Genomic DNA, 62,299 nt, shown 5'->3' with positions numbered 1-62,299 from the left:
TATTAAAAGCTGGACATTTAGGCACATTTGGGTGAGGCATTTTGTTAAACACCTCATAAGCAAAACAAATTTTAACAATTTTAAGTAGAATTTGTTTTTGAAATAAAAAGCAAAAGCAAGACTAAAAAACATCAACAAAAATTTGGAATGTATATCAAATAAAAAGTCCATGTCTAATGAGAAGAAAGAAACAACAAAAGACAAATATTTCAAACTTGATCTATCACATTAAAATACCTATTAGTGTGGCACAACGGTGGTGGTGCAGCAATGTTGTTTGGCGGTGGTGGGAGTTTGGTCATGGTGGATGAAGGGTGGAGAAGATGGTTTTGGAAGGAGGTGATGTGGCGTGATGATGCTAGTGCAGTAGTGCTGTTTGTATAAGATGAGTGGATAATATTTTCAAAATTCAAAATCAGGGCAAAATTATGCATATCTGCTCAACAATATCCATTTGCTGAGATGGTGCACGGTAGAGAGGATTTTGAAATTCAAAAAACTGTAAAAAAAAAAAAAAAGAGTGGATTGACAAAAATGACCTCCAATTGGACAAGTGTTTATTTTTTAGGTTGTCTAATTTTGGAAAATGAACAACCTATTGTTTGCTTATAATAAAAGTAGATTATCCCAAGACATGCCAAGGAACTAACCCAAGACTTTCAAAGAAAAGAAAATTATACTTGCTAAGGAACTAACCCAAGACTTTTAAAGAGATGTACTGTTTTACCAAAAGCAACACCTGTGAATTCAAATATTAAAACTGGACATTTAGGCAAATTCTTCCTATTAGAAATATTGATAGCTTTCACTTGAATTTCATCCAATTGCTCTAACATTGATTCCTTGACACCTAACCCACATAAACAGAAACTCATAATTAGTGACAATAGCAACATTTGTTGCATCCTTCATAAAAAGGAAATTTCACACTAAAACCCTCATGACTTGATTCTACTAGAAATCATAATGGAATTTGGGCGAGACATTTTGTCAAAAACCTCATAAGCAAAACAAATTTCAACATTTCATCAATGGTGTTCAACAATATCCATATGCTGAGATGGTGTACGGGAGCTTGCAATTTTTTTGGTATGTCAATTAATGGTCATTGGTTCTTTTGTAACCTAAGACTTGCTAGAAATCATAATGGAATTTGGGTGAGGCACTTTGTTAAACTCCTCATAAGCAAAACAAATTTCAACAATTTTAAGTAGAATTTGTTTTTGATATAAAAAGCAAAAGCAAGACTAAAAAACATCAACAAAAATTTGGAATGTATATCAAATAAAAAGTCCATGTCTAATGAGAAGAAAGAAGCAACAAAAGACAAATATTTCAAACTTGATCTATCACATTAAAATACCTATTAGTGCAGCACGGCGGTGGTGGTGCAGCAATGTTGTTTGGCGGTGGTGGGAGTTTGGTCATGGTGGATGAAGGGTGGAGAAGATGGTTTTGGAAGGAGGTGATGCAGCGCGATGATGCTAGTGCAGCAGTGCTGTTTGTATAAAAGAATATTTTCAAAATTCAAAATCAGGGCAAAATTATGCATATCTGCTCAACAATATTCATTTGCTGAGATGGTGCATGGCAGAGAGGATTTTGAAATTCAAAAAACTATAAAAAAAAAGTGGATTGACATAAATGACCTCCAATTGGACAAGTGTCAATTTTTTAGGTTGTCCAATTTTGTAAAATGAACAACCTATTGTTTGCTTATAATTAAAGTAGACTATCCCAAGACTTGCCAAGGAACTAACCCAAGACTTTCAAAGAAAAGAAAATTATACTTGCTAAGAAACTAGCCCAAAAGTTTCAAAGAGATGTACTATTTTACCAAAAGTAACACCTGTGAATTCAAGGATTAACGCTGGACATTTAGGCAAATTCTTCCCATTAGAAGTATTGATAGCTTTCACTTGAATTTCATCCAATTGCTCTAACATTGATTCCTTGACACCTAACCCACATAAATAGAAACTCATAATTAGTGACAATAGCAACATTTGTTGCATCCTACATAAAAAGAAAATCTCACACTAAAACCATCATGACTTGATTTTGCTAGAAATCATAATGGAATTTGGGTGAGGCATTTTGTCAAACACCTCATAAGCAAAACAAATTTCAACATTTCATCAATGGTGTTCAACAATATCCATATGTTGAGATGGTGTACGGGAGCTTGCAATTTTTTTGGTTTGTCAATTAATGGTCATTGTTGCTTTCGTAACCTAAGATTTGCTAGAAATCATAATGGAATTTGGGTGAGGCGTTTTGTTAAACACCTCATAAGCAAAACATATTTTAACAATTTTAAGTAGAATTTGTTTTTATGATATAAGAAGCCAAAACAAGACTAAAAAACATCAGCAAATACTTGGAACGTATATCAAATAAAAAGTTCATATCTAATGAGAAGAAAGAAATAACAGAAGACAAATATTTCAAACTTTATCTGTCACATTGAAATACATGTTAGTGCGGCACGACGACGGTGGTGCGGCAATGTTGTTAGGTGGTAGTCAGAGTTTGGTCATGGTGGATGAAGGGTGGAGAAGATGATCTGGTCGAAGATGATGCAGCGCGACGATGCTGGTGCAATAGTGCTATTTGTGTGAGATGAGGGGAGAATATTTTCAAAATTCAAAATGAGGGCAAAATTGTACATATCTATTCAGCAATATCCATTTGTTGAGATGGTGCACGAGAGAGGATTTTGAACTTCAAAAAGCTATAAAAAAAGAGTGGATTCACAAAAATGGCCTCCAATTGGACAAGTGTCAATTTTTTAGGTTGCCCAATTTTGTAATATGAACAGCCTATTGTTTGCTTATAAAAAAAAGTAGATTACTCGTTAGAATAACACAAGACTGCTTAACACTAATGGCATGCTCCCCAATGAATAACACAAGACTCAATATGCATTAGAATTCAACCTGATTGATCGATTTACCCATTCTTATTTTGTCTCAAGTACTTTTGTGATATTTGAGAAAAACTAAAACTATTCATTGGAAAAGTTGTTATAAAATGGTCCACCAATTAGGATAACACAAGATTACTTAACACTAACAACATGATTCCCAATGAATAACACAAGACTCACTATGCATTAGAATTCAACGTGATTAGTCAATTTACCCATTCTCATTTTCTCTCAAATACTTTCATGATATTTGAGTAAAACTAAAACTATCTCTATATAAGGAAAAGTTGTTACAAAATGGTTCACCAATAATCCAAAAATGGTGAGCACTAAATCGGAGATTGCATTTGTCCCAAGAAACAATAGAGTTTACGTGAGAGCACTCATTTGTTAACCAAACACATAGAAAAGAAAGGAACAAAACAAAATGAAAGTGTGTGACCATGGCTCTTGTCACCCGAACCAGACCCACGTGGTGCCTCCCTCGACGACTACTTTTCGCGTCCCTCCGCAGCAATTCCACCGGCGCCACCGCTCCCCCTAGTTACTGTGCGCCGCCGTCGATGATAGCAAATTCTTCCCCTGTGGGCCACTCAAAGCCGGTAGAGTTCGTGATCTCGAAGGTGGACTCACTCTTGAATTGGGCCCACTCAAGGTCCATCTGGCCTATGATGTTTGGGTTGGCCTACTGCGACATGGAGATGATGCACACAGGCGCGACCTACTACGATCTGGACCGCTTTAGAATCATCTTTAGGCCTAGCCCGCATCAGTCCAATTGCATGATCGTTGCTGGAACACTCACCAACAAGATGGCCCATGTTCTTCGCAAGTCTGTTTCTTCTTTCTATCCATGCTACCATTGCATTCTTTTAACTCATAATTCTTTTAATTTTATTTTATTTGTTATAATGTTAGTTTTATTAATAAAGATGATCACTATCTTTTGACTCTTCTTTTTTTTCATTTAACTATTCAACTCACTTTATATATTCTTATTTAATACTTAATGACACACACCAAACAATGCACCACTCTATACTTAATTTTCACTCTCAGAGTTGTATTATTTGTAAAAAAATTTAGGGTTTAACTTTTTAATTAGAAATCATTCTCAATATAAATTTATATTAAAATGGAAATGCATTCCAATGAAAGAGTAAATAGTGTATGCACTAATAATATAAAAGAACAGAACCAAGAATATTTTTTATAGTAATTATCTTAAAAATCAGAGCCATGACAATTTTTTATTGATTCATAAGAAAAATAGTAGAAACACACTTTAATTCACCCCTTATAATACTCTCATCAAGTGAAAAATAAAATTGACACAGTCAAGTGTTATGATGTTAACTTATATTCTTTTAAAACTCAATATCATAATTAAAGCATATTATTTTGATAAATTTATTGAAAGGATGATATTCAATGATAATGTCATTGTAGAAAATCTACTCATTAGTGGAAAGAGGAACTTTTAAAAATTTATGATTTCTAATAAATTTTACATGATATTATCCTGAAGCTTTTGGTTCTTATGATACAATTTTTTTAGTCAACTTGATCTAAGAAGACAAGGCTTTGTTGTTATTGTAGTGTTGTTGTCATTTATATTATCTTATTTTATATATCTTTGGTTCTTTTCTTTCAATTTGTCTCAAAATATTCCTCACTTTAGAAATTAAAAATACCAATTTTTTTTATTAATATATCTCTTTGTTAATGTCTCACCTAATTTCTTAATTAAAATTACAACTACAACATTTTATCTCATTTGTAACATGAGAAAGTGTGTGTTTGGATTCAAGGCTAATAAAAGTACTTTTGAGAGTTTCTCTACTGAAAAAAGTTTTATATTTCCAATAGAAAAAGTTTCCAAACACACTTATGACTTATATACAAATAGGCCTAAAGAGACAACAATGAAAGGTACTTAAGAAGAGTGTTTCAAACTTCAAAGAATAGGTTGCAGCATTTCTCTTATTTCAATTTCCCTAATTTTTCAACACTCGTCCGATGCTAAAAAAGCAAGGTGCTTTAAGAAGAATGTTTCAAAGAATAGTTACCTCTTTATCAGCACTCCTCTTGATACAATTCTTCTTAGTTTTCAACACCTCTTTCATGCTAAAAAATGAAGATTAATAAATTGTTGCAAGGTTTATGATCAAATGCCTGAGCAAAGGTGGGTGATCTCAATGGGAAGTTGTGCTAATGGAGGTGGATATTGTTAGAAAATTAAAATAAAATAAAAGAAATAAATGAGAAGAAGATGCAAAGTCTTAAACTAAATAACAAAACAAAAGTAGCAAAGTAACTTCAGAGTATGACATAACATGAATCAACAATGCAATATAACATACAATATACAATAAGCACAAAGGAAAATAATTTAAGAGATAAATTTTTAATTAGCCTGAGTAGAAGTGCGTAAATGTTATCCTTAGAGAGAAAACACCCCACTATACTGGTAGAAAATTCTGATTACGCTCCTTTCCCAAGATACGACAACCCGTTGGTTCCGATTGTGTGTAGTTAAAGGATCCATGAACTTTTTGAACACCAATTTTCTTGCCCTCAAAAAGATATTTTTTATAAGAAAAAGAAAAGAAAAAATTTACAGGAAAAAGAAAGTAAATTGTTTTTTCTGCTTATGTGTTTTTGCTAGAGTATATATATATATATATATATATATATGTAGACCCCGTTATGCAACAACAAAAAATCTCAAAGTAAAACTATATGAACGTTGGAAACCAACTTGCAGAACAAAACAAATGTAACAAACTGCATTAACCCACTAAAAAACAAAATCTTAAAATATAAGAATTCTAAACGTAACAAATTTTAAAACAAATATTTTATTTTATAAAAACAGAATTAATATAAGTAATATATTTTTATAAATTTTAAATTATAAAACAAATATTTAGTAACATTCCCCCACATAATTTAAATTTTTAAAATATTTTAAAAAAATATAATTTGTATAGAAATGTAAAAGAAAGAGCATATAATATTGTATTTCAGTATAAGGAACCTTCCGGGTTTGAGCCTTATACCTAGTGTTTATGAACTTCCACCCGAGAAAAATGTAGTGACTTAATTGTCTTGAACTACACCATCTTTAATCGGACTTTTGTTCATAACCCTTTCAATATTGGCGTTCATTTAAGTTCTAATCAGTGATAGCACGTTACACGGCCTTGTGCATGTATCTTATTTCGTGAGTGTCACTTAAAGATTAGTCCATATCTCACATTGACGGTCCCACCATTATACTGAGTGGTGTGTGATCCCCACCCCTACAATAATTGTCATCAAATTCATTAAGAGGTATTTTTTTACCAAAAAATACACATATAAATACCTCAACCTTAATATTGTCACAATTTATAATTCACCTCATCATAGGAATGAGAAATAGAACAACTCCGTAAAATTTTATTTTGGTGTACTTTAGTCAACAAGCAATTTTGTTGTTACCTGTTGAACTTCATTTATGGGATCACCTATCACACGAAGACAGATGTTCATTGTTGTAACTAAATAATGGACTCTAGTCCCATTCCGTTCAACGACTTAAGTACTTATTGACAAATCAACCCTTTAATAAGCGGATCCGCAATGTTGTTTTCTGACCTGGCAAAGTCAAGAAAAATGACACCATGAGAAATCAAATTTCTGATAGACTTATGTCTCACTCTTAAGTGTCTTCTTTTTTCATTAAAATTTTTCCTAGTAACTTTAGATATAGCAACTTGACTATCACAATGCATTGAAATTGGAGGTATAGGCTTATTCAACAATGGCAAAACAAATAGAAAATTTTTAAGAAACTCAACCTCACTAGTAGCAATATCTAAAGCAATAATTTATGCTTCCATGGTAGAACATGAAATAATAGTATCTAAAGCAATAATTTATGCTTCCATGGTAGAACATGAAATAATAGTTTGCTTAGCAGATTTCCATGATATTGCACCACCAGCTAAAGTAAAGACATAACCACTTGCCAATTTTGTTTCATCAGAAATCCAATTTGCATCACTAAATCCCTCAATTACTATAGGAAAACATGTATAATGAATGTCATAATTAATGGTTCCTTTTAATTATCTAAAAACTCTTTCTAATGCAATTCAATGAGAATAATCAGGATTATTAGTATACCTTCCTAATCTACAAATTGCATATGCAATGTCAGGCCTAGAGAAGTTTGTCAAATGCAACCAAGAACCAATAATTTGAGAATATTTATGTGAAGAAATTCCTTTACTCAAATTTTTCTTTAATTTAATGGATGAGTCATAAGGAGTAGAAATAGGTTTCAACATCAAAATAATTAAACTTCTTCAATAGCTTTTCAACATAATGTGATTGAGTTAAAATCGTGCCATCATTTTTCTTTATAAGCTTAACACCCAAAATCACATCTACAGGATCAAGGTCCTTCGTATCAAAATTACTACACAAGAAAGACTTCACATCATTTATGAAATGCATATTACTACTAAATATCAATATGTCATCCACATACAAACATAAAATGACATATTCACTATCATCAAATTGTTTCACCTACACACATTTATCACTATTATTGATTTGAAAACCATACGAAAGAATAATTTGATCAAACTTTTTTGTGTCATTGCTTTGGAGTTTGTTTCAAACCATATAAAGATTTAACAAGTTTGCAAACTTTCTTTTCCTTACCGAGTTCTACAAATCCTTCAAGTTGGCTCATATAAATTTCTTCTTCTAATTCACCATTTAAAAAAGCAGTTTTTACATCCATTTGATGAATTTCTAAATTAAAAACACAAGCAAGTGCAATTAAAACTCTGACAGTAGTAACTTTAGAAACATGAGAATATGTATAAAAAAAATTTACATCTTCTATTTGTTTACAATAAATCACAACAAGTCTTACCTTGATTTTTTCTATAAATCCATTAATTCTTAATTTCTTTCAGAAAATCCACTTACAATCTATACTTTTATAACCAGGGGGGAGATCAGTAAGAAACCAAATTTTATTAATTTTAAGATAACTCATTTAATCATTAATAACTTCTTTTCCAAAAAGATACATCAATAGACCTCATGGCCTCACCATAAGTTTTAGGATCACCTTCAAGTAGAAAAGAGCAAAATTGAAAACCAAAATCCTTAACTTTTTTATATCTTTTACTTCTCCTAGGTTAAAAAATAATGTTCTTATTAGCATTACTACGAGATGATAAATTAGAACAAGAAGTATCACAAACAAATTTAGACAATTTATTTTTCAAAGGAAAACCATTTTTAAAAAAGTGGCATCTCTAGATTCCATAATAGTATCATTAGAAATTTCAGACAATTCTGAATTAACAATAAAAAATCTATAAGTAGTACTATCCAAAGAATATCCAACAAAATACAATCAATATTTTTTAGTTCATTTTTTCTTTTCTTATTAATAGGAATATTAACCTTTGTTAGACTCTCCCACACTTTATGATATTTCAGATTTGGTTCTTTTTTTTCTCCATAGCTCGTAAGGGGTTTTTTCAAATTTTTTATAAGGTACCCTAGTAAGAATATAACACTTAGAATATAAAGCTTCACCCAAGTGTTCATTTTATTGCTTTGTGTGTTGTATTTTAACAGATTTATTTTTTTAGTAAGGAGTTACATATATAGAGACAATCAGTCACCAACGTGTGACAATACAATACTTGCAGCAATAACATTAAGAAAAAGAAAAGAAAAACCAAAAAAACTTTCTAATGTTAAAGAGTTGATTCTAAAATAAATATTTTATTTTATAAAAATAAAATTAATATAAGTAATATATTTTTATAAATTTTAAATTATAAGACAAATATTTACTAATAGATATTACCACTATTCATACGCTGTTGTTAGAGGATGTGACAGAATAGTTCCTGTTGACATAAACATTTCAGGTTGTCCTCCAACTGCAGAGGCTTTGCTCTAGTGCCTCCTCCAGCTGCAGAAGAAGATCGATAGGTGCAAGGACTTCCTCTGGTGGCGGACCAGGTGAACAAGCCAGTGTGCCAAGTCAATCAAATTTGTTCTATTTCTTGCCTTTGCTGCTATGCTAATTAAGCTATATATGTATGTTAATAAGAAGCATTTCAGATTTGTTTGTTTCAGATTTCTTATCAGTTAAAACCTTCTGAATTTCTGAGATACTACTAATATTATGTTTTTGTCAAAAAAAAAAAAAAACTAATATTATGTTGATATTTGTATAAACCTATGGGAATAAATGAGACACCTCATCATGTTTAATGACAGTCGTGGCATTGAAATGAATTGAATCTTTTTGAAACGGTTTTGTTTTGGCCCATAAGATGGTGATACAAGGGGGATTACGTAGTTGCTGTAATTTGTGGGATGGAATGTAAATGTAATCAATTTTACTTTCAACCATTTTATATATTTTTCTAGCAAGTAGTATTTTCTTTTTGGTGTTTGTGAAAATTAAAGAATAGATCATGCAGGAAGGAAGAGGAAGTGCCAGAATGATATATAAAAAAAAAAAAAGAGAGAGAGAAAGGAGAGTCTTCCAATTTCGGAGAAATACGCTCTCAACTATTTTTTTAAAATTTGTATCTAATTTGTATAATACTACATGAAAATTGCACAAATATGTCTTTTAATTATATAAAAAAAACGTGTCTTTTAATCTATATGAGATGCTAGATTAATTAATGTTTACGAATATGAATTATATGCTCAAATGGGATGGGACGGGAAAGATGTGAGGCTAAGCTTGTGTGGTTTCTGGAGAAGAAAAATGCAGTTTTGGAGACTAGAGCTGCTTTGGACGTTCCTTTCACTTTTTGATTATGATAACTAATTAATGTTGTTCTTGTTTGAAATTCTCATAACACTTTTTACGTTTATCTATGCATGCATTGTGGCTTCAAATTTCGTTCTGGAAATGTTAATCAATTTCCATGTTTTGTCTTGATTTTCTTTGAGTCAGTGCCACAATGAATTTTGTTAAACATGATATAAGAAGGTGTTTTTTCCTTTTGTTCCCATGGTCTCATAGATGCTTGCTTGTTAGAGTAATGTTATTTATATATGAAATATTTGTTTGCATTGAATTTCTGTAGAGGTGAGAATATGGAAAAGAGGTAAGTCGAGTGCATTGATGGACAAAAGATATGAAAAAAAAATCATAAATGTATAAAAATTGTTAGGATAAATAACGATAAACTATCCGTCAAGATTTATAAAAAAAAAAAACTTAGATACATGCACTTTCATGGATATGGGTATAGACTTATTGCTAGTCCTCTTCTCCAATTAGAATTGAAATAATCTCTATATAATAAAGAATATAAATAAATAATAACGTAAATTATCAAGTTAAAACTTATTTTTGTGATATTTGAATAAAACTAAAACTATCTATAAGGAAAAGTTGTTACAAAATGGTCCACCAATTAGAATAATACAAGACGGTTCAATACTAAGAGCATGCTTTCCCCAATGCATAACATAAGACTCACTATGCATTAGAATTCAACGTGATTGATCGATTTACCCGTTCTTATTTTCTCTCAAATACTTTCGTGATATTTGAGTAAAACTAAAACTATCTATATATAAGAAAAAGTTGTTACAAAATGGTCCACCAATAATCCTAAAATGGCGAGCACTAAAATCGAGATTGCATTTGCCCCAAGAAACAAAAGAGTTTATGTGAGAGCACTCATTTGTTAACCAAACACATAGAAAAGAAAGGAACGAAACAAAACGAAATTGTGTGACCATGGCTCTCGTCACCCGAATCGGACTCACGTGGCGCCTCCCTCAGCGGCTAGTTTCCGCGTCTCTCCACAGCAATTCCACTGGCACCACCGCTCCCACTAGTTACTGTGCGTTGCCGCAGCCAACAGCGAATTCTTCCCCCGTGGGCCTCTCGAAGCCGGCGGAATTCGTGATCTCGAAGGTGGACTCCCTCTTGAACTGGGCCCGCACAGGGTCCATCTGGCCCATGACGTTTGGGCTGGCCTGTTGCGCTGTGGAGATGATGCACACGGGCGGGGCCCGTTATGATCTAGACCGCTTTGGAATCATTTTTAGGCCTAGCCCGCGTCAATCCGATTGCATGATCGTTGCTGGCACACTCACCAACAAGATGGCCCCTGCTCTTCGCAAGTGCGTCCCTTTTTTCTATCCATGCTACCATTGCATTTTCTTAACTCATAATTCTTTTAATTGTATTTTATTTGTTATAATGCTAGTTTTATTAATAAAGATGATGACTATCTTTTGATTCTTCTTTTTTTTCATTTAGCTATTTAACTCACTTTATATATTCTTATTTAATACTTAATGACACACACCAAACAATGCCCCACTCTATACTTAATTTTCACTCTTGGAGTTTTATTATTTGTAAAAAAATTTAGGGTTTACCTTTTTAATTAGAAATCATTCTCTATATAAAAATTTATATTTAAATGAAAATGCATTCCAATGAAAGAGTAAATAGTGTATGTACTAATAATATAAAAAAACAACAACAAGAAGATTTTTTTATAGTAATTCTCTTAAAAGTTAGAACCATGATAATTTTTTTATTGATTCATATGAAAAATAGTAGAAACACACTTTAATTCACCCCTTCTAATACTCTCATCAAGTGAAAAATAAAATTGACACAGTCAAGTGTTATGATGTTAACTTATATTCTTTTAAACTTCAATATCATAATTAAATCATATTATTTTGATGAATTTATTGAAAGGAGGATATTCAATGATAATGTCATTGTAGAAAATCTACTCACTAGTGGAAAGAGGAACTTTCAAAAATTTCTAATTTCTAATAAATTTTACATGATAATATCCTGAAGCTTTTGGTTCTTATGATATGATTTATGTAGTCAATTTTATCTAAGAAGATAAGACTTGTTATTGTAGTGTTGTTGTCATTTATATTCTCTTATTTTGTATATTTTTGGTTCTTTTCTTTCAATTTGTCTCAAAATATTCCTCACTTTAGAAATTAAAAATGCTAATTTTTTTTTCATTAATATATCTCTCTACTAATATCTCACCTGATTTCTTAATTAAAAATACAACTGCAACATTTTATCTCACTTGTAACATGAGAAAGTGTGTGTTTGGATTCAAGGCTAAAAAAAATACTTTTGAGAGTTTCTCTGCTGAAAAAAGTTTTACATTTGTGGTAGGAAAAGTTTCCAAACATACTTATGACTTATATTCAAATAGGCCCAAAGAGAGAGCAGCCAAAGGTAAAGGTACTTAGGAAGACTGTTTCAAACTTCAAAGAATAGGTTGCAGCGCTTCTCTTATTTCAATTTCCCTAATTTATCAACACTTGTCTGATGCTAAAAAGCAAGGTGCTTTAAGAAGAATGTTTCAGAGAATAGTTACCTCTTTGCCAGCACTCCTCTTGATACAATTCTCCTTAGTTTTCAACACCTCTTCGATGCTAAAAAAAAGAAGATTAATAAATTGGTGCAGGGTTTATGATCAAATGCCTGAGCCAAGGTGGGTGATCTCAATGGGAAGCTGTGCTAATGGAGGTGGATATTACCACTATTCATACGCTGTTGTTAGAGGATGTGACAGAATAGTTCCTGTTGACATATACGTTCCAGGTTGTCCTCCAACTGCAGAGGCTTTGCTATATGGCCTCCTCCAGCTGCAGAAGAAGATCAATAGGCGCAAGGACTTCCTCTGGTGGTGGACCAGGTGAACAAGCCAGCGTGCCAAGTCAATCAAATTTGTTCTATTTCTTGCCTTTGCTGATATGCTAATTAAGCTATATATGTGGGTGTTAATAAGAAGCATTCAGATTTCTTATTAGTTAAAAGCTTCTGAATTTCTCAGATACTACTAATATTATGTTGATATTTATATAAACCTATGGGAATAAATGAGACACCTCATCATGTTTAATCACAGTCGTGGCATTGAAATGAATTGAATCTTTTTGAAACGGATCATTACGTAGTTGCTGTAATTTATGGGATGGAATGTAAATGTAATCAATTTTACTTTCAACCATTTTATATATTTTTCTAGCAAGTAGTATTTTCTTTTTGGTGTTTGTGAAAATTAAAGAATAGATCATGCAGGAAGGAAGAGGAAGTGCCAGAATGATATTAAAAAAAAAAGAGAGAAAGGAGAGTCTTCCAATTTCGGAGAAATACGCTCTCAACTATTTTTTAAAATTTGTATATAATTTATATAATACTACGAAAATTGCACACATATGCCTTTTAATTATATATAAAAATATGTCTTTTAATTTATATGAGATGCTAGATTAATTAATTTTACGAATATGAATTATATGCTCAAATGGGATGGGACGGGAAAGATGTGAGGCTAAGCTTGTGTGGGTTCTGGAGAAGAAAAATGCAGTTTTGGAGGCTAAAGCTGCTTTGGACGTTCCTTTCACTTTTTGATTATGATAACTAATTAATGCTGTTCTTGTTTGAAATTCTCATAACACTTTTTATGTTTATCTATGCATGCATTGTGGCTTCAAATTTCGTTCTGGAAATGTTAATCTATTTCCATGTTTTGTCTTGAATTTCTTCGAGTCAGTGCCATAATGAATTTTGTTAACCATGATATACGAAGCGTTGTTTTTTTCCTTTTGTTCCCATGGTCTCATAGATGCTTGCTTGTTAGAGTAATGTTATTTATATATGAAATATTTTTTTACATGGAATTTCTTTAGAAGGGAGAAAATGGAAAAGAGGTAAGTCGAGTGCATTGATGGACAACAGACATAGAAAAAAATCATAAATGTATAAAAATTGTTAGGATAAATAAGGATCAACTATCAGTCAAGATTTATCAAAAAAAAAAATAACTTAGATACATGGACTTTCATGGATATGAGTATAGACTTATTGTTAGTACTCTTCTCCAATTATAATTGGAATAATCTCTATATAATAAATTATCATAGTTAAAAGTTAATATTATTAAAACGGGTTAAAATATCCTAGTCAACTCAACTCATCATGAATTTGGGTTGGATTGATAAAAGATTTTTTTGTAATTAACTTAAAAAATGAACTTGATCTATCTACAATCACTTGGATGGAATCCGTGGAAAGTTAGACTGTCCATTTGATCTACTTAAAAAAAACTTATTATTTTAAGATATTTTTTAATCATCAAATACTTCTATCATAGAATTATTTGTTGTTTTGTTTGATTTGTGATAATTGTTTTGTATGTGTGATCATGAAATACTTTTGTGATAATATTACTTTGACTTGTTGAATTCGTAATGATTTAAAAAAATTGATTTCTTTGTAATTGAAATTGCTAAAATAATAAAAAGTTACAAGCAAATGCAATCACAATTTTTTTTAAGAAAAAATGATTTTTTGTTGAAATTTGTTTTTTAATTTTCTTAAAAAAATTGGCGAGTTAATGTGTTTAACACACCAACATGTGTGGAATCGTTTGTGGCAATATTTTTAAGACTGACAAAGAAATGAGTCGGGTTAGATTACACTATTGATTAGGTGAGTCAATATTGGATCTGAGTGATACATTTTGACAAACTCTAATTATGATTGAAAAACGATGTACCAAATAATATTATATGATACATGTATCTAATTTTTGTCCATTCATTATGGTTAAATATTTTAATAATCTCATGAGTGTATTACTTTTCTCATATTTAATGATATCACCTTCAAAATATTCTTCATTTAATTATAATTTTATTTCATCCACACTAAAGTATAAGCAAAAAAAATTTAATGCGTGTTGAACTAAAATATAAGTAAAATTTAACTAATTCTCTTTTATTTAATAATAATATCTTTAAAATACTTTTCATTTAATTAGAGATTTATTTTCAACAACCTTCTTTTTTTCATATATAATTAATGTAAAAGGTACTTTAGAAAGTAAAATAATCTTTTTATTGAGATTATCAAAATTAAATGATGTTAATAATTTTTTTATGGCTATACTTTATTTTTTTAGCTTATATTTAAATTCGGATGAAGTATTTTTCAGCTTATTTTGATAATCTCTCCAAGATAATTTCATATGAACAATTTATGTGGGGCTTATGAAAAGATTCACTTCCAAATTCTATCAAGGCCAAACATATAGAAATTGAGTATTTTTTATTTTGTCATTTCTTTCTTCAAATTACTATAAATATTAACTTGTGTAAGGATAAATCGTGATTTTTTACATACATCCTTTTAATTTTAACACCTTCATTTATATTTTAATAATGTTTTAATTAATTATTAAATGTTTATTTTTGAATTTTTTTTATGTGTATGGTATGTTTTTCATTGTGTCACTCTTTTTTTCTTAAAAAAAAAATCACGATACTTCGAATTTTGTTTTTTGAATGCTATAAGTAGGTAAACGATGGCTTTTTAAATATTTTATTATATATATATATATATATATATATATATATATATATATAATGTTAGTATATTAATTATTTAGTTGGTTTTAAAATTTTAAATTTATTTTTATCCATCATTCTCTCCACTTGGTGACCATGGCTGAGACTTTTTCATGATCATCGCCTCCACTTGGCGGTCATCATTGCCTTTGCTTTGCGTTCATGGTTGACACTCTAACCATCATCACCTTCGATTAGCAACCATGGTCGACACCCTCACACCACCATTAATTGCCTCTGCTTGGTAGTGAACTCGCCTTCTTAGCATCATATATTAATGTTAACATAAATGAATATCATGTTAGATAAACACATTATTACCAAGTCGTGTGAGGTCTAGATCTTTTGTTTTTGCAGCAGTTTTGGGAGGCTTGATCTGAGATAGTTGTGGGATCATCATGTTGCTGACCCTTTTGTTGTGGGAGGCTTGTTGGTGTTTTGGAATGGTTTTCTCTCTTTGAGAGGCTTTGTATTATGGGAACTTTCTTGTACTCTCTCTTTGGTTGTTGGAACACACCTTGTGTTGCCTTAAAAAAACTTGTATTATTAATACATAACTGTTTAAATAATTTTAGATCTGGTTGGGACAACCTAAAGGTATAGGTATCATGCAATCTAAACATGACTTAAAAAATATTAGGTTTAATTTCTTAAATTCAAACTTGTTAAAAATTCTTTTCAAGCCAAACCAAATTAATAAACTTGAGTCATAAACACCTCTGATAATTATTGATTATGTTCGAAATCCTCCCAATATCAATGTTTCTACTTGACAAGAGTTTTATTGTCTAATACAATGGGAAATAAAAACAACAAAAAAATATATATATGAAACTAATATTAAAGCTAGTTTTAATTCTTAAAATTTTAAAACTTAGAAAAAAAAAGCCTCTCAAATATGGCTAAGAAATTAAAACCATACAATTTTTAACAAAAAAAAAAATTCAAACCAAAATTACAATTAAGCCATTAAGAAGATAAATTATAATTATCATATTGAGTAAAATTTGCTTAGTTAAGCAACAGTCATGTATTATAAATCATAATTAATCATGATATCTTGTGACCAAAATACTAATAATATATTAATATTTGTCTAAAAAAAGATAATATATTAATATTAAGCGAGACGAATTTTTTGATTAGTATTATCCACTATAAAAAAGGTCAGGACACGTGAAGCGCAGCAGCAGCTAAACGAGTAGAGTGAGTGGGTTTTCGATTTCAATACTTGCTCTCTCCCATTAGGGTTTCTTCCTCAACCCAATCCCCATGGCTGACGAATCTCAATATTCGGCGAACCCCGACAGCATCCCCACCCCACCCTCCCTCAAGCGGAAGTACAACGACGACCGCCCCACCGGTTTCTCCGACGGCCCCGACTCGGTGGCGCCGCCACCCCCCTCCTACAACAGCGTCCCTCCCCCCTCCTCCGCCGCCTCCGACTTCGAGCTCGCCAAACAGCGCGCCCAAGAAGTCGCTGCTCGCCTCCTCAGCGGCGCCCCTCCCCTCGACCCCACCAAACGCCCCAAGCACGACAACAACGGCTCTTCCTTCGACTCCATCGGTCAGGGTTTTATTCCTCAAATAATCACTTGTTTCCACTTGCTTTTATAAAACAAGTACTTAATTTTGAATACTAGTTATGTACATGTATAGTTAGGGTTTTGTTTCTCATTTGCAGATGTGAATCCGTATTCGGTACCGTCGATTTCGCCGTCAGCGGTGTCGTACTCGCACCAGGTCGGCGGTGCGAGCAAGAAGATTGATATCCCCAATGGGAGGGTTGGTGTTATCATTGGAAAAGGTGGTGAGACCATCAAGTACCTTCAGCTGCAGTCTGGTGCCAAAATTCAAGTTACTCGTGATATGGATGCTGATCCGAATTCGGCTACTAGGACTGTTGAGCTTATGGGTTCTCCTGATGCTATTGCCACTGCTGAGAAGCTTATCAACGAAGTTCTTGCCGAGGTATTACCCTGTTGTTTTTTCTTTGTTGTGGTATGGTTTGGTAATTTGGATTTTGATGAGAAAATCAATGGTTGATAATTCTACACATTCATGATTTTATAATTTATGTGCTCCTAACCGTGGTCATAGTGGTGGTTTTGTTGTGTTCCTTGATATTGTGGCAAATTGCAGACAATTGTGGATGGTGCAGCCACAATTGCGGTTGCAGAGACTCAAAAAACGTTGATGCTGCTGCCAGCATTGTGGCTGTGGATCGATTTCTAAAACCTTGCTAACATTAATAATTGGTTTTCTCTTCAACGTCTTGGATTATTTAGGGGTATTGTATTGTGGGTGATAGTGTTAATACAGCTTATTGAATGCCTTAAATTACTTGAAAATGTTAAGGGTTGAATGGCTTTTGTGATTTTGACATGATAAATAGTTTGTTTCCATGGAAAATATTTTTTGTTGTTGTTGACTTCTTATTACTTGCACATGGGCACACATTAGAAAAGCCATTATGATTGAAGCGGATTTTTAAAAAAGAATTTGCTTTTAACATGGTGTTTTTAATAGGCTGAAACTGGAGGTTCTGGCATTATTGCTCGACGAGTGGCTGGACAAGCTGGGTCTGATGAGTATGTGTCAAAGATCCCTAATAACAAGGTGTGCAAAGGGGTTGTGTGTACACATATGATTTATGTGATGTATTTAGTGCTTTAATTCTTTGGGTTTGTTTTGGCTGGGATGTTTTACGGTTATTTTCTGCAGGTTGGTCTTGTAATTGGTAAAGGAGGAGAAACAATAAAGAACATGCAAGCTTCAACTGGAGCAAGAATTCAGGTTTCCCTTTTAAATATTATTGTCTTCATTTCAGTGTGCCTTTGATAATTATTTTCATATGGCTTTTCCATTACTTTGTTATCACTATTACTGTTTATTTTACCGTTTCATTCTCTGGGCATGCATTCCAAAGCACCATTTTGTGAGAAGCAACAAATTGTTACTTCTCCTTGAACGTTTGGGGGGGGGGGTGTTGAACTGAAAAACAGACACACTATATTGTTTACTTCCCATGTATTATTGTTGTTCATAATGTATTGTTTGCCTTTTCAGGTGATTCCTCTTCATCTTCCACCAGGTGACACATCTACTGAAAGAACATTAAAAATTGAAGGGACCCCTGAACAAATTGAGTCTGCAAAACAAATGGTTAACCAAGTCATAAGTGGCGAGGTATGTTCAGTACCCCTCTCGTTTTGTTGGATTTGGCTTTGGTATAGCTTGTTTTGCTTGCCGTATGCCGAGTCTAGTTTGGTTTATTTGTTGTATTTTGATCTGCACCATTATTTACATTTTTTTTTGGTATTTTCTATATTTGCATGTTTAAAATTATGCAAAATGGTTGAGTTTGATGAAACTAGATGAATTTATGTCTGGATATTTGCTTATCGATTGATAGATGGGTAACATTCTATTGACTTGCCAATTGGGTCTTGATTCGTCATTGTGTTTTACTGCTAAATTTCTACAGCATATTTGAATTCTTTTGTAGGTCGAAACCTGATTATGGAACTCTGACTGTATCTAGTTTAATTGTTACATGGATACTGTAGTAGCATGCATTTGGCATGGTCCAGGTTTATGACTACTGTCTTAAACTTCCAGGGCCTGTCTAGTTCTTATTACTTACTAACTCTTGTGTGTGCAGTGTTTGTGTGTGTAGGCTTCCGCAAAATACTTAACTACATTGGTACTCACTACTTATATATATATATATATTCATAAATTTGATTGAGGAGGATAGTCAAGATATATATTTTTGAAACGAACAGCTCAATTTTATAGTCCAATATACCAATCTATTGCACAGACTGTTTTTAACTATTGTTAAGTTTTGTTCATAGGCTTGTGCTGTGCTTTAGATTCTTGGGGACCTCAAGGTTACCTTAATGTCATATAGTTGTGTCAGTGGATACTCATTGGGATTATAGCCTGTTCAACCATGGTCTATATCTATGAATTGTTGTATCCTATATGACTGATCTTGTTATTGGGACTTATGTAGGGTTAGTTTGTATTGGACCATTAGTGACACCAACATGGAATCCCTTTGTTGGTGTTCTCTCAGCTTGCGATGGTATGGTTCTAAACCTCTTTTGATATTTATTAGAGGGAAATAAGTCTCCTATTAATGTGTATACCTTGTCATAATTGGACTGGATTTGAATTGTCACGTTGGTATCCTTTTAGACAATGCCTTTTATGCCTTTCAGTTTGCTTTTCAAAAGGTTGTGTGTCATCTTGTCTTATGCTGGACTTACATTTGGGATAATAACCTGAAACTTCTCCATTGTAAAGCTCTTAACATTTTTCCCCTTTACATTATTATTCCTGTCCTTTTTGTAGTCTTCTAGTTGTTTCAACTAACAATTATCATATTCTCTTGTTGAAATCATTGTAGACAATGCTATTTGTCCCTTCCAATTCATCGGTTGAAAGAACTGTTGTATATTTGAGATTGATATATAGTTTTATCCTTGTGTCTTGTGCTGGACTTTTGTTTGGCATGATAACCTAAAACTTTCCGTTCTGAAGCTCTTAATTTTTTTTACCAATCCTGCAATTTCTGTCCATTTCAGTCTTCTATTTCAGCAAATTATTATGTATTGTTTGTTTTTGTTCTGTTAAATATTTGTCAGCAAATTTTTGTACCCCCACTTGTCTTTCTCCTTTGATTCTCTTTCAGTTCAAATAGTTGGGTATTTGTGCTTTTTAATTGATGGTTCTTTTAAGGTTGATCTCTAAGATTGGGTGGAGGGGGATGGTTGAGAGGACACTTTTCTATTTACCTGGAGCCAAGAGAAATTGTCTAGACGGTTTGTATAACTTGGATTTATGGATGCTCCTACTTCTGTTGTTATTGTGTTAGACCATAAATTTAGCTTGTTTAATTACAGTGAATGATTTATAATAATGTAATAATTGGGATACAAGCTTTTGATATTTTGAGATACTATATAGTGGATTGCCTTATGAGGCAACGAAGATCATATCCTTGTTGCTTCTATTTTTTGTGCTTTTCTTTTTGTACCCATTCGTTTCGAATAGGGAGGGTGTGCTTCTGCTGGAGTAACTCGGTTATATCTCGAACCAGTACGGTATGTAGGCCTTTATACTCCTTTCTGATGCTGTATGGAATATGTTAATGTAACATACCCTTCATCTTGTGTTATTTATATGTTAATGTAGCATATATCCTTCATCTTGTGTTATTTATATGTTGACTTTTAGTGATGTATGTTTTAGTTGTCTATTTGTTTGTGTATCTGTTGCTGCTGTATGTACTGTCATCTTAGGTGAGTTCACTTGTTTTTATTTGTGGTTACAACTTTTCTTTTTGCAGAATCGTCATAGAAATCCAGCAATGTCTGGTGGTTATTCTCAGCAAGGTTACCAAGCTCGGCCACCCACTAGCTGGGGTCCCCCTGCTGCTCCTATGCAACAATCTGGTTATGGCTATGTGCAGCCAGGAGCATACTCTGGTCCACCCCAGTATAACATGCCTCAGCAACAATATGCAGGCTATCCTCCCCAGTCATCTGGTGGATATTCTGCCACCAACTGGGATCAGTCCACTGCCCCACAGCAGCAGTCAACCCATGCAGGGTATGATTACTATAGTCAACAGCAGCAGCAAAATCCTGCACCTTCATCTGATGGGACTGCTTACAATTACAGCCAGCCACCTTCCTCTGGTTATAACCAACCGGGACAGGGCTATGCTCAGGATGGCTATGGTGGATATCATGCGCCACCACAATTAGGGTATGGTCAGCCACCATCATATGATCAGCAGCAAGGTTATAGCTCAGCCCCCAGCTATGGTAGCAACCCAGCTCAAGAGGGCCACACTGCCAACTATGGATCCCAGGGGGATTCAACCCAAGCTCCACCTGCCCAGCCTCCAAGTCAAGGTTATGGTACAAGCCAACAACCTAGCCCAAATGCTGCCAACTATCCACCACAAGCTCAGCCAGGTTATGGCGTGCCCCCAACCTCCCAACCAGCAGCTTATGGTAGTCAACCTCCAGCACAATCTGGTTATGGATCTGGCTATGGACCCCCTCAGACCCAAAAGCCTAGTGGCACGCCGCCTGTGTATGGACAATCCCAATCACCTAACACAGCAGGAGGCTATGGTCAATCTGGTCATTTGCAATCTGGATATCCCCCTTCTCAGCCCCCACCTTCTGGAGGATATGCCCAACCAGAGTCAGGTTCTCAAAAAGCTCCACCATCTGGTTACGGTGGTGCAGTGCAGCCGGGGTATGGTCCACCATCATATGGTGGTGTCCCAGCAGGTGGTCAACCAGGTTATGGCCAGGCTCCTCCATCGTATAGCAACAGTTCTTATGGTGCTGGTGGTTATGCTCAGCCTCCAGTATATTCCAGCGATGGTAATGCAGGTGGGACTACTCGCGGAACCTATGATGGAGCACCTGCCCAGGCTGTTCAACAGGCTAGTGTTGCTAAAACGTCACCTCAGAGTTGATTTAGTATAGTTTGTCAAATTTGGATCTTTCTGAATTGTCTGTTTTAATTTTGTTGTAGTTTCTGTTGTAGTAGTGACGCATTTACATAGCTTTGCGGTGTTGAGATGGATGCATTACACTTTATTTTCTGTCTTAATTAATTTAATTCCTGCGTTTGCGTGTTACTTGACTTCCGGGAAAATAAAGCAACGACTAGCATGAAATGGAAAAGCCAACTAAGTACTAGTTGGTCACAAAATATAATATGCAGGAGGCAAATGCGGCACTAGTAGAAATCTTTTTCAAAATTGAAAGACGAATAATTGCGTTCTTCATAAGTAAGACATTGGTTAGGAAGATCTTATGCAATATATAGATGCCTACAATTTGGTGCAAAGGTACACATTTATGTGTTTGGCCGAACGATAAGCTATCTGGTTATATTTTCTGGTGAGCGGTTTTAAGATCAATTTTAAATGATATTGAATTTACAAAATTGATTTTGAAGTAACGTATAATGACATCCATAAGCATAGATCCCTGAGATGTTGATTCTTTACTAGACAATAGGGGAATGCACCCCCCTTTTTTGGGTATATAAATGGAAGAGAAAAAAAGGGAGATAAAGTATGCGATGAAAAATAAAGAAAAAAATGAGGAAAAATAAATGAAAGTGAAAATAAATATATTAATGTATTGATATTAATAACGACTTCTTTATAATCCGGGTGGCAATAGTATATGTAATATGCAAACAACCAAAAGAAGAAAGAAAAGGAAAAAAAAAATGACAACTGAATTCTCATTTCTTGGAGTCTATTTCAGAAGAGCACGGGTAAACATACACCTGAGTGAGGTGTACTAGGTGGGAGGAGGAAAAAGATAGAAAGAAAGAAGTAAAAGAGATTGGAAACGACAAATGTGATGTAATGACAAATAAAAAAAGAAATAAAAAAACATAAGATGGGACAGAATGTAAATATATGTTTATTTATATATAAAGTAAATTATATTAATTATTTTTGAAATTTTGTGAAATTACAAAAAAATTTCTGTTTCTCCCATCCTTAGAATACTATCTTAATAATTATTTAAAAATATTACACAAATACTTCTTATATATTACACTAATTTTCTTAATTGTTAATAAAATATTACATTGCATCCCTTCTATAAGGAAGATTGTTGTAATTTATTCTCTCTTTATAAAACTATATAAAAGAATGTTTGATTTTATGATGTGATTGCATGTGATAATCATATTCATTACTTTCAAATAATTCTATTAAATTGATTTAATCATTTTATTAAATTTTAAATTAATTAATATTATATATATATATATATATATATATATATTAATTGATTGATTCAAATTAATTAATAATTAAAGATTTTATTTAAATTTCTCTTGATAGTTTCATTACATCTTAAATTAATTGATGTGATATTAATTGATTGATTCAAAAATATATATTCAATATATTTTATTGAATAATATTTATATTTATATTATATGTGTGTGAACGAATAAGAATTTTGCATTAACATATCTTTTTACTTTTTATAACACACTTTTTTTTCTTATATTATTTCTTATTTGATCATAAATTTTATCATTTCCTTGTCTCTTGACTTTCTTTGCTTCCTCGATGTTTTGATTTGTGTTTTTTTCCTATAAAATTAATTTTTTCTTCTTCCTATAATTAGTTCTTTGACTTAGATGCAATTTTGGTCCCATATCCATGTTAAAATAAAGATATTTGGTTCCTCAATTTTAAAAAAGTCTGCGACTCTAATTTCCTATTTCAAAATAGAGACATTTAATCTTCTTATTTTACTAAATTTTTAATTTTTTTTACTTATTTTTTTTTATTTTGATCCAATTGAATCATAGACCTAACATATTAATTTAATATATCATAAAAAATGATTTAATTAATTATGATGTATGAAATAAAATGTAGATAAAATTAAAAATTGAATCAAAATTACTATTTTTTTAAATATGGAGATTAAATTTGTGAATTTTCTAAAATAAAAGAATCTTATATTTTTATTTTAAAATATGAGAACTAAAATTACAGATTTTTAAAAATGAAAGAATCAAATATTTTTATTTTAAAATAGAAAGAATAAAATTATTAGATATGACTTTCTTTCAACAATCTTTCTTACTTGATAATAGATCGAAGAAGTATATGTTGTTGGTACGTGTTTTGGTGCTTTATTCAGAAATGGAGTGAGCATGTGTAATAGCAAGTGCTTCTATTAGGAGATTCTCAGTACAATAATTGGTCTCACCTATTGGATGGAGGATGTCCCTCTCCTCCATCAGTTAATTTTCTTTATTAATTTTGATGTACTAGTTTCTAATTATATGTTTCTAATAGAAAAGGGTATATGTCTTGATAAACGTGATAATTATTTTGTTATAGCAATCTTATTTTCGTAAAGTAGTAAGCTTCTATCATTTTTTACTCCTTATTTTTGCAACATGTTTTTTCTAATTAAAAATATCAATCTGATTAAAGGAAAATTCAATAGGAAAAAATAAAAGCTAACAAATTACAAATGTGTTTAAAAGTGGTATGTGGTATGATACATTTTGAAAGAAAGAAACCAAAGTGAATAATTCACGTTTAAGAACAAATCTTTAATTTAATTTATTTGTATAATATTGTAGCTTTCATTAATATTAAACTAAATAATTAATAATTAATAATATATTAAAAATTTAAAATAATATAAAAAATTATTCATATAAATTATAAAAAATGAATTTAATACCTTTGGAAGACACGAAATATTAAGCTAGTGTTAAGAAAAAGCAGGCAAGTTCGTGTAATTTTATGGAAACCTCATGTTGTTAATGTAGTTTACTCTTATTATATATATTGGTATTGATTTAAGAAAGGCTAAAAAATCAACACACTTTGGTCAGGCACTAGTTTCTAGTGATTTTAAAAAACATGGCCGGTGGAAATAGAAAAAGAGAGGTCTATAAATAAAAAAAAAGAACAAACATAGAATCGAAACTGAAGGCCCGAAAACGGGACATGCTAGGTGCACCCAGCAACATTGTTGATGCACCCAACAATTAGGTGAATGGACAAAATTGTTCTTGTATTAAAAAAATAATTCCTTCTTTCGGAAGAAGGTTCTTCTGGTAGAACAATTTATTCTATCAGAAGAACCTTCTTCTGGAGAAGTTACCGGAAGAAGTTCTTCCGGTAACTTATTCGGAAGAAGGTTCTTCCGGTAAAACAAATTGTTCATTCGGAAGAACCTTCTTTCGGAAGAATAAATTGTTCTACCGGAAGAACCTTCTTCTGGAAACTTTCCGGAAGAACCTTCTTCCGAAAGAACAACAATTTGTTCTTTTGGAAGAACCTTCTTTCGGAAAGCTTCCGGAAGAAGGTTCTTCCGGAAAAAGGTTCTTCCGGTAGAACACAAATTGTTCTTCCGGAAGAAGGTTCTTCCGGAAAATTTCCGGAAGAACCTTCTTCCGGAAGATTTCCAGAAGAACCTTCTTCCGGAAGAAGAAATTATTTTTTTTAATGCAAGGGCAATTTTGCCCATTCACCTAATTGCTGGGTGCACCAGCAATGTTGCTGGGTGCACCTAGCATTTCCCCCCGAAAACGTAGCAGGCCCAAATTGGTTTGGATATCTTGAACGGTGTTTGGGTAATTTGGCGGCCGAAACAACAGATTAGGGTTTCCAGCACAAGTATATATATTGCATCATAGTAAGGTAATTAGGCATCAGCCTCTCTGATGGCATTTGGCGTTGTTGTTTTCTTTTGGTGAGGTGAGTTTCTGTTCTTTCTTACATTCGTGTGTTACTGTAGTTCGTTTTTGTTAGGGTGTAGGGTTTAGGGTTAGGGTTTAGGGTTAGGGTTTAATCGTAATAATATTGATGAAGGCTCTATTATAAGAGTCAACAGCAGGGGCTTGTTTCAATGGCCACCTGACTGCCGCTTAGAGCCAAAACGAAAGAACCAGTTGAAGATCCTTGAAATCAAACCCTTCTGTTTCAAGACACAATTTCTGGTCAAATTATTGTTATCATTAATAATAATTTTGTGAATTGTTGGCACTTAAGTCAGACACGGGTGTTTGTTGTTTTTTTTCCTCTCTAAACAAACAACCTTTTGCATGGTGCCAAAACAGAATCCGGCTATTGATTCACGATTGGAGGGACCTTCTCTTTCGTGGTTCCTTCAAATTTCAAGCAGCTATAATTTTTCTCTATTTTCTTCTAATTGGAGTAAGCTTTTTTTTTTCCTTCTTACAATCCCCAAAACAAGGATAGTTACTTGTACCTTTTCAACTTTTCACCATTTTTTTGGATATAGAATTGATTCCTAGCTATCCAAACACAATAATAGTAACTTTTGGCAAATGTTGCATGTGAATTTCAAAGTTGAGTTTTGGGTTGTTTTTTGTGAGCAAATGTGTTTACCCTGCTAACTTCATTTAAATGATTCTTTAATTTAGGTATATGTTTGAAGGCCACATGGGACGAAAATGAAGACCATTCTCCGGTTTTGATTCCCAATTTCATTTTGATTCTCTGAAGTTGAATAATATTTTTTTATTATTCCCATTATGTAAACAAATTTTGTTGTTGATGGTTTGATTTCACAAAATTTGATTGATTTTGTTCATGGTTTATGCACTGCATCTGTTTTACCCTCTCTATCTGTGTCCAATGTCGATGGCAGTGGAGATATAACTGATGCAAAGATCCATAAAGGTTGACTTACCAGCCCATTGCACCGATTTTGAAATTTGCCATGGGTCAAATGGACCTACCGAAATCCCCAAATATATAAGTTTTTAATGCAATTGTGTTATTTGTATGTGTAGAGTGAATTGGCAAGTGATGATTTATTGTTAAACCGCTTATTGATATACTGAAAAGCTGTGATGACATCAAACTCCACTTATCTGACGCCATTTAACTTTTATTTTGGTTTTATGTTTTGTTTTTGATTGCTTCGTTCTGTAGTGAACCTTACTATAGTGGTAAAAGGGTTGGCAAATGATGTTAAAATTTCTTATCCTACACACTGAATTTATACAGTGAAGATTAAAAACTCCGCTTATTATCTGATGCCTTCCAAGTCTTAACTTACTTTTTTGTCTTTTGGTTGTTCTATCTCTGAGTGATTGTGTGTGTTTATTTTGGGGTTTGAAAAAAATGTATCTGATTTGGCATAATTGTTCAACTTCTCTATGATGAAGAAATGCAGACGGGCGGACTGAACTGATGCCATGTTGATTGTCTGCCACTTCCAAATTTGGAATTTCTCTGAGATTATATTTTATGTGATTGGTGGTGTTTTTTTTATTATTTTTATTCTGGCAGGTAGTGTTTTTGTATTTCAAACCAGGAAACTGCTTCCAAATATGTATTTGATACTTTTGCAATGATGCAGTTGCATAAAAATATGTCTGGACATATGAAAATTTCTTATGATATAATATAATTGCTTCTTCTGAGCAAAGGTATCAGTCCATGATTTTGCATTCTTTTACCCGTCACTTCTGTACACTGAAGTAGTTTATGCCTTTGATATTTATATCAACAATTGGCTATTTGTTATTTTAATTTAGTGCTGCTATAGTTTTAATTTTACTTTATGGATTTTCTCCACGGACAGAATTTTCAGGATATGTTTTTCCCTAACTGGCCTTGAAATATGTATTTGGAAAATTGCTATTCGTTTTTGTCTTGTTTTTCTATAATGGGATTATGGTATACAACATCAAATAAGAGCCTATGCATCTAGACACCACAATCACAAGAATAAGAATAAGCACCGAAGACAGAACAGAGTTGGAAAAGAGCTGAGTCATGTTCATGTAAAATCTAACCAGATCAGAAGGCAAAGGATTAATAGTGGCAGTGTTGATAAAGACATAAAAAATTAACTTGAATGAGAAAAATCAGAAGATAAAAACTCAGGAAACTGAGTCCTGTATGTCAGTGAGTGATACCAGAGTTAAATTCGGAGATGGTGGGTAATCCCAAACATTAAGGCAATAGTAGCTTTTGATGACAGTGCATCAATTTTAAACTGCGATGATGGGTAGCTGATGACGCGTTTTGGGTAACTACTCCACATCAACCGAAGGTTGAAACTTGTAAAGTTTGCAAATTAATTAATCTAGTTGTTTCATAATTGTATTATTGGTACAAGGTTTGGAAGAATTGTGACTGACAGATAAATAATTTTGATACATGTTCTATTGGTCTATATTTAAAATATTATATGTAATTTACTCTCTCAATTCGTAATTATAACTTTTTAAGAAATTTTGTCTCTTTTTAAAGACTTCTTTTTTAATTTTTAGATATATTAATTAATTTTTAATGTATCATTAATTATTCTTTTTTTAATACTTTTCAAATATTAAAGAAAAATAATAAAGTGCTTTAAAAGATAAGAAAAGAATATTCTTTTTTCAAATATTAAAGAAAAATAATTAAGTAAATTAAAAGATAAGAAAAGAATAATTTAAGAATGATTGGATAAATAATTGACATATTTAATATAATTAATCAAATTAATTCTGTTTTTTTTAAGGGATATATGTATTGTTAATTGAAAAAGTCTTGTTAGGGATGGAGGGAGTATAAAATTATATAAGATTTTTAATAAAAACAAATCCAAAATATCATTGTTACGTTTACTTCGAAGAACATGAAATGTAACGATCACTAATGGACACCACAAAAATTAGAATGACGAGTGATGAAAACGAGGTCGACGTGGAAAAATTCATAGTATAGTTTATGCTTCTAATTACACATGATTGTGACACGTGGACGTTCAAGATTTCAAACAATCTCATCAACTCATTATAAATTCGGGTTACGATTAGTTGAAACTCATTCCACTGAGTGTAGTAATCAATCATCTTTTGTTTGTTCTTCAGTACTTTAGTGTGTGATTTAATTCCAAGATTTTGAGAATGTCTAGCTGTGGGTGTGGAAGTAGCTGCAACTGTGGCAGCAACTGCGGGTATAGATGCTTCTTCTTTTCTAATATGCTTGCTTGATTAACCTTTAAAACTATTGATTAGTATTGGAAATTAATTTTAACATGACTTTCAAATCTGTTAATGGGATTTTCGTGTGAATCTTATTAATTTTTCTTATTGCACAAGTTTCTAAGGGATAGGATTTGCTATGACTATTTTGATTGGATTTTTTAGTATCCTTTATTTTATGAAATTAGATGCTTTGTTTTCCGCCGACCAAAAAAAAAGATGCTTTTGTCTTCCTACCTAGATACATGGGTTTCTAGGGATATACAATTTTCCTATATTTTTTGGGTACGTAGTTTGATTCGCTTTGTGGGTGCCTATTTTGGTTGAAATTTATGAAATTCGAGGCTTTATTCTTTTTTCAACATCAGTAATTAAGAGGGTAGAACTATTCTCTTTGTTATTTTGATTACTTTTTCTTTGGAATGTTCTTCATAAAATTGTTCAAAAAACAAAATTGCTACTTTCAGTTTTTTTTTATATATATTTCTTGGATACCTTTTTTGTTTTCCCACATGTTTTCACGAACCTTACGTTTGTTGATTTTTCTTGTGTTTCAGTTGCAACAAGTACTCTTTTGACTTGAGCTATGTTGAGAAGACAACCACAGAGACTCTTGTTTTGGGTGTTGGGTCTGTGAAGGCCCAATTGGAGGGTGCTGAAATGGGTGTTGCAGCTGAGAACGGTGGCTGCAACTGTGGATCAAGCTGCACCTGCGACCCATGCAACTGCAAGTGAGGTCAAGATTTATAACCTTGAAGCAGAGATAACTGTAATATATGTATCAACAAATAATAAGAATTACGTGTTGTGTTTAATAAAGTGATCATGGCTCGAATTTGCAAATTCAAATGTTCTAGGATATTTGTTGCGAGTGTTTGAAGTATGGTTGCTTAGTGTTTGGTTGGTCTATCATAAATATGTAAATTTGAATCATCAATCTCTGCTTATAAATGGACTACTTTTGGTGTTATATGAATAAGAAGTTTGTTGGGTTACTTCATTAAGTTGGGCATAGCGGCAATAGTGTTGCATTTAAATATATTATTACGGCTAATTAGTAATTAGAATAAGATTAATGTTATATATATATATATATATATATATATATATATATATATATATAATAAAATAAAATTTAAGAAGTTTCAACTGTAGCAAACATGAAATCAATCTACAGTAATATTTACAAAATTGATTACTTCCGTAAGACACTGAAAAAATTTGAAAAAAGGATTACTATAATAAAAAAAATTGACCGAGCAATAAGGTTCTGAAATAAATAAATAGATTAATATTAAGTGAAACGATAATTAAAGCAGGGAAGAACTCAAATTTACGATAGCCTTGTGACCCTTGGATTGAAAGGAGATTAGCTATCCATGAAAATATTCATGGGAGGGTTTGATTCAGTAAAATAAGAAAAGATAAGAAAGGGGAAAAAGGGAAGAGAAGAGAGCACAAAAACTTAATATGAAATTAAAATGAGAGTGTAATGTGTGATTGCGTATGATGTATGAAGGTTTTGATGATGCCAAACATTGAAGCAATTCAAAGTTTACTACAAGTTCAAGTCAAGAGAAAGGATTCGCGATAATCCATTATTTATTAAAAGAATCTCTTAAAAGATTGCAAAGGTTTAACCTTAAATGATTAAATTTTCAAAATTTCTTATAAATTTTTTAAGTGTTTTTACACCTTTTAAAATAGTATATTTCTCTCTGGTAATCAATTACTAGAAGTTGTAATCGATTACCAGAAGCAAAAATTGATTTTACAAAGCTGTTTCAAAAAGTTTGAATTTGAATTTTTAAAGGTTGTAATTGATTATTAGTAACAGATTTTTTTTTAAAATTCAAACTGAAAAAATATAACTCTTCAATAATTAACTGTGTAATCGATTATCAGTGAGAAAATTTTAAAATAACTCTGAAAAGTCACATCCTTTTATAAGAGTTTGAAAAGTCACAAAAAGTCTATAAATATGTGATTTGTGTTCGAAAATCTTTCAGAATTTTTCAGAACTTCATTATCTTATTCTCTCAAAAGCAAACCTTTGGCCAAATATTTGCAAATCAATTAAAGATTATTCTAAGTTCTTTAAGTTGTATTATTCTTCTCTTAAAGAGAGAAAAAAACTTTTGTACTTCAAAAGCAAACTGTTGTTGTAATCAAGAGTATGTGGGTCTCTTGATTTGTAAGTTTTTCTGAACACAAGGGAAAAGTATTCCTAGGTGATTCAGAAGTTGTAAAGAAATTTATAAAGATAGTGAAAATTTCAAGTGAATTAATTGAGGACTGGACGTAGACACAAGAAGTGGTCAAACTAGTATAAATTGAGTTTACAATTCTCTCTTCCCTAATTTCATTTACATTATTGAGTTTAATTTTATTTTGCACATTTAAAGAACATCAAATAAATTATTTATTGTTTCTTTTTCTATATATTAAGTCTGCATATATCTGTTAAAGAGAGAATTAAAATTTGTTAGGGGAAAATTTTAAAACTTAATTTATCCTTTTTTAAGTTATTAAGGCCACTTGTTTAACATAATGTAAAGTGTTGTGTTTTTACAAAGGAGTAAAGATATTTATGACAAAAGAGAGAGTGAAATTCGTGGGTCATTCAACATGGAAACAAAATTCACTCATTAAAAACACTAATGGGTCACTAAACACAAAATATGCCCAGAAAATCCAAGTGCAGGATCGAGACTTTGTAGATCCATTTTGACCCCTTAAACCTTTGAATCAACTCAATCTTGTAAAAGAGACAATTGCAGAGTTTCGTCTTATCTTTCTAGCAAGACCAAAACCATCTCTATTGGAGCTCGGAGTAGAGACTTATGCCCTGGACACTCAAACAGTGCCGAGAGGAGAAAAATTGCAAAAAATTAAGAAAACATGACACTTAGGCCCAATGATGCCCGACCTCACAAAACTCAATTTAAAAGGTTAAAAACCATCATAAAACATGTCAAAAAAACATGTCAAATGTATGCAAAAATGAAACTATAATGTATGAAAAAAAAAACTATAATGTATGCTCTATCAAATATCCTATTTTTTTTCTTTGAAACTAAAGTGTTTTATATTTTCAGGGTGAAATAATTATGCCTATTCATTTTTCACAAGATTTTTTTCTGAAATTCCACACGTGATGAAACTCACATATCCTGCTTTAAATTTGCTTAAAGTGTGAGTAACAAAACATGATAACAAAGTACATTTATCGTCTAGCTCTAAAAAAATGTGACTTTTATGGACTTAATGAGAAAATTTAGTTAACTATGATATATTTTTTAACAGGAACAGGTTTCTGATGCGTGTTAAAAATTGATTAGTTCCCTTTGCCCCTCAATCAGATTATCAAACTTAATGGACGTGGATGGCATATATGTTGCATATATGTTGCAAGCAAACAAGCTTCAAGAGAGATTTATTGTTAAGTTTGGAGTGGAAAAGTGCAAAGACAATGTCATATATTTTAAAAAATGTTTAAATAGGTCTTCCTCTTTTGTTGGTTTCACTGATGGTTCCTTTAGAAAGAACTGATTTATCCATTTTCTATGTAATAAGTTTCATTTCTATTTTAATATGAAAGAAACTTTTGAGTTTTAGTTTTTAAGAGTATAAAAATATTTTAAAAAGCTAGAGGAATAAATTGGTTGTTTTTATAATTTTATACAGATAAAAATTGCTGGCCTAATTTTGTAATTAAATCTATCCCAATTTTTTTGTTTAAAAATAAACAAATTATAGTAAAATTATTTAAAAGTTGAATTATTTAATTAAGGATTTTTCTTCAAATATCATCTTTAATTCAAATTTATTGATTCACGAGGCTATAAGGTTCCTTAATTTGTCATTATATCTTTCCTAATTTTTTTGCTTGAAAATAAACAAAAGATAGTAAAACTATTTAAAACTCAGATTATTTAATTCCTATGAGATTACTCTAAAATCACTCTATAATAAATTATATAAAATTAATATTTTCAAAGGAAAGTTATCTTAATTTTGTAACATGCCATAAGTTAGATGAGGCTGGATAAAAATATTATGTATATGACATTATATTATTTAATCCCTATGAGATTACTCTAAGAATGTGTTTGGATTAAAGAATTTTAAATTATGAAAATTTCAAATGCTTAATTTAAATTTTTTTATTTTTAAAATTCTGTTTGGATAAAAAATTAAATTTTTTTCATTTTCAAAATTTTATGTTTGGATAAAAAATTGAATTTCTTCATTTTTAAAATTTCTTATTTTGATAAAATAATCAAATGCATTCTTTTTTAAAATTTTATATTTGAATAAAATAATTTTTTAATAAAATAATTTTTTTTCATTAATAAATTCTATGTACTATTTGGGCAGAGCATATAGGCTTTCGGTCTTTAAGACAACCCCATGTAACATAGCTAAAACTATATTTCAGGTGCTTAGCACAACAAAGGCTATTTCCATGCATCCTTTAACACATCCATCCAACAATAAATTCCATAATTGTCAATGCTATGAACTGATTGAGCTCTACACTTGAGAGACTATTGCTAGTCTTTGAGACAACTCAATACAACAAACCATGTTTTCAAGAACATGACGGGGGCTATTTACAAGCATCCTTTAATACATCCATCCAACAAAAAATAGCCAATGCTACAATTTCTAAGCATCTTTTATGATTGTTGACATCATAAACCCAACAAGTACAAGTTTATGTGAAACTACAATTTCTAGGTTAAAAAAAGATAAGTATATAAAATTTAATTTGCAAAATAAGAAACAGAAATACCAAAACACCAAGAGACTAAAGGGACTTGTCAAAAGAACTATTTCAAATGAAAATACTACTAAAACAATATAACCAAACTATTAATACACTTGACCTTTTTTCTAAGTACATTCATATATAATTCTATAATGGACAAGCTTACTTTCTAGGAATAAGTGCAGAAAATTACAAGCTGTTAAGCTCATAAATTGAACACCAAAGACATGTTCAGAACCCACTGCGGTACTAATTCAATTGACTAAATAAGGATTAGGATAAGGATAATAAGAATTCCTTTAATTATGAAAATATTGTCTAGAACAACAAGATGTTTTTTTTTTCCAATTCCTCTATAAGGCAAATCCACATCCACATTATTGACAAGCATGCAGCTTTGATGGTAATGGTATAAAATTCTAAACAGTTTAAGAAATAATTTCCCAAAAATATATAAAAAATAAAAACTGACCAGTTCCACCACAAAGTTCCACGCAATCATTAGCAAATGAAAAGGGAGAGAAATAAAGTAATCATATCCAAACACAAACCTAAAATCCCAATAACTACAAGTTTTTCCTTGAAACAACAAAAATAACTTCTACCAATTATATTGTCACATACCTTGTCTCTTATCTTTCTCTTGTAGTAAGATGTGAAGCCTTCAGTTATAAACTGAGAAAAGTGATTTCTCTCTCAACTCCTAAAATGTAAAACCATAAATACTTAATCCTCCGAAGTTCAATAAAGCTGCACCAATGTATGCGCATGAGAAACATCAAGGAAGTATCGACATTCAGCTAAATGTACATACTTAAAACAGTAGGTAGAGTCACAAAATACTGATGAACCACCAAAAGATTTACAAATAACAAATGTCATACTATATTAAAAAGTTAATTCAAATAGCCATCAATTTGTCAATTGAATTAGAGTCAACATATTTATGAAAAACAAAGTAAGAAAAATAAAATCTAGAAGCAACAAAACAGGACGTTGAAGGATAATTGAAGGAAGTTCTACCAGTATGTGCAAATATACATGTGTTAGTCACTGGAAAAAAAAAAAAGAAAAAAAGTCACACGACTTTCTTGAATCCATTAACCAACCATTAGTACATACATCCTAAAACAAGAAAAAAAGTCACACGACTTTCTTGTATGTAATTTCACTTGGACTAACCTACCATAATTACACATGCTAGTACTTAATTATTATCATATAGTGATAATTGATCTCATTTTACTCTTTTTACCATATCTACACATATGAGATCTAGTTCCCCCAAAGTGAACAACTTATTTTAGAGTGCAAAATAAGCCAGGAAGTGATATCACTTTTAAGAGTTTTTGGACAAACTCTGAACCCATGTCAAAATTGCAAGTTGACAAAAAATTATATAATAATTTCTCATATACATGGCAATAATTAGGTGTATCCAAATATACATGGCTCTCTTTTACTATTTTGCTGAATCAGAAATTGATCCAGCTTCAAAGCCTCTTGTTCTCTGGCTCAATGGAGGTCTGCATTTTCTCACTTGCTACAACTATATTTATGTAACATTGCCTCAAAAATTAGAATAAGTCCAAGACTTTGGATTAAAAAAATGTAAAATCAGTATAGAATATAGACCATTTAGTTTAAGAAAATGGTTTTAAAATTTCCTAGAAAAATGTTATATAAGTGAATTCCTGTTTACAGGACCAGGTTGTTCTTCTATTGGAGTGAGTGCATTATCTGAAAATGAACCTTTTAGACGAAATGGAGAAGTTCTAATTAAAAATGAGTACAATTGGAACAAAGGTACTTCATTGAGGTATTGACCATTCCATTATATTTGCAAGAATTGCTCCAATATGATAAGAGTTACTTTGTGATGCAGAAACAAACATGTTGTATTTAGATACACCAGTTGGAGTGGGGTTCTCTTATGCTAAAGGTGGCTCTGTAAGAATTAATGTCTCATGTGAGAGACATGTGACTTATGTAAGGACTAATAAGTAAATAATTAATGATTAAGGACTAAATTGTAATTGGGCTTAATAGGAGAAGTTTCTAGAGCTAACTGCTACTTGATGGGAGTAATGGTTATAAAAGGGGGTTAATACCCACTAACGTGAAATAAGGTCCCCTTCCTGACCAGAAAGTGTTCTCTTTCACCCATAGTCATCACGAACGGAGAGAGGCAGAAAAGAAAGGCCTAAGGAAGTGAAATCTTATTTCTCTCCTCTTTCAAGGAAATCAAAGTGCACTGGAGAGAAGTTCCTATGGAGAAAGGTACAAGTCTTCCTATGGAGAAAGGTACGCATCATTATCTATTGTTGTTTATTGATTGTTTGTGAGAACCATAGGTTTCAAGATCCTGTTGTTTCCTATCATTCATGGTCTAGGAAACCCCTTAAGAATTTTTACATGTGGTATCAGAGCATGTGTTATGAAATTTATGATTCTCCAAGAATGATTTAATTTCTCCCAATTATGCATGAACCCTAATTATGAAATTTAGGGATAATTTAATTTCTTCAAATTATGCATTAAACCTAATTATGAAATTTAGGAATTTTAATTTCTATTACATGTATTTTCAATTAAAGTACATGTTTGGATAGTGTGTTTTTGACATTAATTATGTTTTTCCGCTGCAAAGTATGAAATTTTGTATGAAAGAAATATTATACAAAACTTCAAAGAGAAAGCTTCTGCTACCAATTTTATTTCTAATGGAGAAAGTTGTCTTTCCATTAACGTTATTTATATATTAAATTATGGAGAAAGAATGACACACTATGTTGTGAATTGGTTTTGTAAAGTTGTGTGGCTATATGTACCTTTCTTTCAATTCCAATTGAAAAGCCGCTCCTACCCGTACCTACCTGGTAGGAGAATTAGAAATTTTGGATATTGTTATTTGCAACCCATTTTGCTATTTCCAGTCCCACTTGTGTTTTTTTTCTGGAAATTATTATTAAATGTAATTGAAGGATTGAAAGTTTATATCTTGTAATTAAATTAACGTGAATGCTTTGAAATTATTGATAGCAGTAAATATATGTATATGCTACATATTTGCTTGAACGTGTTTGAATGCAAAAACATAAATAAATACAAATATTATTTTATGGTCTGAAACGAAATTAATAGAATGACTATGAATTGTTAATAGCAATAAGTATGTACAGGCCATATATATTTGGTTGGAATTAAATGTATGTTGAATTTGTTAGTCACCAAAGTGGCCAAATTTGTAAGGTTATTTAATTCTAAATTAATGATTATTTCAATAATATTTGGTTGGAATTAAATGTATGTTGAATTTATTAGTCACAAAAGTGGCCAAATTTGTAAGGTTATTTAATTCCAACTTAATTATTATTCCAATTACTCATAGAATAATAGATGCTAAATTATATGATTATTGGTTTATGGGTAATTGAAATTCATTGTTATAAGGCATTTATGGATCGCCCAAAGGTTGATTAGTTGTTCTTATAATTAATGAATATAATTGTAGGCAATTTGTGTGTATCATTAATTTTATTTATATGCCCAAAGGAAATAGATACTACTAATTGGTGCATATTTAATTGCCAATTAATGTTGAAATTTTATTAGTATCATTATGTTTGTATGTTGTATGTTGGTGTATCACCCAAAGGAGAATATCAATATACATTGTCCGTTATCTGAATGAATCATATGTATGACATGTATTTTATGTCTCAAAACACTTATGTGCATTTTATTATGTAATACATGTTTTGAATTCATTGGATTCTTATGTATCATCTGAGCCAATTTTAATGGGCTTAACTTCTCTGACTGAAATGAGCAAGTCCAATTTCACCTCGGTGTTTTGGATCATGATCTTGCTATGTTGGAAGAGAAGTTTGTTACTATTATTTTTGTTAGTAGCCATGAAGAGAAAGTTCATTATAAAACTTGGGAAAGATCTAACCGACTCAGCCTAATGTTGATGAGAATGACTGTTGCAGACAGTATTAAGACAACTCTCCCTAAAATCGAAAGTGCTAAAAGGTTTATGGGATTAGTGGGAGAGTATTCTCAAATAGTTGATAAGTCTGTTGTTGGGACATTAATGAGTACATTGACCACCATGAAGTTTGATGGTTCACGTACTATGTATGAACATGTCATTGAGATGACAAACATTGCAGTAAGACTTAAGACCTTGAGAATATAATGGTTGTGAATGAGAACTTTCTTATTCAGTTTATTCTAAACTCATTACCGTCTGAGTTTGGCCTGTTCTAAATGAACTATAATACCATGAAAGATAAATGGAATGTGCATGAATTGCACAGTATGTTAGTTCAGGAAGAAATGAGGCTTAAGGATCAAGGAAGTCACTTAGTCCATTATGTTAGCCACCAAGGGAATCAAGAAGCTTGAAAAGAAATTTATGAAGAAGCATGATAATGGCAAAGGGTCATTAAAGAACAATGACGACTCTTTGCAAATCCAGAAGAAAGGTGTCAAAGGGCAATAATTGTCAATTTTGTGAAATTAAGACATTTCCAAAAGAATGGTGAGCTTAATGCTCATGTATGTTTTGAATCAAACTTAATTGTAGTTTCCCATGATACATGATGGATTAATTCTGGATGTATGACTCATGTTTCTAACATTATGCAGAGATTCCTTACAATCCAAACCATAAGCCCAAATGAGAAATTCATTTTCATGGGGAACGAAGTGAAAGCTCCAGTGGAAATAGTTGAGACTTATTGTTTAAAACGCAACACTAGACATCGTTTAGATTTACTGGAAACTCCTTATGTACCTAGTTTATCTAGGAATTTAGTTTCATTATCTAAACTTGATGTTACTGCATACTCTTTTAATTTTGGTAATGGATGTTTCAATTTATTTAAGCATAATCATCTCATTGGTACTGGTATTCTTGTGATGGTTTATATAAATTGGAAATAGACACTTTGTATGCTGAAACTGTTTTAACTCTGCATCATAATGTTGGCACTAAACATAGTTTAGTGAATGAACGATCTGCTTTCTTGTGGCATAAACGTTTAGGTCACGTTTCTAGAGAAATGATGGAAAGATTAATAAAGAATGAAATTCTTTCTTATCTAGATTTTACGGATCTAAATATTTGTGTGGGTTGTATTAAGGGAAAACAAGCAAAACATACAAAGAAAGGAGTTACAAGAAGCACTCAACTTCTTGAAATTGTGCATACTGATATTTGTGGACCTTTTGATGTTAGTTCTTTCGGAAAGGAATGATACTTTATCATCATTATTGATGATTATTCACGTTACGGTTATGTCTACTTACTGTCCGAGATTTCTTAGGCAATGGATGCCTTAGAAATTTACTACAATGAAGTAAAATGGCAATTAGACATAAATGTAAAAATTATTAGATATGATAGAGGTGATAAGTATTACCGAAGATATGATGAAACTGGGCAACACCCAGGTCTATTTGCTAAGCTTGTTCAGAAACGTGCATTTGTGTGCAATACATAATTCCTGGTACACCACAACAAAATGGTGTATCAGAAAGGCGTAATAGAACTTTAATGGATATGGCTAGGAGTATGTTAATCAAATAGCCTTTACCCATATCTTTGTGGATGTATGCCTTGAAAACTGCCATGTATTTGTTGAATAGGGTTCCTAGTAAGGCAGTTCCAAAGACATCTTTTGAACTGTGGACAAATAGAACACCTAGTATAAGGCACCTGCATGTTTGGGGTTGCCAGGCAGAAATAAGAATTTAGAATCCGCAAGAAAGAAAATTGGATGCAAGAACAATCAGTGGATATTTCATGGGTTATCCAGAAAAGTCAAAGGGGTATATATTTTATTGTCTTAATCATAGTATAAGAATTGTCGAAACTGGAAATGCAATGTTCATTGAAAATGGTGAAATCAGTGAGAGTACAGTTCCACGAGAAGTGGAAATTAAAGAAGTTAGAGTGCAAGTCCCTTTAGCTTTTGCCTCTAGCAGTAAGGTGATTACTACTTCAGTTATTGCTACAAACAGTAATGAAGAAGCACAACACAATGATGAGCCCATGATACATAATGAACCCATTGTGGAGGAACCACAAGAAGTGCATTAAGGAGGTCTCAAAGAGAAAAAAGACCAGCTATTTCGAATGACTATATGGTATACTTACATGAAACAGAAACAAACTTAAGCATTAATGATAATGATCCAGTTTTGTTTTCAAAAGTTGTAAGTTGTGATAGTTTTGAGAAGTGGTTAAATGCCATGAAAGAAGAGATAGATTCCATGGAACATAATGGTGTTTGGGACCTTGTAGAATTACCAAAGGGTTGTAAGAGAGTTTGTTGTAAGTGGGTCTTCAAGACTAAACGTGACTCTCATGGCAACCTTGAACGTTACAAGGCTAGACTTGCTGCTAAGGGATTTACTCAGAAAGATGACATTGATTATAAAGAGACATTTTCACCCGTCTCACGAAAGGATTCTTTTAGGATTATTATGGCATTATTAGCCCATTATGACTTGGAGCTACATCAGATGGATGTGAAAACTGCCTTTCTTAATGGAGATTTAGAGAAGAATGTTTGTATGGACCAACCAATGGGGTTCTCAGTTGAAGGAAATGAACACATGGTGTGCATACTAAAGAAATCAATATATAGTCTTAAAGCAAGCTTCCCGCCAATGGTATTTGAGGTTTAATGATACCATTATTTCCTTTAGATTTAAGGAAAATACTATTTATCGATGTATGTATCTGAAAGTCAGTGAGAGTAAGGTTATTTTCTAATTCTGTATATTGATGATATCTTGCTTGCAACTAACGATCTTGGTCTTCTTCATGAGACTAAGAAATTTCTCTCTAGAAACTTTGAAGTGAAAGATATGGGTGGGGTAAGCTATGTGATAGGGATAAAAATATTCCAAAATAGATCACAAGGATTGTTAGGCTTATCTCAGAAAGTATATATATATATATATATATATATATATATATATATATATATATATATATATATATATATATATCGATAAAGTGCTAGAGAGATTCAAGATGGAAAGGTCTTTAACATCGCCTATTCTAATTTAGAAATGAGACAGAGTTAGTCTCGTACAATGTCCTAGAAATGATATGGAACGAAAACAAATGAAAGTAATTTTGTATGCATCAGTTGTTGTTGCATCTGAAAGCTGAATTTGTAGTATATTTTGAGGGTACAATTCAGGCTAATTGGTTGCGGAACTTTATTTCAGAGCTTGGAATTGTCGACAGTATTGCTAAGCCGCTGAAAATGTATTGTGATAACTCCGCAACAATATTTTTGTAAGAACGACAAGTACTCTAAGGGTGCTAAGCATATGAAATTGAGGTACTTTGTCGTGAAGGAAGAAGTTCAGAAACAAAGAGTGTCAATAGAACATATTAGCACAAACCTTATGATAGTTGACCCTTTGAATAAGGGATTATTGCCCAAGACATTATAGAACATGTTGAAAGTATGGGCATTATTGTAATTGATGATCATTAAGTGTAATTTACCTTATGTAATTTTGCTGACACTTTGAGCTCAATTATGATATGTTTCTTATTACCTGTTCTTTATGTTTGCATGCATGTTTGTGTTAGAGTAATGTTAACAGGTTTTGTCTTGAATGAAGATATTATATTGGACCAATTATGTACTCCTAACTAATAGTCATATTAAGGAGAAGACTAATTTGTAGTACATGGAAGGGACTATGTCGATTAGATGATGTACAACCGTCATGACTCGAATTGGTTCATATTCTTGATCATGAAATTATGATGTACCCAATGTACAGAACAATTTAGTCATTTTTAATGCGCATTATGTTAGTTAATCTATTTATTTATTTAATCCATAATGTTTATTAATGTCACATGAGCCAAGTGGGAGAATGTAAGAATTAATGTCTCATGTGAGAGACATGTGACTTATGTAAGGACTAATAAGTAAATAATTAACGATTAAGGGCTAAATTGTAATTGGGCTTAATAGGAGAAGTTTCTAGAGCTAACTGCTACTTGATGGGAGTAATGGTTATAAAAGGGGGTTAATACCCACTAACGTGAAATAAGGTCCCCTTCCTGATTAGAAAGTGTTCTCTCTCACCCATAGTCATCACGAACGGAGAGAGGCAGAAAAGAAAGGCCTAAGGAAGTGAAATCTTATTTCTCTCCTCTTTCAAGGAAATCAAAGTGCACTGGAGAGAAGTTCCTATGGAGAAAGGTACAAGTCTTCCTATGGAGAAAGGTACACATCATTATCTATTGTCGTTTATTGATTATTTGTGAGAACCATAGGTTTCAAGATCCTGTTGTTTCCTATCATTCATGGTCTAGGAAACCCCTTAAGAATTTTTATAGGCTCCTCCTATGAAACTGTGAATGATGAGACAAGAGGTAATCTATGATCCATCTTCCATTATCAATTGCTTTAGAACTTTGTTTTTATTATGATTTTTTTTAATCTTTTAAGACAAATAAGCTCTTCTTCAAAAATTATTGGACCTTTCTTGATTCCTAATCTCTCTCTCTCATACACCATGAGTGCATCAACCAAAGCTTGGATAGTGGCATCAAGCATAGGCACAGTGGAGGCCTTGAAAGACCTTAGGTGTATGCAGATGAAACTATGCCTTAAGGTCACTACAACAACATGCAAAGAACAACATCATATCTTATAGCCAAATCCAACATAGTTTGGTAGAAATACAACCTACAAACCCTAGATTATAGACACGAAATGCAAATTAATGATCAAATAGTAAAAACAGGATTGAAATAAAGATGAACAAGAAAAAACCCTATAATACTTAGATGAGAGAGACTAACCAGAGACAAAAAAGTTGTGTTTCAGATAAGAACACATTGAGATTGAGTGTTGTTGCAAGAGAGAGATTGAGCGCAGAGAGAGATCCGAGAGTGAAATGAGGAAGAAAACACGTTGAGAGAAAGAAGAGTGAGAAATTGTTGGAGGAAGGAGAACATGTCATCCTAAGTTCACAAAATAATTTCAAATTCTTTAATTTTTAAAAGAATTTGAAATCCTAATATTTAAGTTAATTAAAATACCTGAATAAAATACTGAAATTTTATCTTCTTTTCAATTTTTTTTATCCAAACACCTTATTTAATTGAAAAGTAATTAATTTTTTTTAAAAAAAATTGAATTATCCTATTAAATTTCTCCATCTAAACATACTCTAAATAATAAAATATTTAAAATCAATCTTTTAAAAGGAATGAAACTTATTTTTGTAATATGTGATCGGTTATATGATGCTGGAAATTAAATAAAAGACAATTAAATTATTTAATTAATGATTTTGCTTGTAAATATCCTCTTTAATTCAAATTTACTGATTCACGAGAGGATACTCTAAATTGATGTTTTTTTTTAATCTTATCTAAATAAAGAGGTTATTTTTATAACCTTTAATTCTTAAATATTTTTGTGTTAGAAGCTCATACATTCCAACTAAGGTCAACGTTAGCAACCCTATATATATATATATATATATATATATATATATATATATATATATATATATATAGATATATACCCATAAAAGTAATAGAAAAAGGAGGGAGAAAATGGTTGCTTTCGATCAGGGAAAAAAAACCCAAATCATACAAAGAGCAGAATCAACATATCATATAAACAGTCAGAAGTAAAAATCAATGATTAAAAACCCCAAAATTAAAAATCAGAATCAATTAATAATTTAGTCCCAACCAAACAATCAATGCAACCCACAATGAAATCTCAAAATGAATGATTAAAAACCCAAAATCAAAACTCAGAAATTAATCCCAACTAAACAAGCAAAACTGAAAAATCAATGCTTGCTTCTTCTTTCACGGATCCACTTTACCTCTCTCTTCACGAACCAAACAAGCTTCTGGGAAGGGAGTGTTGCACATCATCATCAGCCCCATGCGATCTTTGGGAATCCAAAATGGGGTGGTTTTGTTTTTTTAAGGTTATATTTGGTTTATTAAGTTGTACGGTTGTTTCATTATTTTGATACATTATGTTTTAAAAGATGTAATGAGGTACTTGGACACTGTACAACATCTTGCAGCCTGCACTCAATCAGCTCAATAGGATGAGATACTAGTGATGCTTGTGAAATTAAAATAGGGAAGAGGCTTACATGTTGTGGGATATCAATTATCATCATACAATTAATAGTTGTTATCTAATACTATATCTGCTTTTCTTTTATTATTTTCCATTCTCAAGCTAGCCAGTGCTTTCTTTTTTTCTTTGCAACTGTTATGGTACAACAACGATGCCACCTCTCTCTCTCTCCCTACCTTTGCTTGTTTGTTGCCTTTGCACCCGGGCTTTGCAACAATTTGAAGCAAGAACAGGAAAAAGAAATGATTTTTAACACTAATCTTTACTTGTTTTCCTTTTTTATTTTTTTATTAAAAATACATAGTGACGATTTTTAGCTTTAGCTGTCATTATTTAAATTAATAATTTTAAAATTTAATGAAAATATAATGTTTAAAATTTAATGTATCAAAATGAAGTAAAAATAAAATTTAATAAACCAAAATTGATATTAATTCTTTTTTTTTAAAGAAAGGAACATTGTTGTGTGAGTGAAAAATCAATATATTTTTTTACGGGATATAAAAATGAAGAGATTGAATTTTTTGTTTTTTTAAAACAAAAAAATTGAAAAGACTATGAAATGACCTTTGTTTAGAAGTTTTATTTTTTTTACAGTTTGCTATTGTTTGTAGATGGAATAATACCATTTCCTACTATGTACAATGCATCAGAAGTTGAATTTTACCATTGCACTCATTGAACAACAAAATGCCATAAAATTATGCGTCATTTGTTCATAACTTGCACAATCTATTCGCTAGTCAATTGCTTTGCTGATCAGAGTTACAGAACAATCTTCGGTCGGTCAAAATTCTCAAAAACCAACCTTATTTTCCTATGTTTCAACCACCATCAAGTAATTTCACATACAATTTTATGCAAAATTATTCACCTTCTTCCTTTGAAAATCTTCAAAATCCTCAATTGATTTCGATGTAGGACCACCTTGTTATAGGTTTACAATGGATACTAGTGGAGTAAAACCTACTAATGTAGAGCTCGAATCACTAACCAACTTCATATTTACTCAATTTTCACTCATGTAAAACCTGGAGAAACTAATTGTACTTTCACTAATGTAGAGCTCGAATCACCAACCGATTTCGGTCTATTCAATTTCCACCAATGTAGAACTTGGAGAAACTAATTATACTTTAAGAATATATATTTTTAGTATATTTATTAATTAAATGTGAAAATACAAATGAATTATTATTTTAAAGCAAAAACATATAAATATAAAATTTGAAACATGTGAAATTCAATTGAAGTTCTTACTGGTATCACTGTTAAAGTAAAAAATTAGAAGAAGAATTCTTAAAAATTGACCTGACAGGTGAGATCTAAAAATAATAATTTAAGATCTTTTAAGTAAATTTTTTTATTAGAGATGCTATAAGAAGATTAAAGATTCTAAATATTAAGCCACATTTATCCATCACATCAATCAACTTTGAGTGTGGCAGCTTAATTTTTTTATATTACATATTAAAGAAAGAAAAGGAGTAATGGATATTGTGTTCTTCACTTTCAAATAAATAAAAATGTGTTGTTGATTTTTATATTTTGTATAGGTACGGAATTCCATCCCTAAAAGCTTTTTTATATGCATTTCGAGAATCGGTCTTTCTAGTTTTAAATTAAATAAATTCTTGAATCTGTGGGGGAGAGACACAATGTGATTAAGTAACCTGTAAAGTTAGTTTTCAGCTTTCAAAATGCTATTTTATTCTTAGTTATATTATTCATTTGATTCGATAATTTGGCTCAAAATTTAATTTAATATTTCCATTCAAAATCTTTTATACATGCCTTTATAATTTTTAAATTGTGCAAAATAGTTAATATTATATTCTCAATATGTTAATATAAATGAGAAAAAAACCTAATTAAACAATAAGAATTGTTTAAATTATTTAAGAATTATAGAAAAGTTTTAATTAATTGTGTATATATAAAAGCTTAATTAATTTTTGACTTAAAGTGTTGATTAGTCTTTAATATATTTTACTAGACAGATGACCTGATCTCATATGTATGCAAGCTTGTTAACAAGGCCACACAAATAAAATATATACACTTAGGAAAAAAAAAATCAACAATCCAATTCAAAAAACCCATTATCCAATGCCTTGGGCGGTGATACAAATTCTTTAGAATATCCAGAAGAAAAAAAATTCCTCAGAAAGATTTATCGTTGAAATTGTGAATATCATATTATTTTTTTTTTCAGTGGAGACGACGATCCTAACTTTCTTTTTGTTTTGTGGCCAACTGTTCGTGGTTTTTTTTTATACGAGGCTATTTTTTTACTGCTTTTGACGCACTCTAAGTTGCTTATAACCGACAACGGTTGACCGTTTATGTTTTTAATCTAAGTTTTCAAGAGTTCAAATTCTGATTTTGAATATAGAACAAAATATGTTAAAAAAATATTTATTTTGTATAGGCTTATGGTCTTCAATGGAAATTAATTATTATTTTTAACAATAAATCTTTCATCCCAATAATATGATAATGACTTATTGTTACAACAATGTTCGTGCATGAATCAGACACTATGAATCTTTCTATTCATGTCACTAACTATATATATTGTATTAGGCTCTACTCATAGGATCATACAACAATATTTATGTCACAATTATATATGAATGATAATATAGCATGGTTTAAAATATTAACATCAGTATTATTATAAAATAATAACATGGTTTAAAATAATAATAGATATATACTAAAAACGGCCCTTAAGGCGAGTATTGGGACAGCCTAATTCAACAACTAACCATTGATAAAAAGTCAAATTGTATTTAAGTATACTTTACGACACTGGTAGCCACACTTGCATCTTTATATATTTTATTATTACAAACTATTTGATATATATATTTGGGTGGATTAATTTCACTCTAACAATAAAATTGCAGAACAAGTGGAATAATGGGTATATGCATATCCGTTGCAGAAGGAGTTAACGATGATAATGTGACAATATTTCAAGCAAGAAAGGTCCCGAATGAGAGTCAGAGACTTTGCTCTGTTTACTCCCAACAGGGTAGCAAAGGACTCAACCAAGATGCTGCCTCTGTTCACGAGGTTTGCCTTACAGTTTCATTACTTGCACATGAAATAATTCACAATATTTTTTTTGTAATTGTTTTTATTTTTCACCTATTTTTCATTTCTTGGCATTTAGGCATCTCACAAGTATTGGCAAGGAACAACTCTTGTGTAATTTTTTTTATGTTGAATAAAAGGAGCATAAAATTTATATTAGAGAAAGACACATCCCCTTATAAGGTTAGGAAAGACCACGAACTTAAGCAAATATTTATAGTGGAGTTTATTTGTTTAGTAATAGAGAAAATCTGGTAATCAAATCAAATTACAATTAGTGTGAGCAGAAGACTCAACTAGATGAGTCAATCCCACTTAGCATATCTTATGCAAGAATGATATATGATTTTTAAAACAATTATAACAAAATTCAACAGTCTTATGTAATAAATCATGACTGAATGACAGAAAAACTAACGCACATTCTAAATGAAATTCAAACACATTATTGTTTGTTTTATTAGTCATTCTTCTGTAACTAATTAAGATTTGTGGAGCACATAAAATCAATGGAACATCCCTTTTTTTTTTCTTTTCTTTTCCTTTTTTTTCCCAAAAGGGTTATGGGATGGAAGATGGAACATTTTTTGGAGTTTATGATGAGCATGGAGGGAATGGACACAAAGTGAGCAAAATAGTAAGCAGTCGTTTATCTTCCCTCATACTGGACCAAAAGAATGTTCTTGAAAAGATTGATGCAATAGAGAATGGTTAGTACACCACAAAAAACCATGTTGACACAGTAAAAGAGGAATCGGCTGCAAGAAATGGAAAGAAGCAATTTTAAGTGCTTTCAAGGTGATGGACAAGGAGGTGAAGCTTCAAAAGAATTTAGATTGCTCTAGCAGTGGAACCACTGCTGTAGTTATCATAAAACACAGGTAAATGGACCTTCCCATAGTTTTCATGTTCAATATAGGGAAAAAGAACATAATGTAACAATAACAATACATAGGGTGAAGGTCTTGTCATTGCTAATCTGGGTGACTCAAGAGCAGTATTGGGAACAATCTGTGATGAAAAAACTCATGGCCATTCAATTGACCACAGATTTGAAGCCGGAATTACCTCGTAAGAATCTTCTTATTATGCAGTTTCTTTTTTCAGGACATCACTTTTCTTGAGGTCTAAACCTCTAAAAGATCAATTTGGTAGAAAATTTGGCATCACTAACTAGTTGATATAGTGTGTGGACTGTGGATGAATTAATAGAAGATTGTTTTAACTTAATAAGTAGTCATCGCAACTCTCTAGCTCAAGTTTTGAAAAAATGCAACTACTATAAATACTTGAAGTAAAAGCTTTTCATCTTATTTGACTCGGACAAAATTGTCTCTTTTAAAAAATATTTGTGGTTTATATTAAAAAAAAACTAGTTAGTTAACATGCTCTTTGATATTTTTTATAAAATAAAATTAACTTTGGCTACTATCAGTCAGCACGGTTCTTAACATTAAAAAAAAATAATTTAATTCTTAACTTTGGCTACTATCACTCAGCAAGGTTCTTAAATTACTTGCGACAGAAGCCACAGTAATGAGCTATATGGTATATACCAACTTATTATTCCTAAATTATGTTCTATACTAATTTCAAGAAGAAAACTAACGTTGTACACCTGTCTAAACTACTAGCACCAAGTATATTTTTTGTAAGAAAAAATTATCTGTGTGAAATTGATTAATGAAGTATCCTTTTTGCACAAGCATTTTTTTCTAAACTTTTTTGTTCTTTTCCTGTAAATAGGTGTGGGATGTACTAAGCAACAATGAGGTTGCATCAATTGTGTGGGGTGTAGACAGTGAAGAGGCAGTAGTGGAAGCAGCCACTGCTGCATGGAACGAGAAGTATCCTTCCTATATGGCAGATGACTGCACTGTGGTTTGCCTCATCCTGCACAAGAAATCACAACTTGGGGCATGAGAAAACTAACTTAAATGCCCCTTAACTGATTGATATTCTAGACATAAAGCCTTGCTAGTAGCTTCAATGCATTGTAAAACGGCCACAATTATGGTGAGGCTTAAATTTGTTTTTTTTTTTTTTTTATTTCTGTGAGTTAATTATTATTATTATTATTATTGTAAGTTTAGTTTTCTAATTTTAGTTCCGTAAGTTGATGGTTTTTAATTTTGATTCTTATAAATTTTTTTGTTTATTTTTTAATTTATGTAAGTTTATATTTTTTTCAATTTTAATTCCTTTAGTATTCTAACTTTTTCATTTATAATTTTCATAAATTTATCATCAAAGAAACTAAAATTTTAAAAACAAAAAATCATTAAAGAAAGTAAAATTTTAAAAACAAAAATTTATAGGGACTAAAATTAAATTAAATATCTTATAAGAATCAAAATTAAAAACGAAATACAAACTTATAAAGAATAAAAAAGATATTAATTTACCGAGACAAAACCATATTTAGGCCTAGGTAACACGGGGCAAAAAATTGAGAAAGAGCAACAATTAATCATTGAGATATAGAGTGTGTTTTAGTGGGCGATTTCATAATACAATTTATTTTATTTAAAATTTATGTTTTAGATGTTCTTATTTTAAAGGAAATTCTAAATGTATAATTTTTTTAATCAAATGCAAGAGTTTGCTTTAGTTCAACACCAATTTTAGATTCGAAATCAACTTAACAAGAAAAAAATTTGAATATTCACCTAAAGTCATATTAACTTCATCGCTATTTCAATATCATTTTAGACAATCTAATATGAATCCAAACACATACACAATCCCAATCACATTAATCACTAAAAAATAATTACCATACAAAATGCATTTCATCCGTCAAATTAGTTCACAATCACAACACTTTTAACTGAAGGATAAATTTGACAGTATAGTACATATTTTGAGGACTTAAATGATGATTTTATCTTTCAGAAGCTACACTTATTTAACTCCATTAAAAAGTATTGGGCATGATCAAAGACTCCCACATCCCTTCTGTAATCTTAAGTTCTTACTTTTAAGTTAAACTATGGGAGGGTTCAGCTAGAAAGAAAGAATTCCCGATTCATACTCCGTAAGAAACTTAAGCATCTCTTCATAAGATACTAACCAGACACTTTCAACCAACAATATAACTAATAATGGTAAAAATTGTGTTTAATTGATAGTCATTTTTTATTAAGAATGATTAGAATTACTCTATTTTTCGTGTTACTTTTTTAATGAAATAATGAGAATTTTAATATCATTTTAATTTTTAATCAACAGGATTGAAAAGAAGAAAATTACAAGTGTTATAGAAAAAAAATTGATGTAAAAACATGAAGAAGGATCTTGAAAAAAAATTGAAAATTAAAACAACTCACTTAGTGCACAAGACAGACCCAACGGCAACATCTCACTTAGCCGCCATACTCGTTAAACCTAGAAGACCTGCTTAGTGCGAGATCGCATGAATTTTAAGCTACATTCTATAACCATTCCCCTCTTCCCTTCCTTTATCCATCCCTCTTTTTCTATCCACATCAACCCTAAAGTGTGAAGTCTCTCATAACTATGAAAGACTAAACCTCTCCATTATTGAAAGCCTGACAGGCAAACCTCTTGTAATATAATTCTTCTCTATTATCTATTTAATGCAGTCTAGTTTTTATTATTCTTTTATATGTTTTATTATTTATTAATTATGGTCTGATCACTCATGCTCATATATTATTTATGAGATAATGCATTGAAAAATAATTATTTTATTTTCTAAAAACTAAGGACATCTAAATAAGATCATTGTTAAGAATGGAATGATATTTATTTAGCTTATTTTATGCACCTTTAATCTTAATACAATTTATTATTTTTATCATTGCACATAAATTTAAAGGAGAAAAATAAATAAATTAGACTCTTCATGCAAAACTAAAGATAGAATATCATAATAAATGTGAGTGAAAATTGAGATAACATTAGATACAGAAAAATTGTTAACACACTGCATCAGAAGTAATTTTAGTATGTTAAAACCCAACACATCTGCATTCTAAATTCATCTTTTGAATTCAAATTATTATTTTTTTTTCTTATCTTTTACTCATATTTACAATTTTTTATCTCTTCTAATTGTTTAAAAATTGGATTTGCACTAATTTAAATACAAATAAAATTCTTGTGAATTCGACACTTGGACTTCCATTTTACTTTGCTACTTAAGATAATTTATTACACTTACCAATGAGTTAACACAAACTTCCATTATAATATTTTCTATTATCATTTAAGTGTATCAGAAAGCTTATGCAATAGTAAATACCCTCTCCTTTCAACACATGACAAAATCCTTCCTAACAAAATCCAAATAGAAAATACTGCCCCATCTGTGAACTTATTTCACAGAAAAAAGAAACAAGGGTGAAAGAGCAAAAAGATAGAACAGAAGACAGAAGGTTGTAATGTAAAATGTGAAAAAGGGAGAATGAGGATTAGTTGCATCAGCAGACTGCAATCTATGATGAAAGAAAAATAAAACTGTGACAGGATGAAGGTTTCTTTTCATCCAGGGTCAGGCTGTGTCATTATCTGCACTTAATCCAAGCAGATCATCATCATAAGAAACATGTATCCTTAATCTGTCATGAACAGAGTTACGTTTCTCTTCAGAACCTGATGGTTTATGTTGTCGATCTTGCATTTGCAATGCAGAAAAGGATTTGTCAGAAACAGTGCCCTGATGACCGCTAGCAAATGTAGAGGTGTCATCCCCTTGAAAAGAATCCTCTTTCTTTTGCACAGGTGGCTGCTTCACATTTGGCTGCCTGAATTGCTTCTGCATTATTATAAACGAGAAACTAATTAATAAGAAGCAAATGATGATATGAATGACCTTGGTTAGGGGAAGACCTATATTTATACACAACTCTCACTATATGAACTGAAAAAGAAAGAAAAGAAAGAGTAACATTTCGTGTGTCTGCTATCCAAACTCACTGAATTCTTCCTTACTATCCTCCCTTTTCCCTTCACTTTTTAATCAGTCCCCTCTAACCAAAACTCCATCCTGCTTCTCACCTTCTCTCTCCTCCCACCAAATAGAGTTTAATGCAGTTTTGAATATCCCTTTCCTTGTACATGACTAGATTCACTTCACTATCTATTTTACCCATCCCTTCTCCAATATCCACCTTCATCATAGGATCATAAATAACAATTTCTTGCCCCTTGCTCAAGTTCTAGACAGTAGGTGCATCCATAACAAACTTAACTGTTTCCATTGAATACAAGGAACATAAATACAGAAAGAGATGTGTTAAAACACTAAAAAAACAGAAAGGTCAATCCCACACCTCAAACTCCTTTGCTTTCTTTATTATCTCTTTGTAAGCATTTGGTTCGCGAACCTTAATGATACTCCACAATACACCACCCCCTGTTCGAAATCGCCTACCATCAACAGTCATCTGGCCTCCACAAGCCTGTATAGCCTCCACCTGTGACTTTCACACTCGATTATTGAAGTTTATGACGTGTATCAAATTGGACAGATGGGAAAAGAATACCAAAAACAATTAAAAATACAAAAACAAGCCCATTCATTATGAGGTTCTAGTCAGCAATATCTCATTTATAAATAATACAGAAATAATGTACATCATCCACTGTGATTCATGGTATAAGCTGCAAATAATCTTAAATTCATTAAATCAAAATGAAAACAGTAGAAACAAAGAGCTAATATGTTCATGACCCAAAATATTCCAAAATTTAAGCAAACGAATGCAGAGATCCTGGAGAGAAGCTATGAGTTATGTGCTCAGTTAAATACAACCTTCAGTTCAGTGTGATTCTCCTGCATTTATTAGGGTAATCCCTCACACTAAACAAAATGCTGGCCATCCTGGTCATAAGAAAAATGCTTGATGCTGCCTAGCATGTTCATAACCAAAAATATTATCTTTAAAGATCCTGCCATATGAAATTTAGACAGCCCTCAATAAAATAATATTATGCATATCTAGAGAGATCCAATTTTGGCTCTGACTTTGTCAGCTGCTCCATTTAGGAGAGCAAGATAAAGAGAAGAAATAGATGTCGACCTTCAAAATAATTAAATAATTGAAGTGGTTCATCAGCCAGGAACATCAAAGCTCAGACAGGAGATTGAAATGATCTCTGTAAAATCTGCAATGTTAGATACAACATTGTACGCATCAGAATTATGAATGGTTGTATGGCGCTATGAGGAGTGGATAAGCATAATCAGCTCAAGGCTGATCCAAATCAAGTAGAATCTCAACTCTCACCTTTCCTTACAACAGACAAGCAAAAGCCACATCTCTGTTTGAGTTAGGAAGATATTAAAAGGAAACAAAAAAAAAAGGAACAATTTATTTCTAAAAAGTGCAATGCACAGTCCTGCAGGAGAGAAACAACGAGAGGCTAGAGAGCCGGTGACAAGCCAAGAATATGAATATCCATAAATGTATCAATAGCAGTATTGGTGATGTAGAGAACCATTATGGCCAGCCCAATGATGAGAGAAACCTAAAACAAACTTTGAAAATAAATGTTTTACCTTAAATGAGAGAACTCTATGTTGGAACTTTTTGCCAGCATATGTGGCATTTTTTGCTTTATTAAAACTAAAAGAAAATAATTTTTTATTGGTGGGCCTAAAGCTTCAGCTTTAAAAGTCATAATGGACCGGCCCTGAGAACCATAAGTCACTGGCAAAGTGTAATCCACCAAATTCAAATCACCATATCCAATCATTATTAGCAAATAGCAAGAAATACAATTAGAAGAACAGAAAATTTGGAATTATTAAATTAGTGCAAGAAGGTGAACAGAAAACATTTCAGAAGTCAGTCAAGTCAGTACATTCCAATACCAAAATAGCATTAGCTGTTCATAAATTGTTTTCCAACCTCCAAACGACCATGATATTTCATTGAAAGCTGTATAGACTAAGTATAAAGAAAAAAAGCTTTCAACATGAAAACAACATTGCAATGCATGATAGGGTTCGAATACCTCATTGATGAGATCACTCAATGCACAAACTCCAAGGCAAGCAACAGCTGTATACACCATGTATGACTTTTTCTCTTTCAGACGCCGACATGTATTTATCACAAACCTGAAAAGGGAACTAAATTCATTAGAAATTATAATATTCATTTGGGTATTTTTTGAAGATAAGGATTAAGGACGATAAGGTTTCAGCTGTCTTGTGACCAGGAGATCATAGTTTAAATCCTGAAAACAACCTCCAACTTTTAAAGGTTGCGTACATCAACCTTTCTCTTTCCCCATTAGATGGGAGCCTCATGCACTGGGCTATAAGGCCATTCACTATTTTACATGGATAAGATAAGAGCAATGGGCTATGCTTCAATTCATGATGGACGTGGATCCTCTTTAGCCAGTATACCATATAGCAAGAAGAGAAAAAAAATATAGGTTAGACCCATTAATCAGGTGGGTCCCACTTGGACCCTTTTTTTTTTCTCTCCTAGCTGTAGGTGCAACTGTTGTAGAGAAACCGGGGGGATGTGATTCCACGAAAGAATCACTTTAGCCATGAGAAAATGGCTAGTGCATAGTAATCATGTGTTTGGTTAATTTTGGGTCTGTTTGGTTTAAACTTCAGTAAGATTGATGTCTAAAGAATGTGTTGAAAAAATTGATTTGTGGTTAGAAATGAAATTTAAAAGTGAGTTTAGAATAATTGGTTTCTGTTTGGATAATAAGGCAGAACTATTTTTCAAGCATATACATAAGTATACTTTTAAAAACTGTGGGTTGTATATCTTGAATCAATTTTACATTTTTGAAAAGGCGAATTATTTTCTCTTAATCCTACATCAATTCTGGTCAATTTTACCCACGGCATAGCTCAAGTACTCTTAAAGTCGAACTGTACAAATACTGTACTGAGTAGGTACCTGTATTTATGTTGTTGGTTACTCGTAGATACTCCTAAGTCAAATGTTGGAAAATAAAGCTTTGATAATTTGATTCCTTACAAGATAAGTATATATAACTTGAAACCAAAGCCCAAAGGAATGGTTGGTCGTGTATGGTGCTGTAATATCCTAACTTGAATCCATTGCGTTGAAATCTAACTATTTGTGTCATTTATACAATCTAATCATGGTTATATAAAATTCCATTTCCTGTATACATATACTTTTAAAATTTTACATCAACTTGCCTATATCCCCTATCTCATGCTCATAACCTTGCAATTTGAACATAAGTCACAATCATGGTTTTCACAGGACCCTTATAAGATAAAAAGAAAAATAAAAATACATTTTCAGGGACTAGACTCATTTTTTTTATCGGCAAATGTTAATTGTTCAACCAAAACCAACTTCTTGAAACTCACTTTCAAAACATCGTTTTCAACCACAGAGAACTCTTTTAAAGCCATTCTTGCACACAAACGGGATAAAAAAAAATAAAAGAAGCGTCAGGTAACTGAAGTAGTCTCGTGAACGTAACGCAACTCTTGGTTTTTATTTTCTGTCTCCCTAGGCCTAGACGATAAACAATAAAAAACAAAATAAAAATAAAAACGGTTTGAAATAAGGAAGAGAGTTGAAAACTAAAACCTGTCAATGTCAATGGCACCGGTTGTTCCTGAATTCTTCTTCTTATTTCTCTTGTTACCTCTGCGCCTGCGCTTCTTACTGTGCGGTTTTTTGTTATCCGCCTCTACGACGCCGTTTTGGGAATCGTTCAGCTCAACCAATTCCCCTTCTTCAACGTCAATCATCTCAACATCGTCCTCCAAGTTTTCGTCTTGGAAGATGGCATCGAGAATGTTCTCCCCATTCTCCATATCAAGCGCACCCAACAACTCTAATAATCTTCACGCAAAACGCAAAACGATGAAATAAAAGGTTTTGTTTTTATGTTTATCTACCAGTATTCTGTACCTAGCTAGCCCTGTCTCTCTGTTTTATAGGATATCTCTGTTTCAGTTCAATTCATGCCGCTCTGTGTTGATATCGCCGACTTAACTTCAAGTTTAGGGTAATTACGCACATCTTAATGCTTTATCTTTAATTTTTATTTTATTAGTATAACCCAAAAGTGTAATTTCCCTCTTATCAAATTGGCTTATTTTTTGGGGATAAAAAAATACTTTCACATATCACTCCATGCCCATATCCGGATTGAATATCATGATTAAGAAATTCTAAGTATGGAATAACTTTTGACTGCGTTACCATTAATTAGTTTTAATAATTATAATGTTAAAAAATAAAACCAGAAAATAGTTTTTCAATTCTAACTCATTTTGTGTATTATTTTTTTGGTTTTAACTTTATGATTCTTTAAGAAAAAGAGACTCATAATATCCTAATTCAATATGTTTCCTTAAATTATTAAATGAAAAATATACTATAAAGAATGGTGTATTTTAAAAGGTTGAATGGTAATTTTGTTTCTTTTATTTCTAAATCAAGACATTAGTTTCTCTATTTTTTAAATAAATAATTTTAGTTTATTATCCAAAGTTGAGAGGTAAATTGAGTTTAATAAAAAATTATTTATGTTAAAGATCAAACTCAAATACTACTAAAATTATTTAATTTTAACTTCAACATATTAAACACTTGTACTCCATCAGATGATTTCATTTTATGTTAATTAAGAGTATAATTTATTTTATATTCACAAAGCATAAAAAACACTAATAAGTTTTTAAAAAGTATATATTTAAGATTTGACTTTAATTTTATATTCGGTTAGTATTAAACTTTTAACACAAAAGGTAGTATAATTTAATTATTTTATCATACTTTTCACTAATGGTAAATTGGTAATAAGATGAATTCTTATTGAATATTTGCGTAAGAATATTTTACTATAAATTAAACACTTAAAATTTACACTGATTAAAATATAAATTGTCATATTAAAAAATTATCAACTTTTATTATAATTCATTTAAAATATATATTTTGTAATTGATAAATTAAATTCTTAAACATATACCTATTTCTTGTGTACCTTCCTAGTTGTTTTATTAATTAAATTTGTAAATTTAATAAATAAAAGATATTAATGTATAAATATAATATATAAAATAAAGAAAGGAGATATATATTTTTTTCAATAATAAAAGTGTAAGTATATGAAAAAGGTTTAAAAGGACATGAAATAGGATAAGAATGAAAATTAGTAGAGATGCAACTAAACATTTGCATTTTTTTTTTTGCATTCTAAGTCTAAATATTTTTTATGTGTGAACCAATGTATCTTTCGATCAAAAGTCAATAATTAATCTCTCAAGATATTGAAATTCATTTAAGCAGTTGACCTCTTTCAACAGATTTTTTTTCTTTATATGCACGAACTAGAGATCAAACTTATAACCACATGCTTAAGGGATGAGATAATTTGTCATAAGTTTCACATTTTTATTGATGTGTTATTTGTTGAACTGAGCTACCATTAAACATGAAAAATTGTTAAATTGTATTCTTTAATGAGTTCAAAACTTTATTTGTCATATATTTCATAAGGTGGTGACTATTTTTTCTATATTCTCTTCATCTCTCTTTTCCTTTCATTGACACAAACAAGATAAGGACAGAAGGAAAAATTCTTATGATCATTAATAATGTTAGAATACAAGTGTGAGGTGAAGTCTCACATCGGGTAGGAATGAGAAGTTTGAACATCATGTAAGTGAGTATAAGACCCATAAACTTAAGCCTTAAAGTTTTGGGTTAAAGTATAATGTTAAATTTACTTATATGGTTACTCATGGTCCATTGGTAAAAATCTCTCTGGTATTTATCCCCTTGAGTTTCACAACAAATAGGCTTATAGTTGTAATCCTTGGTTGTTTGATATACGACACACTAAATTGGATTTTTCCTTCTTAAGTCATTTATTAGTGTAGGCCATGAGAAAATATTATATCAATCAAGTAGACAAGGTGCAAATGGAGTATTCTTTATTTTATCATAAACTATCTTTTTCTCATGGAAGAAGATAAATGTTGGGGCATTGACCTTCCTTTTGGTGAGAATTCAAAGGGGGTAAAACTCAGAGAGATCTTCACCTATGATTCATGAACAAACCATACAAGTGAAATCGACACCACATTTCAAACCAAAACCTTAAGGCATTAGGTTCGTGGATCTTTCTCACTCATAAGTTATTCAACTTGTTCATTCTTACTCAATGTGAGACTTTATCTTCAAATTTCTACCACAACAATATCTCCTTCAAGTGTAAGTTTTTTTAACGTGATATGCTCCCCCTTAACAAAAAACCTTTTTTCACCTTTGAGTATTCAATGGTGGCCCTATTACTGTTAATATGCTCTAAATATTTGCACTGCTTGTTAGGCCCCTTGAGCTCATTCATTGTTATGAATATAGTCCAAGTACTTGCATTGTCGTTATCCAATGGAACACGTCACTTGACCTCCACATTGTCATGGAGACTTTCGATTTTTCATAATTGGATTCATTGTTAGGAAGACTTTCAATACAAGAAATTCCCATAGTTGGATCCACCACTAATTCCATTATTCTCATTTGAGTCAGATAGTTAATCAAACCATCAATTTTGATATCACTTGTTAAGAATTCAAAGTGGATAAAACTTCAAGAGATCTTCAATGATGTCGAGCCACGAGAAAATCACTCAAGTGAATTTGATACCACACTTCAATCCAAAACCTTAAGACATTAGGTTTGTAGGTTTTCTTTCACTTATACAATATAGTTGTTGTCATTGACATTGATGGGAAAAGTGTTGTAGTGCCACCACCTTTCATTTTTCCTTTCCTCATCCAGTGTACCTTTCTCCAATTAGTCCTTTAGGATTGCGATACATGATTAGGCGTTATAGAAAAAGGGTTGGAAAACGAGGGAGAAAGAGATATTATAGAAAGATAATAACAAAAAATGTCATTCATTGATTAAAAATAATTGTCATTTCTAAACTATTCTCCCACCATGGACTAGTTTTTCCACACTAACCATAATATTAAAAAGTATTTAAATATTAAAATAAGAATTTTTGTTGTTTTAATGACTAAATTGTTATCAAATTACACATCTAAAAACAAAAATAATTATTTATTCAAAATAAAAAAATTTAAAGTTAATATATATATATATATATATATATATATATATATATATATATATATATATTCAAAGATAATATTAATCACATGAATAGCAAACGTATAAAATTATTTTTTCCGGAAAAATTTAAATACTAAATAGTTTAACCCTGATTTAAAAATTATGAAATTATTAAGTTTTTAAAATCTTATTAAAATAAAAAAGATAAGGGGAAATAAAGTAATCGATGACCAATATTATTATTATTAGTACCGGTTACGTAAAAGTAATATTTTGGAGAAGGAAAATTATCAATAATAATTCATGACGTTAGCATTATGTCAACAATAATAATAACAAAAAAATAATTATTTCATTTGGTGTATATATTTATTATTCTTAATTTATTCTTCAATTACTTTTAAAAATCCCTCACAATCATAAATATTTATTATCTAATTAAGATGCAAGACATGGAATGTATATTTTTCAGCTAATGATAATAATAGTTTATAAAAATATCTCCGGGTTGCGGTTGCGGACCAGTCTACGTAGTTTAAGATTCAGATTCGGATTCAGATTCAGATTCAAAAGTCCCATCCAAAATAAACAATGAAAATAAATGTAACATATTCCATTAGAAAAGATAAATATCTATTGAAATGCCAATAATGCAGAAGGCAACAGCCAATGATATAGAAGCACTCTAATGGTAGACTATCTTTTGCTTGATTGCTGAGCGAATCAAATGCTATTCATGCAGTTAACTATGTGGTTAATGGATCTATGTTCGTCTATATGCAGAAATATTTATTAGAAAATATTTAATTCTTCTGAAAAAAAAAAGATTTAATTTTTAAATAAATAGGAATTATTTAATGTATGCATTCATACTAAATTACAAATCACTCGTTAAATTATTTTAAGATAATTTTTTTAAAAATGAATAAACTTATTATATATAATAAATTATGATTAGATAATTATATAAAAAATTTTATACTGTGAATACATAATCATTTTTTTCAATAAGTATTGTTAATTTTTTTTACACAAAAGTTTCATTTCAAGGAGAGTTTTATTATATTATCAAATAGGATTTTTTTCTGAAATCATCAACTAAGAAATTATATTAGATTTTTTATTATTAATATTTTCAATATTAATATAAACTAGTGGTTTTTATTTGACTAAATTGCAATTTTAGTCCTCTTTAGTTCTTCATTTGCAATTTTTTTTATTTATAAAATTTCATTTGCAATCTTAGTCTCTTTATTTTTTTCCACAATTTTAATTCTCACATTTTAGTTGGTTCAACTTTAATTTTTGGTGTGTTTTATTTCTTTTGTTTTATCGAATTGAATCTTAGACCTAATATAATCATTTAAAATATCATCAAGAAATAATTTAATCAATTAAAAAGATATAAAATTAAACACTACTTGGCAAAACATACACATTACATATTTACATTAATATAAATTCCCGATTCTTAAAAGAGAAAGCTACGTTCATCAATTATTAATTAATAACATACTTTTTTTTTTATAGAATAACATACTTGTTATGTATTCTTAAATTTTTATTATAATGTGAAATATGATTGATACATTACAGATATGAAAATATAGTTTTTTTAACACCTAACTAATTTCTTTCCTATTCGGTCCATCTGTTTTTAGGTAAAATGATATTTTTAATTGTAATTTTCATTTTAAGTTGAGAATCAAATTCCCGACCTTAATTAAGATAATCAAGTGTTAAATGACAGTTAGAGTTTTAATTTTATTCATACTTTGTTTACTAACTTTAATTATATATCAAATTTATAAAATAAGTTAATAACATATTATTAGATATCATCAGAGTAGTGAGGAGGCTCATGTTTATTACTCCATAGTGAAGAGAATCACAGCTTTTAATATGCAAGGGACTGTTTCACTTGGAGAGGCAAACCAAGTGGCCCATCATTTAGCCGAATTTGGTTTTATCTTTTTTTATTTTTTTTATTTGTGAGAATTGAAAATAATGTCTAATCAAATTTGATTTTATTTGTTGACACAAATAGAATTTTTGATGTAGTTAATTCTTTCATTGTAATGCCTTTATTTGCTGATGCTAGATCTGTTTTGCTCTCAAGAGTTTTTTAATAGTATCTGAGGGGTTACCATTCCCTCCTTTCCAGAATAAAACAAAATTATTAGATATAAATGTAATTTTATCACATACTCACAATTATTAGATAAAAAATAAATTCTTTAAATCTATCGAAGTAGAAACTAATAGCACGAAAATAATACGAATTTTGTTTTTATTATGATAGATGATGATAAACTGAGAAAAGAATAAATTCAATTTAAATTAAATTATAAAAGTACCAGTCAGAATAAATTGTAAAAGTAATTATAGCTATTTATTTTTTTAAAAAATAATCATTTTTTCACAATCAGTAAAAAATGAAAACTTTTTTTTTATTGATAATTAATATTTGATAATATTTTGCGTTAATTAGTGTTTTTAAAATATTAGTTGACAAATATAAAATATATTGTATAACTTTTTAATTTTTAAAATAAGTTTTTTTGCATATTAAAATAAGTTAAATATTAATATATTTATACATCATTTATATATATAAAATAGATAATTTATATTTTTCTAACACAGTCCAAAGAAGAGAAATATTAAAGTAGAATCTTTTCATGAACAAAACTTTGATGTGCATTTTCATTATTTACTTATTATATTATTTCCTATAAATCATAATGATGTTTCTTATTTGATAAGATGTGAAAAATATCTCTAATAATGATGAATCTCATGAAATTTGTTGTGGCTGAAACAAAGTATGAGATTTAATTAACACCTAAATAATTCACCTATTTAGTTTGTGGATAAGAGATCCACACATTTGTTGGATTTATGATTCTAAGGCCAGATCCTAATCCTAAACGGCTATAGAGAGAATCTAGGGACAATATTCTTATTTATAAATTATTGCTGAGTTTTTTTTAAACCATTTACGATGATAATAAGATAGTGAGAATGGAGGAACATGAAGCGCTATCGATAACGTCAGCGAAAAAGGTAAAGTGGTCCTACAATGAAACTTCCCAAAGAACGTTTCTCATCTCAATTCTCACCCCACACGCCACTCCAACCTCTCATCTCAATGAATCTTTCTCTATTTAAATCCACTTGCCTCTTCCTGTTTCCTTCACTGCTTTCCAAAATGCCCACTTTTTTTCTT

At 31.0% G+C, this 62,299-nt stretch overlaps 5 protein-coding genes, 1 long non-coding RNA gene, 1 other non-coding gene and 2 pseudogenes across 7 annotated transcripts in view; 8 read left to right on the top strand and 1 right to left on the bottom strand.

Annotated features, from left to right (window-relative positions):
* Positions 1 to 3,372: 3,372 nt before the first annotated feature.
* On the top strand, positions 3,373 to 8,981 carry LOC114383777 (annotated as a pseudogene).
* A 1,677-nt stretch (positions 8,982 to 10,658) lies between these two features.
* Positions 10,659 to 12,893, top strand: LOC114383049 (NADH-quinone oxidoreductase subunit B 1-like). Its single transcript, XM_028342638.1, has 2 exons — positions 10,659 to 11,116; positions 12,451 to 12,893. The coding sequence occupies exons 1-2, from the start codon at positions 10,728 to 10,730 to the stop codon at positions 12,683 to 12,685; spliced, it is 624 nt and encodes a 207-aa protein (XP_028198439.1). The 5' UTR covers positions 10,659 to 10,727; the 3' UTR covers positions 12,686 to 12,893.
* Positions 12,894 to 16,576: 3,683 nt separating this feature from the next.
* Positions 16,577 to 22,070, top strand: LOC114384890 (far upstream element-binding protein 1-like). The gene is made up of 6 exons (XM_028344716.1): positions 16,577 to 16,964; positions 17,082 to 17,368; positions 17,927 to 18,016; positions 18,122 to 18,193; positions 18,467 to 18,586; positions 20,757 to 22,070. The coding sequence occupies exons 1-6, from the start codon at positions 16,670 to 16,672 to the stop codon at positions 21,903 to 21,905; spliced, it is 2,013 nt and encodes a 670-aa protein (XP_028200517.1). The 5' UTR covers positions 16,577 to 16,669; the 3' UTR covers positions 21,906 to 22,070.
* Positions 22,071 to 25,596: 3,526 nt separating this feature from the next.
* Positions 25,597 to 28,135, top strand: LOC114384506. The gene is made up of 2 exons (XR_003660705.1): positions 25,597 to 25,697; positions 26,387 to 28,135. It is a non-coding gene; the product is annotated as an uncharacterized LOC114384506 (long non-coding RNA).
* LOC114385556 lies at positions 26,926 to 27,012 on the top strand. The gene has a single exon (XR_003660925.1). It is a non-coding gene; the product is annotated as a small nucleolar RNA R16 (small nucleolar RNA).
* Positions 28,136 to 28,770: 635 nt separating the features above from the next.
* On the top strand, positions 28,771 to 29,952 carry LOC114384505 (metallothionein-like protein 1). The gene is made up of 2 exons (XM_028344174.1): positions 28,771 to 28,920; positions 29,506 to 29,952. The coding sequence occupies exons 1-2, from the start codon at positions 28,871 to 28,873 to the stop codon at positions 29,681 to 29,683; spliced, it is 228 nt and encodes a 75-aa protein (XP_028199975.1). The 5' UTR covers positions 28,771 to 28,870; the 3' UTR covers positions 29,684 to 29,952.
* A 16,827-nt stretch (positions 29,953 to 46,779) lies between these two features.
* Positions 46,780 to 49,080, top strand: LOC114384411 (annotated as a pseudogene).
* Positions 49,081 to 51,182: 2,102 nt separating this feature from the next.
* On the bottom strand, positions 51,183 to 55,997 carry LOC114383324. The gene is made up of 4 exons (XM_028342974.1): positions 55,564 to 55,997; positions 53,978 to 54,083; positions 52,291 to 52,434; positions 51,183 to 51,773 (listed from the first exon to the last, which is right to left on the bottom strand). Exons 1-4 carry the CDS (start codon positions 55,791 to 55,793, stop codon positions 51,510 to 51,512), a joined length of 744 nt encoding a protein of 247 aa, XP_028198775.1. The 5' UTR covers positions 55,794 to 55,997; the 3' UTR covers positions 51,183 to 51,509.
* A 6,253-nt stretch (positions 55,998 to 62,250) lies between these two features.
* LOC114383716 (vacuolar-processing enzyme) overlaps positions 62,251 to 62,299 on the top strand; it is a 7,286-nt gene continuing 7,237 nt past the window's right edge. Inside the window, exon 1 of the mRNA XM_028343442.1 lies at positions 62,251 to 62,299. This exon is cut by the window's right edge and continues 174 nt beyond it. Coding sequence (XP_028199243.1) covers positions 62,282 to 62,299 — 18 coding nt within the window. The 5' untranslated portion in view covers positions 62,251 to 62,281.

Source organism: Glycine soja, chromosome 14 (genome assembly GCF_004193775.1).
Source record: "Glycine soja cultivar W05 chromosome 14, ASM419377v2, whole genome shotgun sequence".
NCBI classification, from domain to species: Eukaryota; Viridiplantae; Streptophyta; class Magnoliopsida; order Fabales; family Fabaceae; genus Glycine; species Glycine soja.
The sequence above is the reverse complement of the archived record's forward strand: the minus strand, read 5'-3'. Positions and strand labels throughout refer to the sequence as shown.

Bases quoted from the DNA above. Each gene is read 5' to 3' on its own strand.
- LOC114383324 (XM_028342974.1), bottom strand. From the start codon at position 55,793: ATGGAGAATGGGGAGAACATTCTCGATGCCATCTTCCAAGACGAAAAC. The intron at 54,084-55,563 runs GTTTTAGTTTTC...TTCCCTTTTCAG, and splicing joins GGTGCCATTGACATTGACAG to GTTTGTGATAAATACATGTC. The intron at 52,435-53,977 runs GTATTCGAACCC...TGAAAGTCACAG, and splicing joins TGAGTGATCTCATCAATGAG to GTGGAGGCTATACAGGCTTG.
- LOC114384505 (XM_028344174.1), top strand. From the start codon at position 28,871: ATGTCTAGCTGTGGGTGTGGAAGTAGCTGCAACTGTGGCAGCAACTGC. The intron at 28,921-29,505 runs GTATAGATGCTT...CTTGTGTTTCAG, and splicing joins AACTGTGGCAGCAACTGCGG to TTGCAACAAGTACTCTTTTG.
- LOC114383049 (XM_028342638.1), top strand. From the start codon at position 10,728: ATGGCTCTCGTCACCCGAATCGGACTCACGTGGCGCCTCCCTCAGCGG. The intron at 11,117-12,450 runs GTGCGTCCCTTT...AAATTGGTGCAG, and splicing joins ATGGCCCCTGCTCTTCGCAA to GGTTTATGATCAAATGCCTG.
- LOC114384890 (XM_028344716.1), top strand. From the start codon at position 16,670: ATGGCTGACGAATCTCAATATTCGGCGAACCCCGACAGCATCCCCACC. The intron at 18,017-18,121 runs GTGTGCAAAGGG...TATTTTCTGCAG, and splicing joins CAAAGATCCCTAATAACAAG to GTTGGTCTTGTAATTGGTAA. The intron at 18,587-20,756 runs GTATGTTCAGTA...TTCTTTTTGCAG, and splicing joins ACCAAGTCATAAGTGGCGAG to AATCGTCATAGAAATCCAGC.